Here is a 53721-nt window from a genome sequence, read left to right as displayed (position 1 = left end):
TCACATCTGGAAACCCAGACAATAGAAAAATAAAACAGAAACAGATCCTGCCCAGAGTTTGCATAAGTGTAACACATGGGATTTGTGGGCAGTCAGAAAAGTCCACGGGGAAACACTAAGCTGAATATAAACCAGTAGTTTTTGATGTTGTACCAATCAAAGCTAAATGTCAGTTCATGATACTATAATTTTGGGGGCACGTCTCACCAGCAATTTCTCTTACACACACACTGTATTGAAAAACGGGTTTGTATAAGAGCACAAGGGGGGCTAGGGTTTTATGTAAAGTTCTTTTCCTACTCTGCAAGCAGCCAACACATGCCCCCCAACCTCCAAATTCTTTGGTTTCAAGAAGTTCCAACTGCAAAAAAAAAACACTATTTCAAACTGCACAATTGTTGTGACACCAAGGCTGAAGGCACATTGGGAATTTTAAAAAAGGTTAGTGGGTGCTGCCACAAAATGACTGCCAGGGAGACTGGAACTAATATCACAAAATGGCTGCCATGGTCACTTTTGCCTTGAAAAGTCAATACATGCTGCAACAGTTCCTCTTCTTTTCCTGCATCCCCTTATGTCTCTATCCCATGTTGCTTCTTCTCAACAGGGGTTGAACATGTCACATCCCAGAAAACAAATCCCACTACAGACCTCTATATGGGCCTTAGGAAACTTTGGTGACATCGCTGCAATATATTGTACAAAAAACCCAACCACCAGGTTCTATGCCCCCAATTTATAACCCAATACTTATAACCCAAAACTTAAATCTTTTTTTAAAAAAATGAAAGAGAAGAAGGGGTGGTGGATGGATACTGAAAGAGAATTACAAGTGATGAAAAGGAGACATTAAAAACAACCCTATAAAGTCAAATTGCTTCCCTGCATTTGTGCGTTGACATCAAGAGGCACACTTGACATTCTTTCACGTTTAATTCTCAGGACTCCAGTATCTTTACAACTCTGTAAGTTAACTAACCAGGTTGCAGAGTCCCTTACAGAAATCCCTGCTGGCAAAGAGGCAAGAACATACTGTGTTACTGATTTCTGGAGAGCAGAGTGTCCTGGCTGGAGGGCTGTTTCCTTTCCACGTGGAAGAGAGTTTTGACTGTTTTCCGTTTTGTGCCACCGTTCGCTGATGCATTAGGAACAGCTGTTTTAATATTCCTGCTTTCTGGGAATCTTATTAGCTCCTCAAGGCGATGGAGCAGACCGATTGATTCTGGAATTTCTGCCCCTGATTAAAGTTTAAACACTTTTATAAAAGCAAAGAGATGCGGCCATCCGTGATGTCGTTTCTTTGTTAATTTAAACCTTCACTGCTCATTCCCACTTGCTTTTATTTTTGCTCTGTGTTTGGCAGTCTAACTGTTCGCTTCTCTGATGTCCTGTCCTCCAACATTTTGTAGATGAAAGTAAGGACGGGTGTATTTTTAACACTTTTTCTCATACCAAGGATCACTTTTGACTGTACATCGCTCATGGTGGTAGCCCAGGCAAGCTCAATCTTGTCAGATCTCAGAAGCTAAGCAGATTCAGCCCTGGGAGACATCCAAAGAAGTCCACAGTTGCTAGGCAAAGGCAGGCAATAGCAAACTACCTCTGCTAGAGCTAAACTAGAAGAGACAAATTACACGAGGACGCTCTCGTGAAGGGAGTTGCAATGTTAGCAGGGAAGCTGAGTTTTAAAACAGATTGGAAGGCTCTGTCAATTTCCCCTTTCTACAGAACCAGCAATGATCACTCCTCAGAGGGTTTATTTCTTCTTGGCCTCCTAGAAGGGGAGGTGAAACTGACAGAGACGTCTGGAGGCAAAGAGGAAATTAGCAAACCCTCTGAGGAGGGATCTTTGCTGGCTCTGTAAAGAAGGGAAATTGACAAAGCCTTCAGATCTCTATTAAAATTCAGCTTCCAGGCTAACACTGCAACTCTCTTCATGTGCACATCCTCATGCAATTTGTTTCTTTTAGCTTAGCTCTGAGTCTCTTGCTTTGAAAACCCAAGCAGACATTGCCATAAATAGGATACGACTTGCCAGAAGTTTCTACTACCACCTTCGCCACTAGCTGCATATTGCATTCCTTCACCTTGCTCTTGCACTGTGCTCTTATATAAACATATTGGCTCCTTTTACAAAGTTTTTCTGTCCATCCGTCCATCCATCCATCCATCCATCCATCCATCCTTTAATCCATCCATCCAGTTTAGGACTTTTTATCCCACCTTTCTGGCTGAGATTCAAGGCAGAATACAATATTACCAATAAAAAACAGTGTAAGACATAGCATAAATAATGCCAAAAATTTACTACAAAAATTAGAAAGTGAATATAGTCAAAAAAAGATAATACATACAATAAACTACAGTCCTGTCCCCTTTATAAAAGCACCCTCCAAAGAAGGCAGGGCTATGTTCCTCTCACCACCCCATTCTAACTTCCTAACAGCCCTGCATGTACACACTATAGAGGAACTGACTGGTCCAAAGTCATCCATCTAGCTTCATTGCAGGTGGGGATTTGAACCCAGACCCTAGACCAAAATTCTAATCGCTAAGAGTCCAGTAGCACCTTTAAGACTAACCAACTTTACTGTAGCATAAGCTATCGAGAATTACAGTTCTCTTCGTCAGATGCACATCTGACAAAGAGAACTGTGATTCTCGATAGCTTATGCTACAGTAAAGTTGGTTAAAGGTGCTACTGGACTCTTTTCGATTTTGCTACTACAGACTAACATCGCTAACTCCTCTGGATCTATTCTAATCACTACATCACACAGAAACTCAGAGCTGCCAGCTCTGTGTCAGCAACTCTGGGGGCATTTTTGTGGTAGTGCTCAGTGAAGGTGGAGTGTTAATGGTTGTGATATCCAGTCTTTTATGATGTTCTAGTAATTCACCCAAACTCTATGGTAAAGACTATAGTGTCTTTGAGGGTATCTCCCTCCCTTTTTTTCTACTCCTCGAATCATCAAGGACAGGGGATTGAAAGCAAGGCAAATGACAAGCCTATTCTCAAAGCAGAGAGCTAGATTATCAACAATTCTAAAATGATCCTTACCAGCTACAATGTGTGGGATAGAATGCAGTTTACAACATGGCACTTTGTGTTCACGCATGTAGATGTGTATGTACATGCACAGTAAAGAAAAGATGTATCAAGGGTTATTCAGAGAATCAATCGCTAAAGATCTGGGGGTTACTGCATGGCAGAAACCTGAAGAACAATCACATTTTAAAATGGCATTCCAAAGCTCTCTACCAAAGACAAAAATATAGCAATTATAGAAGCAGCGATTTACCAGGGACAAAAAGGTATGAGATTAGTTGAGCTGTCCTTGGTAAACAGGGAACATTGCAGCATATAAGACGTTGGAGCAAGGCTGAGAGAGAAATATACCTCTTTCTGAGTTTTTAATGCTTTCCATTATTTATTCATTCCTTTTATTTAAACATTTATAACCTACTTTTCCAAAGCTTGAACTGTAAATAAAAATATTTGTTTAAAGAATACCAGAATAAAGTCACCTCTCCAATTAAGGTTACAGGTAAATAAACATAATCAGCAAACATATTAAAAAACAAAACAACCATTAGAAAACAAGAATTTATGATGATGGGTTGAAGGGTCTAGAGGGGGAGAAGTATGCTAAAAATGGGAGACAAAAAAGGAGAATACACATACAATTTTAAATTGTTGCAGACTCAAAAAAAAAAAAGAGGGCGTGAAGAATTATCTGACCTATCCAAAATGTAGTTTTAAACAAAGACTTGGTCCAACTATAACATGAAACCATTATCAGCATCTGGAATTCAGTCTCTACAAGAGGTTCATCTGTCTTCATCCGCCCTTGACTCCTGGCATATTTGCAAATAATGGTTGAATGTGCAAATGGATTCTTTTGAAAGGGATTGTGTTTGGATGTATTCTGATATGAAAGTGCTCCCTGTGTTGATAGATTTGTGGAGACCCATTCATGATGCCCTCATGAACTGAAGCACAGACATGTATAACCAGCCATAGAACATCAGCTCAAATTAGTACCTCATAAAGGAAGGAACTGAAACATTCTGGCTATAATTGTTTTAGCTCCTGATGCTCCTCTAGAGAAAGGGAGTGACACAGGCTCGATTCAGAAATTACTCGAATTTGTGAGGGAAGATATATAATTCTAATCGAAGTCCGATTAGAATTAGGGCCATGTATGCCTGGGAAATGTAGAACTTCAGAATGTAACTCTCTACCTGATGGAGGGGGAATGAGTAACCTGTAGTTAGGCCTTCAGAGAAATTAGTCTTACTGGAAAAAATGAGTCACAGTGTGTGTGTTTTTTCTCCCAATGTTAGTTCCTTTTTAAAAAAAGCTTTTAAATGTTATTCTCTTATTTGTTAAGCAAGTTTCTCATCAATGTCAAAGAGGAGAGGGACAAAGGGTCGCGTGTTGAAAATGTTCAAACGCCGGCAGGCTTTTTCAAGGAGTAGGGCAGAAGTAATTCCTAATGGAAGCCCTTAGAAAATGGGGGCAAAGGTTGAAAGAATTGCGACATATCCGTAATCGCTGGGTCTGAAACGCTGACTAACAGAGAACAACTCCACGCTTTCACAAACAATAGGAAGAGGGGATTCACTAGTGCACATTTAAAGCAGAATGAAAAATGAGCTCCTACTTGCGGAATCATTTGTACCCAGGGAGATGCATGAAACACGGGATTCAAATTCCAGGTGCGCAATTTGGTTCTAATGAGGCAGCAGGGATTCCAATCAAGATCAGGCTGCGATACTGGCAAAGGAGAGCTTGACTCTTTCCCCTTTTTTCTGGTGAAAACGCCACCATTGCATGCCACCCCTTTTCCCTACTGATGCTTAAAAGCAGCTGGATGGGGGCATTTCTGAGCACTGAAACAAACAGGGGGAATAATAATAATAACAACATTCAATTTATATACCGCCCTTCAGGACAACTTAACACCCACTCAGAGCAGTTTACAAAGTGTGTTATTATTATCCTTACGACTATCACCCTGTGAGATGGGTGGGGCTGAGAGAGCTCTGAGAGAGCTGTGACTGACCCACGGTCACCCAGCTGGCTTCAAGGAGTGAGGAATCAAACCTGGTTCTCCAGATTAGAGTCCTACCGCTCTTAACTCATCCCCTTCCCCAGTACTGTGGTTCTAATCCAGAACCTACCCCCACGAGCTGTGTTTAAATTATCTGTCTGGAGACCAATCACAGAACCCCAAGATCCCCATAATCTTCAGTCAGTGTGATCAATTTGAAATGACACATGAAGATACTTTTGCCGCTTCCGGTCTACGGTCTACAGTCCTAGTTCGACTACATCCCTTGGCGGGGTGGGGGGACAGGTGCATCTAGCAAGTGTTTGATGGATTCATGTACGGATTTTCTCTTAAGCAGTTATTTCTATAAGCCTTCGTTGCTGTTTGAATACAGGCAACTTTATCATTAAGCATGGCCAAACAAGAGGTTTTGTTTGCAGTGAACAGGAAAATATACTTCTGGTTCCTGGATTACTTTCTGAAGAATAGAGGACAGACTTTGCATGCCAGAACATAGCAGGAAACAAACTTTGACCACTTATCCAAAGAGAACATAACTTTGGTGGGAATAAAGCAAGTGTGAGGGGGTCCATTCGTGAAGTTTGCCCGAAAACCACTAAGGGCCAAGCTACAAGTGACGAATGACACTTGAACAGCAACTCAACGGACTCACGTGTATTCCTCCCTGTTCACTTGCACTCCATTTGCGCTCCACTTGATCACTATGTGGATAGAAAGCCTCATTGGCCCCCTTCTGCGCAGCAAAAGATCTTTATAAATGACAATGTGTGCAGAATATATTAACAGTGCTTTGGACAATAGAAATGTTTTTTTACATGAGAGCAAATCTGTTTTTTAAAAAATAAATATTAGCGTGTGAGAACTTATTTAAATGTGCTGAAATTTATAATCAGCTTTGAAAGAATAGAAGCAGTATACAAATTAAAATATAAAATGGAAGTTATGATGATGGGGCTTGTTGGGTCCACAGGACACTGGAGCTCCGACACATATGACGAAGGGAGCTTTGACTCTAAAAAGCTCATATTTTGGAAATCTAGTTGGTCTTTAAGGTGCTACCAGACTTAGATCAGACTCATCTAACATCAGTGATGCTTCCAGTTTCTAGTATCAAAAATAACCATGCGGGGGACAGCAATGGAAGGCACAAAATAGCACAAAAGTGTTATCTAAGGTTGTCAACCTCCAGGTGCGTCCTAGAGATCTCCCAAAATTACAACCGATCTCCAGACTACATAGATCGGTTTCTCTGGGGAAAAAATAGCTACTTTGGAGGGTGCCTTCTTTGGAGGACTCTATGGCATTAGGCCCTTCTGTGGTCCTTCCCCTCTCCAAACTCTATCCTTCCCAGGCTTCACTCCCAAATCTCCAGGAGTTTCCCAACTCAGGGTTGGCAACCGTAACCTTATCTTCTGAGCTGTTAAGAAAAAAGATACTTCTCAGTTTTCAAGTTCTAAACTGAGAGAAACGAGGCCTTCCACGGGCCAGCTGATACACAACCATCGATTTCCCTTGGGTTTGAAAAGGCCTTGTTGCTAGGCCTCATGCTTTGAATTCAAAAATTAGGCTTGCCAACCTCCCGGTGATGACTGGAGAGCTCCCAGAATTACAACTGATCTCCAAATCACAGAAATCAGTTCCCCAGAAAAAAATGGCTGCTTTGGAGAATAGACTCTATGGCTTTATGCCCAGCTAAAGTCCCTCCACAAACTTTGCCATCTCCAGGCTCCACCACAAAAGTCTCCAAGAATTTCCCAATCTGGAGGGGGCAACCCTATCAAAAAGATACAAAAAGAAGCCACCCCTTTAGCACTATTTTTGGAGAATGTGATGGGGGTAGTTAACAAGTGTTAAAAGGCTAACTGGCTTGCATTAGGTATAACTTATGTATATACTCCAAAAAAATGGTACACAGCAACTCTGTGCCACAAAATGTGCAAGAGAGATGTGGGGAGGAGGGGGGAGCATTTCTGTTCATTGCAGATCCATGTGTCTATTGTTGTTATGAAACGAGCATGTTAGGAATCATCTAAGTTTGTCTTGCCAACTGCCTAGCGGGGGGAAAAATGTCCTTCTATTTAATAGAGGCTTAATGGGATGTTATTTACCAGGTGATATAATGTACCGCCATGCCAGGAAAAGGCTCAGCTGTCCATTTCCATGGAAGGGATGGGATGTTTTTCTCCAGAACTACTGGCAACCTTATAATCTGAACTCAGCTCTGGTAACTCATGTGTCTGTAGGTTGCCAGCCTCCAGGTGGTAGCTGGAGATCTCCCAGAATTCCAACTGATCTCCAGACAACAAAGATCAGTTTCCCTGGCTGCTTTGAAGGGTGAACTCTATGGCATTATACCCCACTGAAGCTCCTCCCCTCCACCCTCTCCAGGCTCCACCCTCAAAATCCCGAGGAATTTCCCAACCTGGACCTGGCAACTCTAGGTTCAGTCTGGATCTTTTAAGATAAAAGTGCATGCACTAAGCGTGGACAGAGTGCTGAGCCGCAACTGCCAGCATCTTCACAGTTAGCATGGAGGGAGGGAGCTTCCAGTCATGGTGTCCAGGAAGCTTTTGAGTCTCAAGACCTATATTTTTGTAAGTGACAAGAATGGTTTGTGGTCCCTGCACTCCTCATAGATATTACATGAGAACTGGTTACATTTTCTCAGCATACATGGGTCTCCTCACTTGATTTTGCTTTCACAAAAGTGTGTGTGTGTTTGAGAGAGAGAGTGTGTGTTTGGCACTTCTGCCCATCCACCAACAGAAATACGTTTTATTAGGACCAATCAAAACAGCAGGCAGAATTTTGATTTCTCCAGAATTCTCCAGCAGTGAGGGGGCGCGGGGCGGGGGGGGGGGGGCAGATGCTCCGGTCTCTTGTCTGCATGTCACGGTTTTGAACATCCAGCCTGATGGAAAAATTCTAGGGAACCTGAAAAACCCGCACACCTTTTCGGTGTGGTTTTTGGTCCTAAAAAGATATTACCTGGTTTGGGCTGAAAGGGTGACTGGTGTTCTTAGCAAAGAGGAGGACATACGCATCTGCAGTAAGAATCCAAGTCACCAACATGGAGCTTCTGCAAAGAGAGAGCCTGGGACATGTGCCTACTGCAGAGTACCCCTATACACAGAATCCGAGCAAACGGTTTTAGTCCCAATATGCACGTACTTGAGAAAAAGAAACCCAGAAAGAAGCTCGAAGGCTCAAAGAGAGCTAAGGTGCACAGACATGATCAGAGGAATTAGAGAATCTACTTCCCAGCTCATTTTGAACAACGCACACACGTCATTTTCAACCCACCCACTAAACTCACTGGGATTTACAGATTGCCAACTCCATTCGGAAATTCCTGGAGATTTTGAGGGTGGAGGGCAGATTTGGGGACGGAATTCAGCAGGAATGTGATGCCATAAAGTCCACCCTCCGAAGCAGCATTTTTATCCAGGGGAACTGATCCCCGTCGCCCGGAAATCAATTAATTCCGGGAGATCTCCAGGCCCCACCTGGAGGTTGGCAACCAACTAAAGTACGCGCACCTGTGCGGGCGATGACTTCAGGCAGCGAAGAGGCCCCGACCGGTTCGTGATGGGCACCATTGCGTCTTGACAAGCCGATCTACATTGGCCTCAAAGCCTCCCCTGCGCAGAGCGGCGCTTACTCGCGAGTAAAGCGCGCCAAGGCGACTGCAAGCGCCCCGGGCTCCTCTGCTACACTTGCAAAAGGAGCCGGGCGTTCGGCCGGGGGAAAGAGTCGAGCCCGCCCTGCTGGCTGAACGCGTGAAACTCAGGCGCTTCTCGGGGGTGAGCCGGAGCCCCCTGCAGGCCCCGCCGGGATGCAGGGAGGGTCCTATGGGGAGGGGGGCGCTGATGAATAGTGAGGGTCTGGGACCAACTTGGAGCAAGACGGATCCCTTGCAATTCAAGAGGGATTCCGAAGCAAGTGCAACCCTAAGAAGAGTTACTCCAGTCTAAGCCCAATGAAATCAACGGGACAAGACTGGAACAACTTTGTTTAGGATTGCACTGTTAGGACTGCAGCCTTCTAGGAGAAATCTTGGATTGAGGAAGGGGGATGGAGGGGGGCAGCAATTCTAAAAGTGCAATCCTAAACAGAATTGACTCAGTCTAAGCCTATTGATTTCAGTGGGCTTCGACTGGAGTAACTCTGTTTAGGATTGCACTGTAAATCCCCTTTAATAACGTGGATTATACTTCTGAGTATACTTCTGAGTAAACACCTAGGGATCTGGCTCTTTTTACGAAGTAATATTATGCACATTGATTTGGGAGTAAGCACCACTGAAAGCAGTAGACAGGCCAAGTGAATTCCTAAAAACGTATTTGGAAGTTAATCCCGCTCAGTCCAGATGGGTTGACTCTGTTGTAAGTGAGATTAGGATTGCACCCTTTTAGTGTCGAATCCTGCACACACTTTCCTAGGAGTAAGACTCCTGTGAGACCCATTCAGGATCGGAATATTTCGAGAGAATCTGGATATTTTTTATAACAGGGTGGGTGCATTGCAGAAGAGAAAGCAAGAGCCTTATTTTCTGTGCTGTGGAATGGAGTTTTATTCCAGCACAAATTTGTATGGAGTACAGGCCGCTCTTTCAGGTTCCTTGCATGCATAGTGAAGATCCGCACATTGCATCTGAAGAAAGGAGCTCTCATCCAGGAAAATGTATGCTGGAATCAAATTTAGTTTGTCTGCAGTGTAGCTGAAGAACCCCTTGTTCATTTCTGATGCAACAGAAATAAATGGCTGCCAGGGTGGGTGCACAAGGATTCGATGTGAATGGTTAGTAGCAATCTGAGCTCTAAACTGATATTTGGAACATTTTGGAAAAGATAGGCAGAGGCAACTGGGCTGTGGGCTTTAGGAAACTGCTTGGCTTTTCAAGTCTTAACATTAAAACAGGACATTTGGTATAATTCCCCTTCCCCAGCAGAGGTGGGAATTAGTGCCACTGGCCAGTGTACAGGTGACTGGAGATTTGCTCCTTTCCCAGTGAGTTCTTCTGCGTTTATTAGGAGGGCAACCCTGGAAATACCAGCGTGTCCTTCACAACCGATTTAGCTGCTTTGTAATATGCATTTTCCCATTTAAAGTCTGGCATTTTGGGCCTTAAAATGTGGAAGTGTGAATTGGCTGTAAAAATGCCTTCTGATGTGTGTGCGTCAGTGCAGGACGAAACGCAGGACAGCATGCTATGAAGTTTAGATTTCATATTTTGAGTTACAGATGGAAATTAGTCAAAGTACCCAAGCTGGGGAGGGGGAGTAGGCAGACTTTAGCCAAAGTATCCAAGTGGATGTATTGTCGAAGGCTTTCACAGCCGGAGAATGATGGTTGTTGTGGGTTTTCCGGGCTGTATTGCCGTGGTCTTGGCATTGTAGTTCCTGACGTTTCGCCAGCAGCTGTGGCTGGCATCTTCAGAGGTGTAGCACCAAAAGACAGAGATCTCTCAGTGTCACAGTGTGGAAAAGATGTGTCATGACCCACATCTTTTCCACACTGTGACACTGAGAGATCTCTGTCTTTTGGTGCTACACCTCTGAAGATGCCAGCCACAGCTGCTGGCGAAACGTCAGGAACTACAATGCCAAGACCACGGCAATACAGCCCGGAAAACCCACAACAACTATCCAAGTGGAATTACAGGATCTGAGTCCAACGGCAGCTTAAAAATCCAACAAGGTTTTCAAGATGTAAGCTTCCAAGAGTCAGAGCTCCCTTCTTCAGACAAACAGAATTAGACCAGGATGATGGGCTTGTTTATGGAGATCCCTGGCCAGCAACTGATTTTATGTGTGAGACCATTTCAGGAGGGAGTGGGAAAACGCCATGCTGGAAAGACACCCCTAACCCCCAGCCAGACTGGCACCAGTTCCCGTTTCTAGTTACCATTTTCTCTACAAGCCCTCCTTGCCCTTGCAACCGGGGGTGGCGTATTTGAATCTAGTTGCTTTTCTACTCAATCCTACGCATTTGATTACCCCCCTCTTGACACATTCCTTCCTAGAGTCTCTGTGCTTCCCCTTTTGCATGGGACCTTCCCAGTCATGGATCTCCTCGAGGCAGAACTGAGTGAGTTATTCGCCCCAATCAAAGGTGCTGAAAATATCGGGAATAAAGCAGGAGGATCCAGAGAAGAGAATGGTGTATCTCAGGGGAATGTGGGCAGTTGCCATTACAGTGACCAGGCCGAGAACCTCTATCCCCTTTCGTTTGGTCGAATGCTGGAAGAAGGAGAAGTTCCGTGTCCTCTTTCTTCAAGAGAAGGAGAGAAACGTCTTATATTGCTGAAGACGGTGCAGCTGAAAATGGAGGAGGAGGGCTTCCAGCAGGGCGGCCCTACCTATCTGCAGGACAGGCTACAAGCCGTGTTATCCCAAGAGGCCAGCGTCTTGCAACCCTTAGAGGTGGCGCCGCAGAGCAACAGCATCCAAGGGAACCCGGAGGAAGACTCGGCAGTAAGTTTTCTGGAAAGCGTTTATACAGTCCATGAAATGGAAATGATGCCCGTGAACAGTCCAAAAGAAGCACAAGGGCTTGAGGAAGATAAAAGGTCCACTGAAAAGACCCCGGAAGTCCTCTGGATTAAGGTAGTTGTGCCTTTTCATTAAGGTAGCTATGTAATTGACAAGGTAGCTCGGCTTGAAAATTCATTACGGCAGCTGTTTGAGTACTTGGATATAAATCGGTTTAGACCTTCTAAAGTACGCGGGATTACACCAGCTTCCTTGGTCTTAACTGAATGGCAGATCAGTCTGTCCTTGGGTAGGAACGGATATGGTAATGTGATGGCCCTCACTGCGTAAAAAGATAGTTAGGAACAAAGAATTTACATAAATAATCTTCATCGGGGATATATCTGGAGGAGAATCGTGTGTGAGGGTTCTTAATAGGAATCCCTTTGAAAATTTCCATTTTTTAAATATTGCTTAACGTAAAAGAAGATTAGTCCTATAAATCCAAGGCCTTTATATTGCAGTAAAGTAGCAGATGTTAAACATTCCCGCAGGTCATGATCAGAAAAACAAATATTTCATTCTGAGATTCCTTGGGTAACATCGAGGCTTGACGGATTATTGAAGAGGGTTTTGCTTCTTGATTTGGTTTGGTAGGAAGAAGGTTCACATGGTTTAAATTCGGTCTAAATTGGGATCCTGATTAAAGACAGTTGCCCCCCAATTCTGCAGAAGTAATCTATGTATGGAGACTGGGTTTGGCAAGTGAAACAACCGTACCGAGTGCACAAAAGTTTTTTTTTTGAAAAGGAGAAGGGCAAAAAGCCATATCCAAAAAACACTATGCCTTATTTTGTAGTGATACCTATGGGTCCCATGCTAATGTTTTTTAATACTCAGACAGAAAATGAAAAAAAAAGTACCACCCTAAAAGAACATTTCTGCAGTTCCAAAATTCTTCTGTCAACTTCTGAGGATCCGTTTTGAGGATTTTCTCCCACACTGCATGGGTTTCTAAGGAGCATTTCATACCCATGGGCTGGGAGTTCCATAGTTCCCAGATGGGTGGCGGGGGGCAAGTCAGATTGGGGCTGCTGTGTACAGGAAGAAGAATCTTTAACCTTTTCCTTTCTGCACTGTAATCCCGGCAAGAAATGGCCCTCGGGAACCACTGTTTGCTCCTTTAGGAAACGTAAGTGATTGGGCCCATGTGTCCTTGGGAAGTATGGAACTCTCAGTGCATGTGTGATTCCAAGTCTTCTTGTTCGGCACAAGGAATTTGTAATGTGTGAATGGGCCCTGAATCCTGTGGAATGTGACTCTAAGCAACAAAGCACAGAAAATGCACAGGTGTGAATTACAATCACGTACACTGTGTCGTTCCAAATTTCCCTTTAAAAAGAACAGCTCTGAACTAGGCACTGGAGATCTATAGCCACAGCTCTATCTTCATTCAGCCTTCTTCTGTTCCAGTAGTTCTCTGAATTGTGCATCAGCACAGACCACTTACTCATAGTTCTAGGTTGGTAAAGGTAGTCCCCTGTGCAAGCACCGAGTCATTACTGACCCATGGGGGGACGTCACATCATGACGTTTTCTTGGCAGACTTTTTATGGGGTGGTTTGCCATTGCCTTCCCCAGTCATCTACACTTTACCCCCAGAAACCTGGGTACTCACTTTACCGACCTCGGAAGGATGGAAGGCTGAGTCAACCTTGAGCCGGCTACCTGAACCCAGCTTCCACCGGGATCGAACTCAGGTCATGAGCAGAGCTTGGGCTGCAGTACTGCAGTTTACCACTCTGCGCCACGGGGCTCTTACACTCATAGTTCTAGAGGGTCTAAAAGCTAAAATATGACTGAGTTTAAATCCTGATAGAGAGTACAAGGCCTTTCCAGACTGTATTGAGTACACTTTCCAACCACTTGTCTGCTAGAGAGTGTTCTCAAAGCTTTACAACGTAAAGATGAAAATCTGAAACACAGCACCATCAAAAACTATAAAAATATGATCTAAAACTATAAAAATATGATTCCAAGTTGCAGCGCTGAAGCAGAACAGCAGTAATGACCACAATTTAATAGCCAAGAAAAACTCTTGTGTGTAAAACAATGTTTGCCCCTGGTGGCAGAATGAAAGCAAGTAAGTGGCTTGATGGGTAAGGAATTCTGGAAGATAGAGGCCACCACAGAGAAGGCCTTACTTGTGCATCAACTGGTATCATAACTGGATGTCCAACTGCAGTAATTCACGTCAGGTTATGTCCTCTCCCTCCTTTTTAAAAAACAGATTAATAGAAGCAAAGATATAGTTGCAGATGACGGTAAGGTCCAGCAGCTGCCCGCAACTGAAGAGGAAAGGATAAACAATCCCTTTGCGGTTCAAGCAGCAAAGCTTCTGGGTGCTCGAATTAAAGCTGGCTCCTTATTGTTGCACACGCCGGAAAATAAAGACCGAGATGACGACGCTGCATCGCAACAGCCAGCAGCAACAAGTACCGATGCTCCTTCAAAAACCCACCAAAGCAGAGGCCGAAGGAGAGAAGGTATCCGGTCGCTTGTTCGGTTTTGAACTTACCAGTCGTTGTAGTTAAGGGCCGTTTCCACACGGCTTACCTAGTTCTGGAAAACAGCGAAGTCTCGCACAAAATCGCACAAGAAGACGCTGTTATCACGCAAAATCGCACGAGAAGACGCTGTTATCACACAAAATCGCACAAGAAGATGCTGTTATCGTGCGATTTTGCATGAGATTTCGCTGTTTTCTGGAACAAGGTAAGCCACATAGAAACGGCCAATGTCTCCCAATCCTTTGAGGATGGCTTGCTTCTGGCTAGCTGCTGTTGGTCTGATCTAGCGGGGCGGTTCTTGCGATGTTCCAGGAAAGCCATTCGCTTGTCATTTAATTCATTTGTGCAGAGCTGTGCACTTACATGAAACACGTGGCAAAACCTGGTTCCATTTCACCTTTTGCATGGTAAGCCCAAAATGACCGTGCATAGTGTGATACACAGTTCACACATGGGCCGTCGTCACACGGGCTTTTATTTAGCGCTAAAATGGCGCTATTTCCCGGCAAACACCCACCTTATTCCAACACTGTAGCGATTTTCTCTCTTCTGCTTTGTGCTTGATAGTCGCGCTATTTTGTGCCTCAGTGTGAATGCCTCACATTGATGTATTTCGCCTCGCAACGTCCTATGCCCTCCCTTCAATCCCAGAATCCATTTCTTCCTGCGACTCCCCTTTTTTTAATTTTATTATGTCCTTATAACGCCATAACATAATGCAAACTTTCTGCTGAAGTAAAAATGACTCAATCGCCATGGCAGAGTCTTCAGCGATGGGGATCACGCCAGACAGGGAGTTTTCTGCGGGCAAAGGGCTATTTATATAATTTCAAAGTTGGAAAAACAAAAGAGTCGTAATGTTTTGCTCTAACGGAATGTTTATATGCTGTTATTCCGTTATAGCGGAATTAAACGCCAGAATAATTTTTAAAAAGGGGGGGGAAGGAGCTGCTTCTGCGCGGTTAGAGAGAACAGAACAGAGTGCTTCGGTGTGGACAGCTGGTGGCGCGAAGAGCCGTTAGGTGACCCAAAGAAACGTTACTGTGCCGATAACAGGTAGGACGCTATATGCTGTAAATTTAACAGAAGAGATGCCCGTGTGACGACGGCCATGGTGATGATTTATTTATTTATTTATTTCGATTTATATTCTGCCCTCCCCGCATCAGCAGGCTCAGGGGAAATTGTCATTGTGCTTCAGTGCTGAAAAGGTGATGTGCAAAGCCATTATATAAGTAATTGTGAACCAGATCATTTAACCTACCTTGCAGAATGAAAAGGGTAGACCAAGACGGGTAACTGTGTTAGTCAATCTGTAGCAGTAGAAAAGAGTCCAGCAACACCTCACTCTCAGCCTAACCTACCTTACAGGGCTGTTGTTGCCGTGAGGAAAAATGGAGGAGCGGAGAAGGATTTGGTAAGCTGCTTTTGGCACCCCATTGCACAGGAAAGAGGGCTACAAATGTCTAAATAAATACATTCACACACACACACACACACATATATATAGGGCTTTTTTTCAGTGGGAACGTGGTGGAACGGAGTGCAGGCACCTCTTAAAAATGGTCACATGGCCGGTGGCCCCGCCCCCTGATCTCCAGACAGAGGGGAGTTTAGATTGCCCTCTGCACCGCCAAGCGGCACAGAGGGCAATCTAAACTCCCCTCTGTCTGGAGATGAGGGGGCGGGGCCACTGGCCATGTGACCATTTTCGCCGAGGGCAATTTAAACTTTAAAAAACTACCCCCTTGTTCCAGCTGACCCAAAGTGACGTCATTGAGGTTTTTTTATCCTTTTTGTATTTTATTTGTGTTTATGGCAGTTAGGGGAAAGGTCCTCAAGCCGAAGCAAGTGAAGAGTTTCTGTGTATGGGTATGAATCACTGATGATTACAATAATACGATAAATTTTCTCCACTCATCCAAGCTTACGAATATGTCAGGAAATATTTTGTAGGCTGAATTGTGAAAGAACATCACAAAAGAGTCAGCCGCACCTGGGAAGCATAAATTACCAGGAAGGAGGGGGGGGAGAGCATTTTGAGCCCTTTTATAATTTTGTGTCTGGGTCTGCTTGAAAAGCAAGAGACGTTTCACACTCCCTCATCATTCAGTGTCACAAAATGCCGTTCCATTGTGTGAATTTGCAGATGTTTTGTAATCAGAACGAATGAGAGGGAGATAGGGGGGGGGGGCTGCTTATGAGAAAAAAAAAAGATTCTGTGACATTTTGAATGCCTCAGGTTCGAGTCAGGAGTCAAAAATGAGGTTGTGCATCTATATTTTGCAAGCATTTCCTGCTTCTTGGAGGAACATGATGGGGAGTTTTGCAGATGATTTTGTTTTATATTTTTGGAGCTTCTTTCATTTTAGTCTTTTAAGAAGCAGACTAAGGCGCTACTCAGATGGAAAACTTAAATGCCAGTTAACTTAAAATGTGTACCAATTGGCCTTGTTGCCAAGCTCATGAACAGGCCTCACTCCCTTGCATGGGAATGAAAGAAAGATGAGCACGACACATCTGCCAATCGGGCGGCAAGCCACATTCCTGCACGTTTTAATTTAACCACTTTTAAGCCTGCCATCTGAAGGCAACCTAAATGTCTAATATGCATAGCACAAAGAATTTACCCAGTGCAAAAAGCAAGAATATATGATGTCTGAATAAAGAGAACCTCATTCTTAACCAATGTCCACATATTAAAAGTCTTGATAAATGCAGGTCTCAGTCATCAGTGCGAATTACACTGTTGGAAAAAAAGGTCATAAAAATGTATCATCAGTGTGTGTATGCCAGCTTTTTAGATGTTGATTAATCACCAATATCTTGTTGCATATACAATCAGGTTTTGTAATAGCCAGACATGGTGTGAACTTTCTGGTGTTTTTTGGTGATTTACCATTGTCAATATAAATTGAAACTACCAGCCAACACCACTTTCTTGTTCACTAAAAATATACCAGCACAGAAATTTATCTCTGCCTGTAAACATGCATTACGACTTTAGCTGCTTAAAAACCTCATTCCCGCTATACAAACTGTCTTATATTGCGTAAACCTTTCCTCCAAACAATTGAATCCCACATAGAAGGCAAAAACTTGACAGTCTTCCAGATGCTTACCAGAAATGGCCAACTGGTAGTCTGCAGGTTAGATCAGAGCTACAAAACAATTTTACCTAACTTATGTGAACCTACATCCAATTTTAGGATGCCTTTACTTGCCAAACCCAAGATTAAAATTCTCTGCTCAGGGCAAAGAGGTCAAGTATGTGTACACCAATTTGCCACTTGTTTTGATAAAAAAAAATCGGTTTTAAAAAATATTGGATGTTATATTTGTTTTAAATTCCAGAATTCTTGAAGTATTTCATACGAACCTGACTACTGAAAAGACAGTGATAAAGCATAGCGGTCCCTAAAGTTTACAAAGTCCAGACCTGAGATGGGCTAGCTTCACTCTGGTGTTGCCTACTTGAATCTCTGCGGCATATCAATGTGTTATAAATTTACATGGCACACTCAGAATCCCAGCAGTTAAAGCGTAATTAATCTGAGTAAAATATTCTGGGCAATGCATTCCTTATTTTTCTGTACCGTTTCTGAATGCAAGGGAACAGATCTGCAGGATTTTTTTTCTTCTTTTCCTTGTACTCAGAAGTTGAAATTGGCGACCTATCAATTACCGTGCTCAGTTCAAGGTATTGGTTATCACATACAAAGCTCTTCACGGCCTTGGTCCGGCATACCTACGGGACTGCCTCCCTCCCTGTGTTCCTCCACAGCAACTTCGCTCATCTGAACAGGTCTCCTGCAGTTGCCACCCTGCACATGTGCAAAATCAACAGCAGCCCATACACGGGCTTTTTCTGTGGTGGCCCCTTCCCTGTGGAACAGCCTGCCTCAGGATGTCAGGAGAGCCCCCACTCCTAGCTTTCTGCAAACGATGCAAAACCCAATTATTCAAAAAGGCTTTTGTATTGTAAGGAGGGGTCTCAGTTGCTCCACTGATGAGTTAGGGACCATAGACTTCACCCATAGATTTCACCACTATGTTGCTTTACATACAGCTATGTTGCCTTATGTATTATCTGTTCCTTTAAATATGTGCTCCTATGTCAGCCCTAGAATTGCTTAAGTTCTGGCTCAGCGTTTCTTCAACTCTGTATTGAGCCAGTATGGTGTAGTGGTTAAGAGCGGCAGGACTCTAATCTGGAGAACCGGGTTTGATTCCCCGCTCCTCTGCTTGAAGCCAGCTGGGTGACCTTGGGTCAGTCACAGCTTCTAGGAGCTCTCTCAGCCCCACCCACCTCACAGGGTGTTTGTTGTGGGGATAATAACAACATACTTTGTCAACTGCTCTGGGTGGGTGTTAAGTCATCCTGAAGGGCGGTATATAAATCGAACTTTGTTGTTATTGGGTTCTTGCTAATGTTATGTCTTTGTAAACTTGTGTTTATTTACCCTATGGCATTGTTTATGAAATTGTCCTTGATACTGACTGTACTAATCTCACACTGTGTAAGCTGCCTTGAGTCTCATTGAGAAAGGTGAACTATAAATGGCATAAATAAATAAATAAATAAATAAATAAATAAATAAATAAATAAATAAATAAATAAATAAATAAATAAAATCTCTTAGAGTCTGGATCTCTGTTCAAGACTCCACTTCCTGGCTCTGTGAATGAATCATAGCTAGTCTAGACTTTCATATCTCTTCAATAAAACAATTTTAGCGAAGGCAATTCACACGTTCAGATAAGGTCATAGTGATTGGTGTGCAAGTGTGTGTTTCTTTGTGTGCGGGTGGCTAGGAAAGCTATAGAAAAAAGTGACCAATTGTCCCTCTTTTCTCCCCTGCTGTTTTTTCACATGTGCTTTTTATGATTTATTTGACCTGAAAATGATTGTGCCTTTCTAGGGAACGTGCTGCTGCGTTGCGATTCCTGCACATTCACCTCTTGCAGTGTGTCGAGCCTTAATCGTCACGTGAAAAAACACTCCGATGAAAAGCCCCACATGTGCCACATCTGTCTTAAGGCATTCCGTACAGTTTCCTTGTTGCGCAACCATGTGAACACCCACACAGGTATGATTAGTACCAGAAAGCATCTTTTGTTTAACGGGATGCCTTCGACGTTTAACCATCACGTGTTCTTCTAAGGACGAGGGAATGTTCTCTTCAGAGCTGTAGAAACCCAAGTTTGTCGTCTGCATGTTTGTCACCAGCCCAAGTTTGTCCCCAGCATGTTCCTCGATGTAACTCGTAGCTAAAATGCCGATTCTGCTATCTTTTTATAGGGACCAAACCGTACAAGTGTAGCGAGTGTGACATGGCCTTTGTCACTAGTGGAGAGCTTTCACGGCACAGGCGTTATAAACATACTCTTGAGAAGCCCTTTAAGTGTTCGTTCTGTAACTATTGTAGCGTGGAGGTAAGTACAACAGTCATATTTAGGATGAGCTCTGGGTTTCTGTCTGAAGGAAGAGGGCGACTTTATTCTGAGTGGAGAGACCAGTGTGGTTAGAGTGTGGGACTAGGGCTTTGGAGACGTGGATTCAATTCTCTGTTCGAGGGACATGCAGCCTATGGATCCAGAAGGCTAGGTGAGATGCTGCAATTACCAGTGTGCAAGAGTAGAAAAGGGCAAGAGTCAAGTAGCACCTATAAGACTAACAAAATTTATTTATGATAGGGTATGAGCTTTCGTGAGACACAGGTCACTTCTTCAGATACAGCTAGAATGTGAGTCCAGGTATGGAAAAATCAACATTAGTAATATGTAAATTACTAGTTTACAAAGTACAATTACAAATTGTAATTACCAATGCTGATTTTTCCACACCTCCCACGCCTCTGCATATCCCACCTAATCCAATCGACATCTGTACTCACTACACTCCCCAAGATATGAGGACAGATGGACTCACATTCTAGCTGTATCTGGAGAAGTAAGCTGTGTCTCAAAACAGCTCATACCCTACAGTAAATGTTGTTCGTCTTATAGGTGCTACTGGACTCTTGCTCTTTTCTGCAGACAAACATGGCTACACATCTTGATTAGTGTGCAAAAGGAACTTCAGGCAAAAATTCTAAAGGGGCTGAAGGGCTTCGTAGAAATCCCTTGCAGGAACGGAAATGATAGAAGTGAACAGTTACCAGTAATCCAAGTGCAAACCATGCAGATTCATGCCAGTAAACTAAAACAGTTGTGCTCCTGTCCAGGGCTTTTTTTCTGGGAAAAGAGGTGGTGGAACTCAGTGGGTTGCCCTTGGCAAAAATGGTCACATTGCTGGTGGCCCCACCCCCTGATCTCCAGACAGAGGGAAGTTTAGATTGCCCTCCGTGCCGCTCCAGCGGCATGGAGGGCAATCTAAACTCCCCTCTGTCTGGAGATCAGAGGGCGGGGCCACCAGCCATGTGACCATTTTCAAGAGGTTCCGGAACTCCATTCCACCACGTTCCAGCTGAAAAAAAGCCCTGCTCCTGTCTATATTTTATTAGTTGTTGTGAGGTCTCATGTGAGCCACTTCCTCATGAAGGACTTGCAACTGCTAGTGTTTAGTTTGCAGAATCTTGATGGATTATAAATCAACCTATCCATTATCAGTAATGTAAAGTTCTATATATTCAGTTGTACAAATTGACTTCTCTTATACTGTCTCTTCATTGATCTTGTGCTCTGAATTCTGATGCAGCTTGGCTCTTTAATTAGAAAAGGCCACTGGCACCAGCCGTACTTAACCATGAAGCTCCCTGGATAACTTTACTGAAATATTTATTCCCTTCATTCCCACTGAAGGAACCCAAAATGACATACAGAAGTAGGAAAAATACAATTAAAATAAAACAAACAAAATAACCAGCTATACATTGGGGTTGATCCAGGATGCTGTAGGCCTCATCCAAGGCCATAGGGCATGAGCCTTGGTTTGCATAAAAACCCTTCTGGCTATGCCCAAGCTTTATATATGGAAACAGGAAGAGAGAACAGATGCTCAATTCAGAGCCAAACTACAAGTGATGCCTGACACAGGTTGGACACTTGTCAGCTTCCCTCAAGTTTTGATGGGAAATGTAGGCATCCTGGTCTTGCAGCTTGGCTCTCTGACTGCTGTCCAACGGACTTTTCAACTGTCACTTGTCCAACATTCTGCCAAGCTGCCTACATTTCCCATCAAAACTTGAGGGAAGCTGACAAGTGTCCAACCTGTGTCAGACATCACTTGTAGTTTGGCTCTCAGATGTTACAGCAAGTAGCAGTATGTTCGCCTCAGTCTCTCCTTTTGGTCAGTTATTCTCTTTCAGCCTACCCAACCTCACAAGGTTGTTGTGTGGACAATAGTGGAAGCTGGGAGAACTGTATATGCTATTCTGTAATCCTTGGAGAAAGGGCAGAATAAAAATGTGATGGATCGATAGGAAGTACTTTCAGACGAGAGCTTGTGGTGTGCCTTTCCATTCCACTTTGGTCTGCAAGAAACAGTTTCTGCATGATTTTGCATTGGCCTAACAGATTTTTGCAACTGCATTGACAAGCCTCCATATCTGAACATGTGATGCCACCCTTTGGAACCACTTTCTACTCCCTTTAAAACCATTTGGTTGGATCTCATGGATTCGTTCCACTAGCGGTGGCTGGGAGGAGACTGAGAGCCCAGCTACAAGTGACATCTTACACAGGTTGGACACTTGTCAGCATCCCTCAAGTTTTGATGGGAAATGTAGGCATCCTGGTCTTGCAGCTGTAATGGAGAGCCAAGCTGTAAAACCAGGACGCCTACATTTCCCATCAAAACTTGAGGTAAGCTGACAAGTTTCCAACCTGTGTAAGGCGTCACTTGTAGCTTGGCTCTCACAGGGTGATTATTTGAGCCATATCCTGGACTCTTACTGCGTTTTCCTTTGCATTTATAATGCTAGGCAAGCAAGTTGAAGCGCCACATCCGTTCGCACACGGGGGAGCGGCCTTACAGTTGTACTCTGTGTGCCTACGCTAGCAGAGACACTTACAAGCTGAAACGGCACATGGTTACTCACTCAGGTAAGCAGGAGAAATGCTGTTCTATAAAACACCACCGCAGTGGTTTTTTGCGTGTGTGAATTTTTCAAGACATCTGCTTGCGATGATAATTGGGCTGATTCCTGATGATTTCCCCTCCCTACAGCAAACCTTCAATCCCCCGCCCCCATTATGAGGGTCCCCTAATCCTCAGGAATTGAATTGCTGGGGGATTCAGCAGGCTGTTATGGGAGGGCATGTGTGAGGTATAAGATCTAAATCATGTTGGTTCACAAGTCAGAAAAGATACCCCCCTCCATCCTTTGCAGATGAGGAGCACAGTCCAAATAGTTAGCACTTTTAACAACTCTTGAAACCATTTTCAGATTACAGTTCCCATCTGCATGTAAGGGGAGATCATCATCATCATCTTCTTCAGTATCATAACTGTGCTTATATATTGCTCTTCTAGACAGATTAGTGCCTCACCAAGAGTGGTGAACAAGTTAAGAGTTATTATTTTCCCCACGATGCAGCTGGGGAACTGGGGCTGAGAGGAGTGGCTTACCCAAGGCCACCTGCTAAGCTTATGGCAGTAGTGGGATTCGAACCAGTAGAGTGCTGATTCACAGCCAAACCACTTAACTACTGCCCACAATCCTCCCAGTATGCACAGCCATAGCATAGGACAACGTGCATAATTTTCCAGCTTCAGTACTCACGGTTGTAACCCAGATTTATAGTGGTATACATGGGTCATTTCGTAGAAAAAGAGCTGGAGGAACTCATTAGCATAACTCATTAGCATATGCCACACCCCTTGACATCATCTATCCTGGATGTTTTGGACCCAATCTTGGCTATTCAGGGCCGAAATTGGGCCCAAAATGGCAAAAAGGGGCTGAAAATGGCCGAAAAGTGGCCCAAAATGGTCAGGATTGGGCCACTGCTGAGTGGGAGAGTGATCCACCACCCGTCAGAGGCCCGATCCGGGCTGTTTCGGCCGCTTGAGTCAGGGACTTGATTTGGACTTCTAAGGCATAAAATTTCTTCCCAACTGAAACAAAATTCAGCAAAATGATATCTTCTATTAGGACCAACCAGTTGGTACCATGGAGATACTAAAGATGCAAGTTGCAGTACAAATTGATTATTGTCAGTGCTAGGAGGGGAAAATCCGGTTTTTGAGGTACAAAAAACCAAAACCTTTGAGTCTGGAACTTCAAAGGATTCCTTTGTTGGACTGAATTCTGTTAGAATAAGCATTGGTAAGATTCTGAAGTAGATCAAATCTTCACAGGACAGACTTGAAAGATCCATTTGCTCAGGGCTTTTTTTCTGGGAAAAGAGGTGGTGGAACTCAGTGGGTTGCCTTGGAGAAAATGGTCACATGGCTGGTGGCCCCGCCCCCCTGATCTCCAGACAGAGGGGAGTTGAGATTGCCCTCCGCACCGCTCCAGCGGCGTGGAGGGCACTCTAAACTCCCCTCTGTCTGGAGATCAGGGGGCGGGGCCACTAGCCATGTGACCATTTTCAAGAGGTTCCGGAACTCCGTTCCCCCGCATCCCCCCTGAAAAAAAGCCCTGCATTTGCTTATGCATTCATGTAGTTCCTAGCATTTTACAGATTATAAGGTAAGCAAAAGATGATTATCCCCTCCCATGTGGAGGAGAAAAACATAAGAAGGTACAAAGAAAGAATCAAGGGTAACCAGAAATGAATTCAGACAAATGCAATTGCTTGCAGTTAAATTTGATTGTACTTGGAGAGTGGGACAAAGGTCTTTATGGAAGAGGTGGCCTTTGGCTTGGGATTCAAAGAGAGGGAGATCTGGACATCAAGAGCGTCAGGAAGAATGGGCGGAGTTTTTTATTCAAATGCATAACTGGGCCGCTACTTTTGTACTATGGTCCTATGATTGGTCAGTGCAACCTTTGTGTTTAATACAGCAGTGGCCGATGGGGACGTCCAAAATACTGAACAGAAAAGTCACGGAAAGGATTCCAGCACCACTCAGATTTCCGCCCCCCCACCACCACCACATTTCCTTGCCCCGTTTTTTTTTCAAAGTCAAGAGGATGCTGCATTTGGCAAAGGCTTCTGAGATAGATCAGCATTGTCTATTGTAGCACAAAGAATATCATAAAAGCAAACGAGGAGAAATGAAATCCCGAGTGGAATGGTGCGTGTGAAGTGGGTAAATCTGAAGTTTGTAGTGGGAGTAAAATCAAAAATAAAAGAAAGAAAAATAAGGGCATATACAGAACACCAAAGTTTTCAGCCCTGGTATTTTACTTTCCAATTTACAGCTCTGTCTTTTTCTTTTTCTTTTTTTTTAATAGGTGAAAAGCCCTTTGAGTGTGCGATTTGTAAGGCCAGGTTCACGCAGGCTGGGACTCTTAAGTTCCATATATTGCACAAACATGGGGAAAACGTCCCAAAACACCAGTGTCCACGCTGCAATACTTCTGTTGCACGGAAAGGTGATTTAAGTAAGTTTCAGTATTCTGTTATCTTTTAAGAATCGACGAAGAGTTAAGGCTAGCAACGATGCTCGAAACTGATTTAAGAAACTGCGATCCCCAAAGTATTCGGAGTCATTTGTTCTAAATCAATAGCTGGAGAACAAGAAAAACAAAGTGTTTCTCAAAGGCACCCGCAAGGGTTGTCACTGTATCCTCTGAGCCGTCTTCCAATCCATGGCCCTTTCAATTCAGTTATATACTGAGCATTTAACATTCAAAACGCTTCACACCTTATCTTGCTGAACTCCGTACAAACAGCCCTGTAAGGTTGGCCAGCATTACTCTCCCCATATTGCAGGTAGGGAATCGAGGCTGGGAAAAATGACATGAGTAAAGCCACCATGTGAGTTTGTGGCAGAGAACAGATTTAAACCCCATACCTCCCAGATCATGGCTCACTGGCTAAACCACCGTACTATACCAGCTCTCAATTTTAGTTAGGTACCTTTAAGATTCCCTGGATTTGGAGAATCTAAATATTCAGTCTTGAATAATTCAGTTCATTCGTTTTGTGCCATTCTTCTGTTTTTTTAAAAAAGTCTGGACTTTGTTTAGTCGTCTAGCTTTTCTTTTTCTTTGTTTGTTTTCCAACGGGTAGTCTAATGGGCAATTAATACCACTGCACGTTAAGTAAATCACAGCACAAAAGGAAATCCCAGGGCACTTGTGCAATCGCATCAGGTTTGCTTTTGGCACAATGATTTAATCAATGCCCGTATGTACTGGTGGATATCATTAAGAGAGAGGGGGGAGAACAGGAGGAAGCAGAAAATGGCTGCAAACTTAAGCATATGTATCCAAGTCTCAAGTTAATTTTAGAAATCCTTCAAGTATAAGTCAATAAAAGCAGAGAAGACCTACGGTGCCGTTACAGGACCGAACACAAGAACTTGGATTCCACTCCTTACACATTTGCTAGATGTTGTGTCTTTCAGCTGAACTTGCCTCACAGGATAGTTGTTAAGATAAAATGTTTGTGGATTGAATTATTTTTAAATGTGATTTTTATTATGTCCGTTTTAACTTATTAGCCACCTTGGGGGCCCTTGTGAAGATAGAAAGTTAGGGTAGAAATTTTGTAGAATAAATGAATAAAATGGAGGAGAAGAGAGAGACGTGTGCTTGCTACCCTCATCTTTTTGCAGGAGAGTATTAAAATGTGATCCTTAATAGAGAAATTCACTCATCCCTAAGCAGAAGGCAGTTGCTCCAGTGAAACAAGAAAAAATTATGAGTTCCAGAAAACTGTTGGGGGGCAATATCCCCATCACCAGCCTAATTTTCACCCTCTTTCCTTGCACCAGACAAGTGCATTGATTTATTTTATTGACTTCATTTATACCCCCCTTTTCTTCAGTTCTAGTGGCTTACTGCATTCTCTTCTTCTCCACTATATCCTCACAACAACCCTGTGAGGTAGGCCAGTCTGTGAGTGTATGACTGGCCCTAAGTTGCCAAGCAGGCTTCCATGGCAGAGTGGGGATTTGAACCTGGGTCTCCCATATCCTAGCCTGACACTCCAACCACTACACCACACAGGATTATTTGGTTCATTGATTTGCATAGAAGATGTTGCCCTCAGTCGGGAAAGCTTCCTTTCCTCACCTTTTGTGAACCTGGGGTCAAGTGACCATCCTTGGGGTCCCGTTCCCCCCCCCATTGCAGCCATACGAAAAGAAAAAAAAATCTGATTTGAATCTCTCTGACCAGACATGCAGCCACAACCAAAAGTTAGATTCAGAAGAGCTTAAGGAGCAATCCAATAAGTGTTGCTTCAGAATGGCCTTTGCTTGTTTCAGAGGAGCTCATGCAAGTGGTTTGCTGGATGTCATCCATGAAAATATGCAAAATTCTGAATGTTTGAAACTAGCAAATTATTAATTTTTACATTGAAGGGAGGTGGCGCCACCTTGTGGCCAGTTGGAGTTAATGAGCTCATGTCTGGTCAGTCCGTTTCCAGTCCATAAATGGATTCCTCATAGAACACCCCTGAAAATTTTGAGCTAATTTTAGCAAAACTCCTGTGGCTCAGAACTCCTTAGATGTTTCTCCTGAGCGCAAATCTTCTTAATTTTGTTTAAAGGTGGAATCTTAACACAGTCTATGAACGTCTTTATTCCCTCCCCCGCCCCCAACTATTGCTGTGCTGAAAATTGGCTTTCCCTCAAAATTGTGCAGGAGTTACGCTGGAAGTCTTTCAGCAAGTATATCTGAAAATTTCACAGAGAATTTTGGTGCTCTTGTTCTTGGTAGCTCTTTGAATGCAACCCAGAGATAAACAGATGCAATTTGTTTGCATAAAAAATAACTCTGATTTTTAGGAGGTCCAGGGAGCAATCAGAAGCAGGTCTACGTAGGAGTCAGCTCATTATGTTACTGGGGCTTACTCCCAGGAAAGTGCTATTGTAGCCTTCCTGGGTTATCTTCACTGGCTAGCAAGAATGTACAGCTCCATTCTCATCAGAGATTGATGTGCTTTGATGCTATAGAATACTTAAAAGCTTTGCACTCTTCAGAGACAAGAATGACAGGTGGAAGGCTCATTCCACTACAGTTATGAGCAGCTTGGTTGAAACAGTTAAAAAATTCCAGTCAGTTTCTGACTGCAATTTAGAATACTGTTTTTATTATATGTGAAGCCTTGATCGCCTGGTCCTGTTATGAGCCTACATGGATGTATCTGAGGTCTTACCACCTCCATTAGGAGTTAGATTGTCATCAGAATCAGGGCCTATTTGCTGGTTGCTCCCTGTTTATGGAGTTCTCAGTTTTCCTTTAAGAAGCCAGCTGAAGCTACTCTTTTTCTAAAGGGCAGGTGGCAAAGAGGTTAAGAGCGGCAAGACTGTAACCTGAAGAACTGGGTTTGATTCCCCTCTCTTCCACTTGAAGTCAGCTGGATGACCTTGAGTCAGTCACAGCTCTCTCAGAGCTCTCTCAGCCCCACCCACTTCATAGGGTGTTTTTTTCTGTGGATAATAATGACACTGACTTTGTAAACTGCTCTGAGTGGGCATTAAGTTGTCCTGAAGGGCAGTATGTAAATCAAGTGTTATTATTAATGTTATTTCTGTTTTTTAAAAAAAAATATTATCTCAGCTTTATTTTTTAAGGTTATAATGTATTTTTATTATATGGTCAGGCAACCTGGGCCTTCTTCAGGCATAAATAGTGAGATATAAACATTTAAACAAATAAGACGATCTGCACAGTTTGGGGGTACTGCAGAAATTAGATCATGTGATGTCTAAATAGTCAATATTTAAATAGTCAATAGTTAAATGGGCTGTCACTTAGGGGAGGGGAGGGAGCTGTTCCTGTTGGCAGCAGAGGAGAGGACTCGAAATAATGGGTTTAAAGTACAGGAGGGAAGGTACTGGCTGAACGTTAGGAAAAACTTCTTCACGTTAAGAGCAATTCAGCAGTGGAACCGGCTGTCTAGGGAGGTGGTGGGTTCCCACTCAATGGCAGTCTTCAAGGAGCGGCCGGACAAATACTTGTCGGAGATGCTTTAGGCTGTTCCTGCACTGGGTAGGGGGTTGGACTAGATGGTCTATAAGACCCCTTCCAACTCTTGAGTCTATGAAATATTCGTGTTAGATCTCAGCTCTGAACTAGGGTTTCAGTTTGGTATAAAAGAAAGGGGAGCATCCTAGGAAATGGAGGGGGGCATAGATTAATCTGCATTCCACAGTTGTGTGTCCAAGAAGTTAGTTGTGATTGCCTCTGAGAGTTTGGGATGCTGGAGATACGTTGAAAAAGATCGGCATACTCGGATGCAGATCATGTAAAATTCAGTTTTCAACTTCTGCTTTGAATTTGTCCTTGGAAAATGGGATGGGGGGGAGTTATTAATTCTTACTTGTGAACTGCCTAGCAAAGGTCCGAGGGGAGTTCAAAGACAACGTGGAATCTCAATGAAGATCAGTTCAGAGGAGACCCAATAAGGCTCCCTTTGAAGTGGCTGGAAGCATTCCATCCGCTTTTACTGCCGCACGGGTCTGGCCCACAGCATACATTAACATCTGAACTTTTATATCTGTTTAGAAAACACTAATGGATTATATGACTCTTGAAACCCTCGCCGCTTTTAAATTTCATTAAGTAAAGAGAACGTATTTATTTATAGTGTCCAGGAGGATCACAGCACACATTTTGGGGAAGAGATCTGAAACTTGCTTTGGTTTGTTGTTGTAGCCAGGAATGAATAGAGAACAAAACAATATATTTGAGAATCTTCTCAAACAGCTGGCTTTGCATTCATCCTAAGAACACTTCCCTGGGAGTAAGCCCCACTGAATAGACCTGAATGAGATTCTGAGTAGACCTGTTTGGGGTTGCTCTCCTTTTTTTACCTGCAAATTTTGCAGAATGAGTGATACGAGTGATTGACATAGCTATAGCCACCTTCACTACAGCCATTTCTGCAGGGCCCTAAGTATCATTCACCTTGACAACTGTATGGACCTCTGCACAGATTTATTGAGCGGGGGTTGCACACAGTGCCCCTGTGGATCTGTGGTTATGGACGTAATGATCGTTCAGACGGCAGATACCGGTGCTTTCTGTGGCTCTAGCAGCTGGCAGATCCTAGTTGTCCTGCGCTCTGCAGGCAGGCCTAGTCTAGCCTCCTCCTTAGGCTTGGCTGGTTAGACACAGAAGGCTCCGCAGGAGCTGGAGCCCTGAGCTTGCCTCTAATGGACTCTTTGATCCAGCAATGCAGTCTTCCCAAAGCCTCGTCCTAAATAGGCTGGGCGTTCATCTGGCTCAGGGGCACTTGCGGACAGGCCTTGAGGCTCCTGCAAAGCAGGATCCTGCGAAGGAGCAGAACTCTCAGAGCCCCGTTCTGGATCCGGGCTGGGATTGCACGCTGCCAGTCTGGCACTTGGCCTCCTTTGTGCTACCTTGGCTCAGGTAGGGTTGCCAGGTCCCCCTACCCCCCCCCCCCAGGGCAGGAGGGTGGAGGCCTGGTTCTTAGCTTTTGATCTTCCCAGGAAGTGATGTAATCACGCAGGCCATGTGCCACCCTAGGAGTGCTCCTGCGCTCTGCAGGGAGCTGAATTGGGCAGTCCGGGAGCATGCTGCACGGCCCAGGAGCACACCCTGGGAGGAGCGTCCCCCCCCCACCTGTTGGCCAGGTGAGCGGGGGCAACCTGGCAACCCTGGGCCCAGGCCTTCCACTGACTCCACTTTTATGGAGTGGGAGTGGATTCTGAATGGGGTTTGTGTATTGCCTGGTGGAGCATGGTGGCTATTTCAGAGGATTGTGGCAAGCTCCCTCTGGCAGGGTGGTCTCTGGTGCTGTTGGAGTGTGGTCAGCAGGTGCCTCTGCAGCACCAGGCCCTCCCGGATCCTGCTGGTTCTCCTGGTTCCCTACTCCTGAGATCCTGGAGAAAAACTGGAATGAGGGCATGTCAGAGCAGCAGCAGATTCTTCCGAGGTTGCTGCGGCTGGAGCGTCACCGACGTGGCGGCTTTCTCCAGAGCAGCTCCCTGGGAGCAGGACGCCCTGGGAGAAAGTAGCAGCTGCCCGCCCCCAAATGATCGCTGGGAGCCCTCTTGTCCAGCAGGATTGTGACTGGAGGAACGATGTGCAGAAGCTGCTGCTGCCGCCGGCTTTCTCTGGTTCTTTAGGCAGCAATTCTAACAGAGAGGGGAAGGACACTCAGACTTCACTTCCCAGGAAAACTTGCGAGAACAATCAAGTGTTCTCCACGTGAAAAAAGTCACTTGTAGCTTGGCTCTGAGCTCTCCAAGCCAGAGTCACTGGACTGGGCCATGAGCCCATCTCTGTGGCCTCCCTGTTTCCTACACCTTCCTCTTTAGCATTCATACAAACCACTGGTAATTCTGTACTGTCAAAATACCTTGGTGATGTAAACTGCAGGATGTTGCAATGAGGCAATGAATAATGATGCATTTGTTCTCATCTTGCTTTTATATATTGTGGCCTTTGTCAAAGGGCCAAGCTACAAGTGACGAATGACACTTGAACGGCACATGAACAGACTCACATGCCCCTGTTCACTTGCGCTCCACTCCATCACAAAGATGCAAGCAAAAACACATGGCTGAATAAGTTCTAAGATAAAGGAGATCTATGGATGATATTTCCAAGAGGTTATTTTGCTGGTCGGGGAAAACAGGGTTATTGTGGGTGGAGTGGTACAGTATTTAGGGTGTCAGGTTCATATCTGGGAGACCCAGGTGCAAACCAGCCATGAAGCCTTGCCCTTCTTCCTCCAGCTAACCTCACAGGGTTGTTGGGAGGATAAAATGGAGAGAAGAGAATCTCGTGTACCACCCTGATAGAAAAGTACAGATAAATAGACCAAGAAGAAATCAGGAATTGCCTATGGGAATTGGCTAGTTACCTGTATATAGCTCATCTTCTGGTGATGGTGAGAATATTCAACATCCAGCTACTAAGTGCGCATAGAAAATGGAGTGTTTAGAATAAATGTCCTATTCTCTCTGGATTACACTCCTTTTGCCCACTATGCTTTTGCTCTCCTCTTAACCTTCTGTATGGAAGATGCCAAAATAGATGGACCAGTGGTCTGATCCATTTGTGTTCTGTGTGTGTGCATGCGTGCGTGCACATGCGCACGCACACGCACACGCAGCATCAAGTTCTTGTTAGGATTCTCCCCATTCCCAGTTGCTCTTTGAAAATACTGTGGGTCAGTTCACATGAACATCACAACTCATGACAACAGGGTTTTTTTCCCTTCCTCCTTCATGATGAATAGCTTAGTGATCTTGTCCGTCACAAGCCAGAGCGGTCACTTTTGCTGGCTGACACAAGTCTCCTCAGTGTTCCACCCCAAGCCCCCGTAAATTTAACATGTTAAGTGTTTTTGAGGAGTACACCTAAGATGTTTTAAATATACACCTCGAAAGGTGATGTGTGATGCAGCAAATCCATTTCTAGATAACCCCATCAAGGAGCTTCCACTGAGTGTACTGTCAACGGCAAACCCAAGTTTACCTCTTTGTAATGTGCAAAATTACCCTGATCTGGATAGCCCAGGTGAGCCTGATCTTGTCAGATCTCAGAAGCTAAGCAGGGTCAGCCTTGGTTAGTAATTGGATGGGAGACCTCCAATGAAGGCCAGGGTTGCAGAGGCAGGCAATGGCAAACCACCTCTGTTAGTCTCTTGCCATGAAAACCCCACAAGGGTTCGCCATAAGTCAGTTGTGACTCGTCGGCACTCTCCACCATCAGTGTACAAAATTACTCAGTGTGACCGTCATGAATCCCCAAATCCCAGCTTTATGACACAGCGTGGAATTAAGAAGCAGAAAGGAATGCTGGTTTCTGAAGCCTTTGTTTTTTCCCATCTTCTTACCCCTGCACCCCAGATTCTGCAAAATGGGACTTCCTTTAGGGAAATCAAGGGAATGAGGAACAATCTTTGCACTGAGCAGTCTTTGAAAGGGGAAAAATAAGACTCTGCAAACCTTGTTTCAGGTATCCACTTGCGAAATCTCCATTCCTATATTGAAGTGCCGCTCAAGTGCAATTACTGTGACGGTACCTTTCACGAGCGTTATGCCTTCAGACAGCACAAGAAGATGCACCGGAATGAGAAGAGATTCAAATGTGATCAGTGCAATTATGCGTGCAAACAGGTATTTAAGGCAGCCGGGGTCTGATTGCTAGTTTGATGGGATTAGTTTGGGCAGACAGCCTTGCGTTGATCACTGTGCAAATATTTATTGCTGCAGTCTATATCCGAACTCCAGTAGTTACGCGGAGAGCATCAAGGTTTGCTGGCGCAATTGGCAGAACAGAAAAATTACTAATGATAAGCCTGATGGAGTGTGGCTTATTTGAAAATCGGAGCAGAGAGATTCGCTGTCTTTTTGATCAGAGGAGAAATTCTGCGTCTGAAACCATTTCTCTTAAGCGCATATCAGAGCTAATCACTGATATGTGAGAATGAAAATGGGCTAAATTATATTGGTATGATATCAAATCATAGTTCATTACATTCCTGTTTCTAAAGTAGCCAGAAAAATCCGACCATCCTAGTACCATCCTAGTAAGTTTAGCCGGTAGTTGGGCAAAATGTACATTCTGTTTAATTTTTTTTTTTTTTTTTTAAATAAACTTTTTATTAACTTTAAAAAAACAACATACAATGCGTAAACAGGAAAACAAATTACACAATATTAAAGTCAACTATAATACAAGAAAAAACAGATAGCTTATAATATACTACCAGTTTTCAAATATAATATTAACAAAGGAAAAAGAAAATTTGCTTAGAGAATTGCAATATACCTAAGCAGAGAGGGAGGTTCTTTACAGTTTGTATGAAACCCAACATATTGCTCAGAAACACCATGAGACAAACAATAAGTGCTTTGGAGGGTGTATATCATTGGTTAATAAGTAGTCAAAGAAAGGGAGCCATTTTGTCATAAAGTCAGTTTCTTTTGGAAAATGCTGAGATATATAAATAGAATCATAAACTTTCTCCTGGATATAATAATCCCAGACTCTGGAAAACCAACTGTCGATAGATGGGATCTTGGGGGACTTCCAGTTAGCTGCCAAAAGGGATTTTCCGACCATTAGGAGGTCATTAATTAATTCTTTCCTAATGCTTGGGATATCTATGTTGTCCCATTGATTTAGAAAAATTAGCTTAATATCAAAGGGTATTTCATAACCTGTTATTTCTTTTATATTCTTTAAAATCTCTATCCAATAGTTTTTAACTAGGGGACAATTCCACCAGCAATGATCGAAAGAACCTATCAAATTACATCTTTTCCAACAATAAGGTGACTGAGTTTGTGAAAATAATGAGAGTCTCTTTGGTGTTAAATAACATCTGTGGATAATTTTATAAGCTTGAATTCTGTTGTTTATTATGCGAGAATCTCTTATATTAGAAGACCAAATTTTTTCCCATTGGTCTGGGGGAATTACAGATCCACAATCTGTTTGCCAGTCTAGCTGATATTTCTGAGGTTTTAATTCAAAGGTATTAAGAAGCAAATTATAAAGTTTGGATATCAAACCTTTTTGCGTCCAATCTGTTTGATTTAAGAGCTGTTCAAATTCTGTCATAGGGTTACTAAGGATTTGTTTAATTCCAATTTGATACATCATGTGAGAAAGTTGAAGATAAGTAAACCATTGCATTTTTTGTTGTAATTTATGTTCTAAGTCTTGTTTACCTAAAAAACCTGTACTTGTGGATATATCAATTAAACGAGTTAAATTCTGTTGTTGCCAGAAAGACATAAAAGAATTAGATTGGCCTGGGGGAAACCATGTTTGTCCTAAAAAGGATGAAAACCGGGATAATTTTGGCAAAATCTTTTTTTTGTATTGAGACCATATGCTCAGTATATCCACTAAAAAAGGATTATTTATCAATTTGCATAAATGATCATTTTTAACATTCCATATTAAATTCTGTATTACAAGAGGTGCATAATTAGGATGTATCGTTGTAACCCAATTCAAAGAAGTTGGGGTTCGTAAAATCTGGACTACATTCAATAACCTGGTAGCTACTTGGTATGTGTTAAGGTCTGGGTAATTAAAACCCCCTTTCCCATATTTCAGTCGGAGTGTGGTAAAAGCAATTCTCTGTTTTTTATAGTTCCATAAAAATTTATTTAACAAACTTTGCCAATTTTTCATCGTTTTCTGTGGGATCTTGAGTGGAATTGCTCTCATAAGAAATAAAAGTTTTGGCAGAATAAATGTTTTAATTATATGATACCTTTCAAACCAAGAGAGATTTAATTTGTTCCATTTGCCTAAGTTCAATTTTATTTGTTCTATAACTGCATTATGATTTAGTTTAAACAGTTGCTTCAAATCTGTAGAGATATTAATGCCCAAATATTTTATGTATTTAGAGACCCAACGATAATTACAGATTTTTTTCAGATGGGTAATTGAATCTTTTTGAATATAGACTGGGAGCAATTGAGATTTCATTTGGTTAATTGTTAACCCTGAAATATTACTGAATTTTGTTAGTGTCTCCTGTAGGGGAATAATCGATTTAATTGGATTTACCAAATAGAGCAATAGGTCATCAGCAAAAAGGCTTAATTTAAAGTTGTAAATTTTGGTGGTAATCCCTTGTATTTGGGTGTCATTCCTAACAGTCTCTGCTAAGGGTTCCATAGCCAAAATAAATAAAATGGGGGAAAGTGGGCAACCTTGTCTCGTACCTCTCTGAATGGCAATTTTATTTGAAAAAAAACCATTGATTTTAATTTGAGCTGTATTTTGTGAGTAAATCGTGTCTATCATTCTTAGAAATTTATCACCAAAACACATATGTTTTAACACTGATTTAAGATATTGGATCTCAATGGAATCAAAAGCTTTTTCAATGTCGAGAGAAATAAAAGCAGACTCTATATTATTTGTTTGGCAGTATGAGATTAAGTTTAGAGTTTTGTAAATATTGTTAGTCAGGTCTCTAGATGGAATAAAACCAGATTGGTCCTGGTGAATATAGTGGGAAATGAATGAATTTATCCTTTTAGTTAGAACCATAGTGAAGATTTTATAATCTTGGTTTAAAAGGGATATGGGTCTATAAGACCCCGGGTTGGTAACATCTCTGCCCTGTTTTGGTATTACAGTAATTGAAGCATTTGTCCAAGAAGGAGGCATCTTACCACATTCTAAGACTTCATTACAAACTTCAGTTAAAGGTTTGCTTATAAGCATGATAAATTTTTTGTAATATTCTGATGGAAATCCATCAGGACCTGGCGATTTATTATTTGGCAATGATTTTATTGCTTCTGATATTTCCTGTTGAGTAATTGGGCTATCTAAAAGAGATTGATGCTTAGTGTCCAGTTTTTTTAAATTTGCTAGTGATTGTAAAAATTGCAAAATAGACTTCTGATTTGGTTTTTTGGATGTATATAACTGAGTATAGTAATCCTCAAAAACATTCAAAATCTCTTTTGTTGCGGTGTGAGCTACTCCCTTAGTGTCGATTATTTTCTTAATGCACCTTTGTGTCTCTTTGTCTTTGATCTTGTGGGACAAAAGTCTAGAAAATTTGGGTGAATTGAACCAGTAATTTATTTTAACGTATTGTAGCTTTTTTTGGATTTTATTGATATCTAATGATTCAAGTAATTTACGTTGAGATAGTAATTTTTTATAAATTTTTTTACTGCATGTTCTTTTATGGGTAGCTTCTAACATTTTTATATTCTCTTGGAGTTCCTGTTTAAGGATATTTCTTTGTTTATTAATATGTGCTGAAAGAGATATTAAATGTCCCCTTGTAACAACTTTCATTGTATCCCAAAGTATGCTTGGTGAAATGTTTTCTGTTTTATTATCAATGATAGCTAATTCTATAATCTTGTTAATTTCTGTGACTGTTGTTTGATTGGTAATTAAGGACTTATTGAATGACCAAAATTTTGGTTTGAAAAAATTTGGATTGATTTGTAATGAACATTTGACCCATGCATGATCTGACAAGGTAATATTACCTAATTCAGAGCTGACTATATTGTCTGTAATTGAATCAGAAACTAATAAATAATCAATTCTAGTGTAAATGTTGTATTTTGAAGAAAAATAGGTAAAATCTTTTTCATTTTTGTGTTGATACCTCCAAATATCAACCAGGTTATTGTTCTCTAAAAGGCGTGCTAGACCGGAGTAGTCATTCTTATATTTAGATGTCTTCTGTTTGGGTCTAGATCTATCTAGTTTATAATTTATTATATAATTTAAATCTCCCCCTAAAATCTGAATGCCTTCACTAAATTGTGTAAATTTGTCTAAAGAATTTTTTATAAATGTTAGTTGGTCCTGGTTAGGTGCATATATAGAACCAAAGGTGTATAGCTGGTTTTCAATTGTGCCCTTAATGAATAGAAACCTGCCCTTAGAGTCTCTAATTAAGTCATTAAGTTGAAATGGTAAAGTTTTTGAAATAAGGATGGACACCCCTCTTGCTTTGGAAGTCCCAACTGCATGGTATTGTAAATGATAACGATTAGACTTCAAGTTTTTTGTATGTTTAGAATCAAAATGAGTTTCTTGTAGTAAAATAATGTCTGAACCTGTTTTAGATAATTCAGAAATAATTCGTTTTCTCTTAATCGGATTTCCAAGGCCACGTACATTAAAGGAAATAACTTTGAGATGGTCTGCCATATCTATTTTTGTTTGTTATAAGAAAAAATAGTTCTCAAATAACTTATCAGATACTTATTAACGACCAAAAATTAAACACTTCTTCAACTTAGAAATAGCTAATCTTCTCTTTTTTCCTCCTCTTTTCTTCCCCCCCTCTTTTTTATGTTTCTTTGCCAAAATTAAAATTAAAGCAGTACTAAAAATACTAAGCTAGTAAGCTTAGATACAAAGATTGCAGTAAGCAATATTTTAATTTGTGACAGTAGAATTAAGTATTTTGCTCTAATACATTTTATCTCAAAAAACAAACAACTAAGCTCTATCAAGCGTTGTAGAAAGGAATCTATAAAAACACTATTTAAACTAATTAACTTTTATAAAAAACAAAAATCACTTTTATATAATCCGTTAATACTATTTCCCTTTCCCTCCCCCAGTTCTTATTAGTAACAGAGCATTAAAAATACAAAAATATGAAGCTATAAAAACTTGAGTAAGAAAAAATAAAAAGACAATTATAAATCACGTGGACTAGTGTGTTACTTCACGCACTAGCTATTTGTTAAGAGAGAGAAGAAAAAAAAACCCCAACCCTTAAAAACTAACTCAACAGAAGCCAAAGAACACTAAGCTAGCAGCTTAGATATACAATAAGCAATATTTTAATTTGCAGCTATAAAATAAAATATTTTTACACTGGTGCACTTTAGAGGCTGAGTTCTAGCAAATGTAAAAAAAAAAAAATTAAAAACCACTACTTAAACTAATTAACTTTTATAGTAACAAGACCCTCCACAATACAATTCCCCTTAACCCTATAACAGTATACCCCTCTTCCCTCCCCCAAATCTTATTAGTAACAGCTCAAAGCTATAAAACTGTAGAAATTTTTATAAGGAAAAAAAAACAGTTATAGTTCACTTGGACTAGTGTGTTACTGCACACACTAGCTATTTGGTAAAAAACCAACCCTTTGGAACTATCAACCCAACAGGAGCCACACTGAAGAAACCACCCTAGGCTCCCCCCACCTGGAAAAATAAGATGAACATTAACGTGCAGAGAATTTCCACCTCAACTGTTGACTAAACTCAAAAACACATTCCCACATTAAGCTTAATTCTTTTTTGTTGTTCTTAATTAGTTGTCCAGAATAGGGATTTTACTCCCTTTTTGAGGAGAAGGTGTTGGAAATTTTCTTTTTTGACTATACTTGCTGACATCCATCGGAGTCTCCACATGCAAGTTCTGCAGCAATTGTTCAGCCTCATCTAAATTTGAAGCAATCAGTTGTTTTCCATTATGCATGACAGAGAGTTTAATAAAGTTGCTCCATCTGTAACGAATGTTAGCTCTTTGCAAGGCTAAAGTGACTGATTTTAAGTCCTTCCTTTTGGACAACACTTCACCCGGTAAATCAGGAAAGATGTAAGCTGGCTTTTCGTTGAAAAGAAGTGGGCTTTTGACTCTGGTCACATCCATTAGTTGCTTGCGTATTTTGTGGTCTGCAATTTCCACAATGATATCTCTTGGAAGATTTCTCTTTTTGGCAGCCTGCTCAGATCCCAGTCGAAAAGCCTTAGTGATGGTTAGCTCTGCATCGTTAGGTAAATTGAGCAGTTCGGAGAACCATTTAGTTAGCATTGTGATTAAGTTATCATTAATAGATTGCAACTCTTCTACGTTTCTTATCTTCAAATTGTTTCTTCGTGCAGCCACTTCAAGGTTAATTAGCCTCATTTCATGAGAGTCAGAGGTATCTTGGAGCTCACGAATATCCCTCTGCGACATAAGAGCCAAATCCAGGGCATTTTCAACTTTTGCATTTGTTTTACTGAGCTCTAATTTAATGTCTGCCAACTGCATTGAAAGGGGCTGTATTAAAGCCGACATTTGTTTTAAGAGTGACTGTTCAAGCTGTGCTATTTGTTTAGGTAAGAGTAAAAGCTGTTTATTTACCTCTGCACTAGCTTCCAGTATTCCCTCGGCCATGTTTGTTTTGCTTTCCAGGCCTTGGCTTTTCTGCACTTCAAAGTCAGCTCCTTCAAAGAGGTTTTGCAAGCACTTAACTGCTTTTGTTGGTGATTTTTTCTTCATCAGCCCCTGCTTTTTCATAGCCTCCTCAAACTTTAAGCTTTAAAAAGCTTTATTTACATGCTTCCAGGCGGGGGAGAGCTGGAGCTCCTTCAATATGCATCCATCTTGCACAGATGCCACGCCCCTTCCCTGTTTAATTTTGAGAGTATTTAAAAGTCTTGAGAAAAGGACATCCGAGATCTGAAAAACGAAATGTAATGTTTGGGATACAGAGAACTATTTGGGGGCTTGTCTACACCCAGTGGGGTTTTATTATTTGACCAAAACACTCTTTTCCTCAACACACACCGTGAACCGCTTCGAGATCTTAATTGAAGAGAAGCAGTATGAAAATCGAATAAACAAACAAACGTATAGCTTGTGAGGCTCTCCTTGGTTACAAAATGCAGCTGGTCGTTTGACTGGCCCCAGCGAGCTTCCATGGGGGAGTGAGGATTTGTCCCAGTTCCCAGATGGACACTCGGACCGCTACACCGTGGCTTGCATTTCAGAAAGAAGGCTGGATGAGAATGCTACTCCTCAACGCTGTGCAAATGCGTGTTGTCATCCATGGGGGGGGGACATTCTATTGTGTGAGTCCCATCAGCAATATATATTGGTACACCCTTGATGCTTGTTTCCTACCCCACTGAGAGCTCAGATTGGTCCATCTCCTATAATTACTGCTTCTTGGCTCTTGCAAGGATCCGTTTGCATTCCCTTTTCTCCTTCCATTTCCCCAATATTTTCTTATTCTTCTAAAACAAGCATCTTGTGGGTCTTGATTGGCTGCCTGGGTTCTGATTCCCCCCCCCCTTAAGGGTGGGCCCCTCTTTTGCTTTTCAGTCGTGTCTCGATAAGCCTAAATCTAATTATTTCATTTTAAAAATAAACGAACACTGGTTTTCTCTTAGCAGGAGATGCGCTTTTTCCATTTCCTGGCTTAGGCCTGGGTAGAAATGATTACACTTCATCCCCTCGGTACGTGTTTGGAAAAGAGTTTGATTTAAATATTTAAATTTTGTCGGCTGGTTCTCTACAGTGATGTTTATTTGTTTGCCTTACTCTATACCCAATTTCTGCCTCGGACTTGGTCTCTTAAAAATCCAGTGTTTGAATTTGATCCAGCGTGCTCTGATAATGAGGGTTTTTTAAAAGAGGGAATTATTTATTTTTGAGATGAAGTTGATGTACCAAAGCAGGATTTTTTAATGCGTGTTTTTTTCTACTTTGAGTAGTTTTAAAAAAATGAAGTAGAGAGAGGAAGCTTGATAGCTGGTGGGGGTGGAAGGCTCACCTCACCCAGCTGTTTTGCATCTGAACCCTACCATAGCACCAAACACTCCCATGCACATGTGAATGTGCGCACACACACATTGATTTTGTGCTGTTGCTGCCTTCTTTCACATGAGCTAAGGGGCAAGCTACATGACACTGGAATCTCGTGAGTGGAACTGTAATTTGAACCTGAAAGGCAACTGTGGTGTGGCTACGGTTGCCAGCTCAGGCTTGGGAAATTCCAGGAAATTTGATAGCAGTGCCTGGAGAAGGCAGTATTTGAGGAGGTAAAGGAGCTCAGCAAGGATCAGATGCCATTAGAGTCTGCCCTCCAAAGATGCAGTTTCCTTCAGGGGAACTGATATATCCGTCGTAATTCTGTGGGAAACCCAGGCCGCATCTGAGACTTGGTTACCCTAGAAGCGGCCTAGTATGGATCCAGGCCATAGTGCCCGGAATGGGAGAGGTTAACTGCCCCTCCCAAGACACAGACAGCATTTCCCCAACTGGGGATCCTTGCTGCCACTGCCTACCCACCTTGATGCTCTAAGCACAGGAGTCAGGCCATAGTTCTCAACTTGTGGGTCATGACCCCAAAACTGGTCACAACTGTCTCACAGGTGGTCTATAGTGTTGCCAGCTTCAAGGTGGAGTCCAGAGATCTCCTGGAATTACAACTGATCTCCAAACCTCAGAGGTCAGTTCCCCTGGAGGAAATGGCAGCCCCTGAGGGCAGAGTCTATTGGCATGATACCCTGTGGAGGTCCCTCCCATCCCCAAATCTCTAGGAATTTCCATCCCCAAATCTCCAGAGTTGGCAACCTTAGGTATAAAGCCAAACTTCCAAACTTAAATTTATATACCATCCTTCAGGACAACTTAACACTCACTCAGAGCGGTGTACAAAGTGTGTTATAATTATCCTCACATCAATTACCCTGTGAAGTGGGTGAGGCGGAGAGAGCTCTGGAAGAGATGTGACTGACCCCAGGTCACCCAGCTGGCTTCATGCGGAGGAGTGGGGAATCAAACTGGTTCTCTAGATTAGAGTCCTGCTGCTCTTAACCGCTTCACCAAACTGGGTCAGCTCCATAGTGCAAGGGGTATTTTAACTCCTTAAAGATGCCTCTGCATCTAGGCCTCTTCCACTGAGACAACGATCGTATCCCCTGAGGTGTGGTGGACAGGTAAGTATATCCCATCAGATCACTCTTCAGTCCTGCTCAGTAAACAGCATAGGGGAGATTCTGGTACCTTCGGAGACGGGTCTTTTTATTGCTTCCAGCAGGGAGAGAACCTTACAGATGGAGAACGCTAATACATGCAAGATGGAGAACACTAATATATACAAGGTGTTTGAAAAGGTCATCTTGCAAATGGGTACAATCAGCAGCCTCCCACCTCCAAGCATTTTAAGTTGTGACTCCCCTTTCTAGAATTCCCTGCCTGGTAAGGTCTAGAAGGCTCCCACTCTTGTATCCTCAGAATACGTCAAATGGAATTGATCGGCAGATCAATTTTTGTAATCCACCTTGAGTCTCTGCAAGGAAGTCAGATTACAAATGAAATCAGACAACAAATAAGTGCTTGTATTTTATTTTGACTCTTTTTACTCCTTTCCATTCCTAAAGCAATGTACCACTGATTTGAAGTAACCTCTTGCCATATTTTAAATTAACCAAAAATATGTTTATTCTAAAGTCTTCCAGCATCATCTCTAATTTAGGACAATCTCTGATGTGGTAGGTGCCTTTATTGTCGTTTACAAAATGAAGGTTTAGTATGTAACTGCAGAACTGACCGTGCAATCCTAAGGAAAGTTACTCCAAACTAAGGCCATTGAGCTCCCCACTGACTGGGGGGGGGCTCTGTAAAATCAACCCCCAGTCTAAGCTCACTGATTTCAGTGGGCTTAGACTGGAGTAACTCTCCTTAGGATTGCACTGTAAAATTGGGAGCTAATTAGCTTTCAACATAAGGTAAAAAAGAATTCTGTGTTAGAAGGAAATTTTCAGGATGGGCCAGGGCTGATCTTTTTGTTGATTTTATGTGAAAGCTTCTAACACCATTTATACTTTTAGGAACGTCACATGGTTATGCACAAGCGGACACATACCGGTGAGAAACCCTTTGTCTGCACAGCTTGCAGCAAATGCTTTCGGCAGAAGCAGCTGCTTACTGTTCACTTCAAGAAATACCACGACTCCACTTTTAAGCCACGTGTCTATGATTGCCCTAAATGTGGCAAGGGCTATTCACGCTGGGTAAGCACAGTTGCTTTAAGGAATCTTATTGGTCATATTGCTAGTCCAATATATATCCAGAATGCCATTCCATGCAGACACAAAAGCAGTAAAAAAAATCTCTGCTGTTGAGGTGGAGCTGTGGCTCAGTGGTAGAGCCTGAGTTTTTGCATGCAGAAGGATCCAGGTTCAATTCCTGGCATGTTAGCAAGTGCTCAAAAAGACCTTTTGATACCTGGGCCCCTGGAAAGCTGCTACCAGGTCAGAGTAGACAATACTGATATAGAAGGATCAGTGGTCTGATTTGGTTTAAGTCAGCTTCATATTTTAATTTTTTTAAAGCAATTTGCATTACGGTTGCAAAGATGGACTTTCTCATGTGTTGACATGAAGTTGTCTTTTTTTTTTTTAATGCTGGTGGCCGGCTGGAGTTCTCCTGCTGGCTGCTGCTTGATGGCCAATTTAGGAATCAGTAGAGAAAATTTAGTGCAGCTGTGCAGAGAGGGACCTAGTTTGGAAGTCTGTAAAATCAACATCCTTTGTCTCAACTTGCTTGAAACTTAAGAGGTTCTTTGATAGAGAGGCAGAAGAGGCTGTTCTGCAATTTTGGTGTCATTTGGTTGAAAAACAATTATTCCAGTCCCCTCCCTGAAAAACTTCCCCATAGGGAATAATGGCTGACTAAGGGTGGGGGGAGATCTGCAACAGAAGCCTTCCTTACTTTTTGAAAGGAAACAAACAACAAGCTACAACAAGTAAGGATGGCAAATGCAAAGTTTTTAGCGGAAAGGTAATTTGTTTTATTGTTAGTCATTGTAAGAGTAGGGAAATGAAATGAATGCAGACAGGGCTTTGGTTTTTTACATGCACATGGCTGGCTGGAGCTCTCGTTCTGGCTGCTGCTTGACGGCCATTTTAGGAATTGAGAACTTAGTGTGACTGCACAGAGAGAGACCTAATTTGGAGGTCTGTAAAATCAACCCCCTGAGTTCAATCTGCTTGAAACTTAAGGGGATTTAGATTAGAGAGAGGACTGTGTTCTGTGCACATTTGGTGCCATTATAAACAGCTGCCCTAAACGCTCATACACATTCCCCATTGAAAATAATGGTCCCAGAACTCAGGAAATTTTTAAAAAATGGATTTGTATCTGAACTGGTAATTTCTTACCTGGAAATAAGAAATCAGAGTAAAAAATTCCCACCACCACCACCACCACCAACCTGGATCTGAAGTTGTAATGAAAATTTTCTCAGTGCACACCCCTAGTGGTGGGTGGAACCACAAAATGGCTGCCGCAGGAGGTGGAACCAGCCACAAAATGGTTTCCACAGCTTACCTTCAGACACTCAGCAAAGATCCTTGTGCTGTGGTGGCAACTGAATCCAAAGCCAATCATATCTCCAGTAGCTAATCAGAAGCTGGGCAAAAGCCCCACCTGGCCCCACACACTTTCTGAAAACATTTGGTGGGCACCACCTTGGAGACTCCTGCAATAGTCTATTAAAATGGATACAATGGAGGAGAAGATAACAAAATATCCTGCTTTGGGTCCCCATTGAGGAGAAAGGCAGGGTTAGGGATGTGCACCAAAAAAAAAAAATTCAGTCTAGATCCAGGTTTCAGAGATACCATAAAAATTCGGTATCCTAAATCTAGGTCAGATTCTCTCATCTGGTTTGGTAGGATTAGAGAATCTCGAATTTATCTGGCCATTATTCCCTATAATAGTAACAACTGCGCTTGTATACCACTCTTCTAGACAGATTAATGCCCCACCCAGAGTAGTGAACAAGTTAGTGTTATTATTATCCCCACAATACAGCTGGGGAGCTGAGTCTGAGAGGAGCGGCTTACCCAAGGCCACCTACTGAGCTCATGGCCATAGTGGGGTTCAAACCAGTACAGTGATAAATTGCAACCTGACCACTTAACTACTGTGCTACAGCTATGAGAAAAACTGTCCAATGGCTGGGGGAAAGGCGCATTCTTCAAACAAACTCCACCAAATTTGCAAAGAACCTACTCCTTCCTATCCAATAAAGGCTCTCTCCCCAAGTTTCAGGAGGATTGGACCCCCCCCCCCCCGAACAAGGTGCCCCCAGCCACTCCCCAGTGTTTCCTATGGAGAAAACATTTCCAAGGCTTTCCAGGCAAAGAGAAGCCTTAAACAAAGGCAATCCCTGGCCAAAAGCCACCCCCAATGTAAGTCCCACTCCCAATGCAACCCGAGCCAGCAAATCCCAACAAACCCAAGCTGCTGAAAGGTAACCCCTGTCCAACCAGAGAATCCCAAACTGGAGCAAGGGGAGTGAGGGTTGCTGGAGCCGAGGGCTTTAAAAGATAGTCGGTGGTGGCTTGGAGAGTTCTTCTGGAGGGGCTGGTTGGGAATCCACTCTTCTGCTGCCTCCTGTCCCTTGATGGCCTTGCACTCTTCTCCTACTGTGGCGTGGACCTCGCTTTCACCGCGCCCGTTCACTCTCTGCTCTCTGCTGTGGCTGCCTGCTTCCCTCCATGAGGTGAGGGCTCTGTGGCCATCGCCTCGAGGAAAAGAGCAGACAGCAGAGGCAGAGCAGCAGCAAGTGACAGGGCAGGGGTGTGAAGTAAAGACAAGCTCCGCACCGTGGCAGGAGTGTGGCACGAGGCTGATGGAGGATAGAAGGCAGAGAGGCTGGGAGAGGAGCCACCCAGGAGCAGGGGGAGCCATCGGGTACAGGCCAAGGGAGATGGGCTTGTCTTCCCTCTCCTATGTCTCAGATGAAAAAAACCTGGAGAAGCCAAATAATCTGGCCTATCAGAGTCTGGCTTCCTGGATCCCATCTGAGATTATCCAGTGTGATCCACCATAGCCAGATTATGCCAAATCAGCATAAATCTGGCTATTTAGCCGGCTCACGATTCCCAGGCTGAATCCACATGTACCGGCATAGTGCTAAACTGCCGGAATGCCAGCGTCTTCCTGGCATGATTTCTGATGTCATCGCGCCACTCTTGTGGCACGATGACGTCAGAAATTGCGCCAGGAAGACTCTGGCATTCCGGCAGTTTAGCGCTATGCCTGTAGGTGTGGATTCAGCCCCAGATCGCACACCCCTAGACAGGGAATGAATGAAGTACATAAGTTAAGCAATAACCAAATGTCTTCTTGTGTTCCTTTGTACTGCATAGAATAACATGCGTAAGCATGCTGAAAACTGTGGGAAAGCAAGAGTGGCTCGCCCCAGCAAAGAAAGCAAGCGCCAACAGAAAGACTGCAAGAGAGCAAGCCACGATGCCAAACCAGAAGGTAATGGCCGACCTGATCTCTGGGTAGGATTGAAAAAGGAGACTTCTGTTTGTGTGCAGAACTGTGGCCTCTTCTGCCAAGCTGGGCATACCCACGTCAGAACTGAGCCCTGGTATTTTTATCTAGTGCTGTGTCCACTAGACCTGTGAGACAGATGGAGATAATATGTATGATAGAATACCAGCATACATGGTGGCAGAATGGGGACTTGAAACTGGGCCTCTTAGGTCTTAGTCTGATGACTAGGACTTGGCAGACTTTGGCACTCAGTTGAGTGAGGGGCAACTTATTCTTGGGAATAAATCATGTTTGATCTCTCTCTCTCCCTGTCTCCCCTCCTGAAGCAGTTACTTGTGTGAACTCTCAACACTACACCATGTATAGTATTCCTGTTGCAACTTGGGAGAAAGAAGAGGTTCTGTTGGAAGATGAGGAATCAAGAGTGACATGTGAAATGATCTTCAACTTGATGGATAAGTAGTGCAGATGGTGCCTCTTACTTTTGCTGGCCACGTCTCAGATCCAGAAAGCCATTCAACCTGGTTGGTGTTTCCGGTGTGTTCCTGTGTAATGTCTCTGGATATGAGTTGATGGCTGTTAATGCGACACACGTTTTGCATGTTCCTGCCAGGGTCATGAACAATAGCCCCGTTGCCTTTTCAAAGGGAATTCATACTTAGAAATATTTGGTTCTCTCACCGCATGCCATGCTGAATAAATGACTGGATTTTTGAATTGATTCCATTGTATTCAGAGTTGCAACTTTACTTTATAAAAACGGAGATTAAGATTTAATTTGAATATATTCCTCAATTACAATCATTCAGCTTGGAAACAGAGTCAGCGTTTTCAGAGAACTGTGAAGTATACGTGCTGCCTCTAATCAAACGAGTGTTAAAGGTTTTGGTGGCGCTTCAAAAACTTGCAAGCCCAGTTTTACCCAAAGTAGGACAAGAAGGGACAGATGTATATATCGCAGGTGTATCTGCTGCTATCCAGGAGCGCACTGGACCACAATTTCTCATTACGTCCAAACTTGGATGCTTTAACAAAGTGGACTTTGTGTCTTCCTCACAAAGTGTGATCCACAATTTAAATGTGCGAGCTCAAGAATACACTGAGTTTGTTCCTGACCTTTGAATATACAAGCCCACAAAATTTGGATACGTATTTGCTGGCATGAAGTTCACGTTGAATAAGTTTATACATTAAGTTTTTACATCTTGGTTTCAATAAGTCTTTTAGGGTCATAGGTTTCTATTTCCATACCCCTTGGGTGGAGCACCACTTCCAGAGCCCACCACTGCCCATCTAACTTTCCAGAGCCAATTATTTGAGGCGAGGGGCAGAAGGAACAGAGTCTAGGCCCCAACAATCCCCAGTTTGACAAGTGGTCAGTACTATTTGGCAACTTCCCTAAACTGTGGAAATCCTTCTGTTTAATTTCCTCACAGGTTGTCCTCCGGACGGGGGCCATAGTATTTGTACAAAAGCAGCTTATTATTTCAAAATCATTAAGAAATTTCCAGAAATAATAAGAATTGTTTGTATTATACATAACATTTTATTGTAGTAAGGTGCAACATGGTATTCTGTATTTTGTGGTGGTTTCTCTACTTCAAATGTTTCCTGGTTTTGAAGATAAGATGCTGTTCTAGTTAAAGCTAGTAGGCTTGATTTGCCTAAATTATATGAGAATTTAATATCCAAGCGGACTATATGAAACATTACCGGAATGTTAATGTTTGTTACGTATGGAAATTGGAAGAATGAATTGTTCTTTGTTTAATAAAAGTTCTGAGCAAAAATACTGGCTTCTTCCTGGTCACTTGACTCATGGTGGGCTGTATTCTGCCCCTCTGCTCTGCTAAGCGAAGAGCCTTTCTCGAGGGTTGCCAACATCAGGTTGGGAAGATCCTGGAGATTTGTGAGCTGTGCCTGGGTAGGGACTTTAGCATGGTATAATGCCATAGAGTCCGCTCTGCAAAGCCACCATTTTCTCCAGGTGAACTGATGACTGTAGTCTGAAGATCAGTAGTGATTCCGGGAGATCTCCAGGCCTCACCTGGAGGTTGGCAACCGTACCTTTCTCCCTTGGGCAAAAGGAAGGCTTCCGACTTATCTAGTATGTTAAAAAATTATGATAACATATGTTTTAAAATTCACCAGAAGTAGACAAGTAGCTCTCCAAGGAATACACTGGACTTGTCTCCCTACTGTGCTAGGGTTTTCTTAAGGACCTTTCATTTTGCATTCAAGGGTTTGTTCTCCCACCCACAATTTGGTGTAGTGGTTAAGGGTGGCAGGACTCTAATCTGGAGAGCCAGGTTTGATTCCCCACTGTTTGAAGCCAGCTGGGTGACCTTGGGCCAGTCACAGCTCTCTCAGAACTCTCTCAGCCCACCCACCTCACGGTGACTGTCGTGAGAATAATAATAAGATACTTTGTAAACTGCTCTGAGTGTGGTATTTAGTTGTCCTGAAGGATAGTATATAAATCGAATGTTGTTGTTAATTCATAACCATGCAGACTACCAGATCAAAATTCTGTCACTTCATTCTGCTGCACGTGATTGGATCACGTTACTTGTTGGGGACAGGAAAATTCGCAGCAAGATGGCCTCAGGTCATATCATGAAGCCTGTTATTTCTAGTCATTACTGGGAAGGGGAATAACACTGTGGTGGCAATTCCTTGTCTTTCACAGTGTCTAGTCCCTTCCTAAGGCTCAGTGGCAATAATAGTTGTTAATGATTTGAGCAAGTGCCTGAATCCGTTTCAGAAAAATACCACGCAAAGCAGGCCATTATTTGCAGTTGACGTGAAACAAAAACAGTTTTCTTTTCAATATGCCTAGAACAAACATCCCTTTTCCTCCTTTGGGGGGCCAAAACATCCCTTTTCCTCCTTTGGGGGGGCCTAATCTGTCACTTTAGGGAGTATCCAGAATAGCGATCTTTCAGCGACACAAAATGGTTCTCCACCTCATAACCCCAAAGATACCAGTGTATCATGAACACCTCTGCTATCTATCGATGCCAGAGTGGGTGTAATGGCGAGAGTTTGCCTCAAGATGGCGATATAATTTCACTTGTGTATTACAGTTTACAAGGTTTAAGGAACGCCACAAAGACATTTGTTGCTATGCTGATCCTAGAAAAATAGAGAGGTGGAAAGGAATAAGTGAGGTGATACTATCTGCTGGAGTATTCTGTAGATCTTCCCATACAATGTGAAACTGCAGCAGTGTGTTGGTTGTGTTCTTGGCCACATTCTTGGGTCAGACAAGGCATCTGGGATATTACAACAGACTTGGCTATTGTTCCATGCAAACCACGTGAGGCTCAAGCCTGGGATATGATGGGGAGAATTGGTACAGTTTTCCAGGGTCCTGGGAGGGTCTTGTAGACAAGGCTAGACTGCCAGTCCATTTACATTTTTAATCTCACTGACATTTCAAAAATGAAAGTGATTTATCTTACGAGACTTATGAGATTGTATTTTCAAGAGGTTGGTCTTCAGTAGAACAGCAGGATTTGATCCCAGTGGCACCATGGAGACCAAACATTTTCAGTGCATGAGCTTTCAAGAGTCAAAGCTCCAGATACAGGGAGGAGCAGAGATCCCTGAGCCTTTATATCCCAGGTGGGTGGGGTGAAGCAGAGAAGGGAATCAGGATATATGATGCAGCTGGATTAGAGCAGAAATTAGCATCTGTAGTGAGAGAAGAATCCTAAGTCTCTTTTCAGAGCCAAGCTATAAGAGACGACTTACACAAGGACGTGCACATGAAGGGAGTCGCAATGTTAGCTGGGAAGCTGAGTTTTAAAAGAGATTGGAAGGGTTTGTCAATTTCCCCTCTCTACTGAGCCAGAAAAGATGCTGCTCAGAGGGTTTGTTAATTTCCTCTTTGCCTCCCAAAGGCTGTCAGTTTCACCTCCCCTTCTAAGAGGCCAAGAGGAAATAAACCTTCTAAGCAGATCTCCCCAGCTCTGTAGAGAGGGGTAATTGACAAATCCTTCCGATCTCTTAAAACTCAGCTTCCCGGCTAATATTGCGACTCCCTTCACGTGCTCCTCCTTGTGTAATTCATCCCTTTTCACTTAACTCTCAGCCCCAGGGGTTCTATTGTTTTGAACTCATAAATGAACTCAGGTTCAACAATCTGTGCTTGAAACTTCTTTGTTTGAGGACAGCCACTTTCAGGTTAATAATGAAATGACCTGGAAGTTTAAAATGTACTGTATGCATGTGTTGAAATTGGAGAGGGGGAACCTGTATTTTGAGTTTGAACCAAGCCCAGACGGATGATGCTTGGGCCCTATGAGCACCCTAGAACATATCCCACAATCCTCTGCAACATACTCAAAAGCTCCAGGTGAATTCTGGAAAAGGTAGAAAGTTTGAACGCTACTTTTTGAAATTCTAACATTCCCTCTGAAGGTGAAGCCCATCTTAAATTGCATACCGCAAATGTTATCTGGGAGGAATTTAGCATTGAATATCGAGGTTTATTTGGGTTCTGGCAGGCTCTTGGCACTTTTGAATGGTTTCCATCATTGTCCCCAATACAGCCTCCGCAGCCATCTACACTTGAATAGGGTAACATCATTTGGAAGGCATTAGGGTTTGTGTAATGGGCAATCAAACTGACATTGGGAAGCAGATTAATGAATCAGCTATTCCCAGCAAATGGCAAAAAGCCCCTTCTGGGTTTTCCTTTTTTAAAATAGGCCACTATTGTTTAAGGTCATCCACTGAAACAGCTGACCTCTGGGTAGCACTGGAGGTAATGCCGCTATAATAAAACAGTAAAGAATACTGTGACCATTTCTGGGCCGTTTCCACACGGTTTACCGCTGCTCATAACAACCCAGAAGATTGCGCAAAAAATGCGGAAGATTGCGTTTTCTCACGCGAAATTTGCACGATGTCACGTGACATCGTGCAAATCTCGCGCGAGAAAACACGATCTTCCATGTTTTTTGCGTGATCTTCCGGGTTGTTACGAGCAGCGGTAAGCCGTGTGGAAACGGCCCTGATCTGATTTTTGTTTTCATTATGAAGCAACACTTTAGCAGTACAACTGAATTCCAAGGAGCACTTTTGTCATCAAAGACTTGTTACTCCTATAATGGCTTTTTAGGCTTCCAGCCACATCCTCTGACTTTTACATTTGATTTCATGCCATTTCATGTGTTCATTTTAGTTAAAAGCCCAGCAGAGTCTTCCTTGTATCTCTGACCTTACAAGCAAAACAAACAAATGATACACAAATGCCCCCCTATGGCTGCACACAGGCCCAAGTACCTTCTGTGTTAATTTTGTTAGGCTAGCTATACTGTGGAACCACATAAGCTAAAAGAGAGTCTCTCTACACAAGACTTCAGACACACATTCTTCACATGTCAGGAAATGTAATGTTAGCAGGGATGCATAGTTTAAAATGACAGAGTCAGCAGAGATCGCTCCTGAAGGGATGGGTTCTCTCACAACCCTCCTCCATCTCTGGTGTGCCAGACTGTCTCCCCTTCTGGAGCCTTTGCCCTGCCAAGGCACATTTTAGGCAGCCAGGGTGGCAGGGCAAAGATTCTGAAAGTGGAGACAGTCTAGCATGCCAGAGTGAGAAAATCTATCCCCTCCGGAGCGATCTCTGCCGGCTCTGTCTTTTAAAACTACGCTTCCCAGCTAACATTGCATCTCCTGGTACTTGAAAAACATCTTCAGGCGTCTCATGTACTCATAGACATGGGGCCAAATCAGAGTGTTGGTGAGAACACCAATTGGTTGTTGGTTGTCACTGAGAAATCCAGTATTCTGTTGGAGGGAAGGGGAAGCCAAGGAGGCTGAATTCACTTCTGGACTTCTTTTGCACTTCTGAAAAGCTTATTAGTTCTATCACAGTGAATGGGTCCTGGGTGAGATTCTTTGGCCTGGGTAAATGCACATACTGCAAACCATTACTACACACAAATATAGTGGAGTAAAGGCCAAAAGCTCAGAGGCGAGTTAGTATGAGAGCTTATACAAATGAAACCAATCTACCAGTAATATTTAGGACCTGAATACAGACTACGGGAGATGCTTGTTACAGAAGTAATGCCATTTCATCCCGTGTTTATTATTTTGAGCCCTTCAGGCACCCGTTGCAAGTGTGGTATAGTGGTTAGAGTGTTGAGCTAGGAGCTGGGAGTCCCAGGTTTGCATCCTCACTCTGCGACAGAAGCTTGCTGGATGACCCTGGGCCAATAACAAACTCTCAGGGTCACTCATCTCACAGGATAAAATGGAGGCAAGAATAATGATGCAAGCTGTATTGGGTCCTTAGAGAGAAGAGTGGGGTATGATTGAAGTAAATAAATGTCTTCTGCTACAGTTTTAACTGTTATTTGTCACCAGGAAATGGATCCATGGTCCCTAATTGTGACTTGACATGAACATTTGCAGAATGTTGTTTTTTCACTTGTGTCTTATATTCCTTGTGCAAAGTGCAAAGTTATGGATTTATTTAAAACATTTGAATGCCACCTTTATATACTGCCCTTCGGGACAACTTAACGCCCACTCAGAGCAGTTTACAAAGCCTGTCATTATCCCCACAACAATCACCCTGTGAGGTGGGTGGGGCTGAGAGAGCTCTGAGAGAGCTGACTTCAAGCGGAGAAGCAGGGAATCAAACCCGGTTCTCCAGATTAGAGTACCATCGCTCTTAACCTCCCCACAACACACACTGCAGTTCCCCCCAAGCCAAGTGGATTTTTTTTGTCTGTTCAGGTCCTCCAGTCTCCAGCAGCAGCTTCTGAAGATGAGCAGAGAAAGAAAGGTGAGAAACCGTGCCCAGGGCTCTTTTTTTCTGTTTCTGGAGGTGATCGACACATGCACATCGCAGAAGCACTCTTTTTAAAAAAATAGCAAAATCCACCTTGGTAAAGAATGCAGTGCGCCATGAAAATCATGCACAATAGACAGTTGCTTTAACCTCCCATTCAACTGCATACTTCAACAACAGACCAGGAAATGGTGACTAGACAAGGCAGCAGGGCATGAAGGGAGAGGCAGAAGCGAGACCTTTGCTCCGCAGCACTGGAAGGCGCCTCGGTTTATATATGCAAGAGAATGCGGTGGGAGGATGCTGAGGTAACAGAGTGGAGGGCATCACACCACACAACAAGCGGAGGATCGCATTTCAGAATGCTGCCTTATGCTAAAAACTCCCTGCAACCAGAAAACCAGCACAGCAAGCAAAGAGAGGCGATCAGAAGCTTTCTCCCTGCTGTACTAGTTTTCTATTTGCATAGACCTTTTTTCAATGTGAAGGTGAGCAAACTTGCCTGCAGAGGAAGATGGACTACAAATAGCGTAAATAAATAAAATGTGTTCAGTGTGGATTGGGTCCGCCTGAAGATTTCTGGGTGGAAGAGATTTCCATCCACAGAGCTTGACTTCCCAGTCTCTCTCCTCCCACTGCAGTTCAAGATTTTAATTTGTATGTTTTAATTTATTAGCCGCCTTGGTGGCGCTAGGAGGGCAGAAAGGTGGTGTTAAAATCTTGTAAATAAACTGTAATAATAAATATATTCCCCTTGCTTGTATGGTTATAGAGCTCATATCAGAATGTTCTAAAAAACACCAAACCGTGCTAAAGTCATATGTTTGTCTATGAGGCCGTGAAACACGGTTCTTTTAGCCCAGGAATCTGTCTTGGAGCTGGCAATGGTCAAAATGTGGACTGCCGTCGTTTGATGCGTTGCAGCTGTGTGCGCTGTGCTTGCTTGTTAGGAGGAGCATGGCCTTAGCAGTGAGCCGCTGAATGCTCGGTGCCTTGCGGTTCCGCCTGGCAGATGGCTGCTAGCTCCAGGAGGTCATGCGCACAGCCGGGCAGACTGTCGGTGCTGCTGAAGGTTTCTCCCTCTCCGCAGCAGGCGGACGAGTCGGAACAATACGTTGCTCTCGCGGCCGGATGATGAGGGATGACAGGTTGCAGGGGATGAGGCAAAGGTTATTGATGAGAAGATCCATCCGGATAATTGCT

The 53721-nt window shown here is 43.0% G+C and overlaps 1 protein-coding gene across 1 annotated transcript; it reads left to right on the top strand.

Moving 5' to 3' along the window:
• Window positions 1-11143: 11143 nt before the first annotated feature.
• CTCFL (CCCTC-binding factor like) lies at window positions 11144-46170 on the top strand. Its single transcript, XM_054980453.1, has 10 exons — window positions 11144-11686; window positions 13842-14017; window positions 19042-19211; window positions 19424-19557; window positions 22047-22167; window positions 24468-24617; window positions 32121-32281; window positions 42242-42424; window positions 45572-45689; window positions 46034-46170. Exons 1-10 carry the CDS (start codon window positions 11144-11146, stop codon window positions 46168-46170), a joined length of 1893 nt encoding a protein of 630 aa, XP_054836428.1.
• The last annotated feature ends 7551 nt before the right edge of the window (window positions 46171-53721 follow it).

This window comes from Eublepharis macularius, chromosome 5 (assembly GCF_028583425.1).
Source record: "Eublepharis macularius isolate TG4126 chromosome 5, MPM_Emac_v1.0, whole genome shotgun sequence".
Classification (NCBI taxonomy): domain Eukaryota; kingdom Metazoa; phylum Chordata; class Lepidosauria; order Squamata; family Eublepharidae; genus Eublepharis; species Eublepharis macularius.
This window is presented reverse-complemented; position numbering and strand designations above follow the sequence as displayed.

Coding starts and splice junctions, on each gene's coding strand:
- CTCFL (XM_054980453.1), top strand. CDS start 11,144: ATGGATCTCCTCGAGGCAGAACTGAGTGAGTTATTCGCCCCAATCAAA. Junction 14,018..19,041: donor AATAAAGACCGAGATGACGA/CGCTGCATCGCA, acceptor TTGTGCCTTTCT/AGGGAACGTGCTGCTGCGTT. Junction 24,618..32,120: donor TGCACGGAAAGGTGATTTAA/GTAAGTTTCAGT, acceptor ACCTTGTTTCAG/GTATCCACTTGCGAAATCTC.